Genomic DNA, 71,190 nt, shown 5'->3' with positions numbered 1-71,190 from the left:
GAGTGCCCATTAAGTCCATGCCCTTTACGTAGCAACTGACAAACATAATCACACCTTAGGACCCAGGCTGCAACCATGCTGTCTATACCCCACAGCCCCCTACCCCGGGTCCAAAACAGCCTGGATCACCATGGAGCGATCACCTGGATCATGGCTTCTGCAGCTGTAGTAGGGGCAGTCTCTGTGGGGTGGGCAGGTGGCGGAGATGTGGGTCCCATTGGGGGCCCCAATGCACTGGAGGAAACCCAGGGCACAGAACCCCGCCACCACCACCACCAAGGAGTTGTGCACACAGAGCATGGTGCCACCTGCCTCCAGGACGGCCTCCCTTGCAGTAGCTTTGCCCATGCCAGACAGGTGGCTAACATATTGCAGGCTGGCGGGCATGGCCAGCTTGAGCAGGATAAGGACCAGCCGGGTGTCTGTGGGGAAAGGCAGCCACATGTCGGTGTGCTGCCCCTCTAGTTGGGGCTGGAGCTGCTCCAGGGGGTCCCAGAAGGTGGCCCAGGTCATACGGAAGGCCTCCAACCTCTGTTCATCTCAGGTGTGCTGGACAACGTGCTGCCACCAGTCCTGGCTGGCCCAGCAAGCTCAGATGTGGTGGAGCTGGAGGCCCAGGAGGGTGACAGCAGCCCCAGCGGTGGCATGCTGGAGCCCATCATCAGCCTTCCTACCCGGGTCTGGCCAGGCGGATGGGGTGGAGGCAGCAGGCCCACAGCGAGCAGGCAGGCAGTCACTACACATGGGGGAGCCAGGAGAGCTGAGACGTCCGTGGACCAGGTGGCGGTTGGCACGGTAGGCCAGCAGGGTCCACACAGCGTTCAGCAGGAGCACGGGGCACTGGTCATCACTGTCAGGCATAGGGACTTGAGAGCACTGCCACATGCTGTCCTTGCACTAGGCACACTGCTCCTGGCCATGGCTTTTTTTTAGAATTATTTCTTTGAGGCACCTTAGTAATTACCAATGATTTTGGTGCAAAAATCTGCCTTTCCATCTGTAAGAACATAGCACACTAGAGGTCTTATATAAATTAACAGAAAGTATATTTTTAATGCTTTCTTTCCCTGTCAGGCTTAGATTTTGGTTCCTAGCCAAGTGGTAGGAAGCCTTTTCAGCCTACAGGCTATAGACTTAAAAAAAAATTAATTAATCTTCAACCTTCAGGATATGCATGCTATTCCCTATTGTTTTCTATCTCCTATATCTGAGTAATTCTGTCCATTACCTTTTCTTATCACACTCAGGTTTTTATTTTTTTAATAAGGGCCCCATCTGAAATGATGTATTGCTGTAAGGTTTCCAAGACGTTGACTTTCATTTCAGCAACAAACCTGTGGTCTGCTGTCTCCCTCAAGGTTTGCATAACAGGAAAGACCTTGAGGAGTCTGGGTGTTTCTATTGGATCATTTTCTTCAGTGAACTATAGCACAACTGTAATATTTTGAATGTTTGTGCTAATAAATTTTCATATTTATTTAAAACTTTAACAGTAATATTTTAAATGCTAAAACAAAAGTATATTTATTTTGGATCACTAATTACTGACAAAGTGTAATCCACAGCTTCTTAGTGTTCCTCCTAGTGAATCTGCTATTTTGCACTGAATTTCAAATTCTGTCATTTTATTCACCTAGTTTTCCTCTTCTAGTTCTGCAGACAGCAGTTGGCTTCGAAGAGATTCCTGCTGTGTTTATGTATGAAACATGTAACTTTACACCTAGGCATACATACCACAGGGCTATGCAACATTTTTGTTTAAGATGATCAGCTCTAAATCTCTGCTCATTATCTTCTCATAAATGCAATCCATAGAAGAAGCCCACCAGTAAAGAATTTAAACAAAAGCCAGCCCACACAATCCTTAATAATTCACTATGCTTTAAAATCTAATGTCCTCCCCAGTTGTAGAACTTGCTTGGTTTTATCTTTATATAAACACTGGATATTCTCTGAGAAAGTCTGATAAGAGCAGCCACAGCTATGATATTTCACATTGATTGTAGCACTCTGGCTCACACCAGCAAATAATAGCATCAAGGAGGGTTGGAATTATTTGTACTTCTATGTTTAAGGATCTATTTTAAGCAGGCTTCAGGGAGTGGGCTCAGGTTTCAAGGAGACATTTAGCCATCATGAAAATTCTTTCAACAGGGAGAAAAGATGCAGCCCATGAGTGGTGTAGTAAAGGAAGGCAAGTTTCATTAAACTTCTAGAAATCATAATAGATCCTCTCAAACATGTTGTGCAGGTGCAGATGCAGTTTTTTGTATGTAACCCAACCTAACTAACCTAACCTAACCTAACCAATTACAGCAAGGTCAGTGAGAACTGGAAGGTGTTCAGCACTTTTGAAAAGCTAAACTTATTCTATCATTTTTGAACATCTAATGGTTTCTAGGCCTCTTGATTTTGATGTAAATTTGAACCAAACGCAAATGAATGCTGTGGTGCCTAAAACAGTGGCCCCTAGCAACATGTTATTTCCCTTTAAAAAGTCATTCGGCAGTTACTGCTTTTTGAAGAGCCATTCATGCAATGGATTCCCATCTGTTTCTGCCAATATAGACATTTTGGACACAACACATCTGGGAGAAGAGCAAAGCAAAGGCATACTGGCCCTATGGAAAAGCCAGTGGTTTGGGAAACTAGTCACCAAGGTTCCCTGTTCCCAAGTGTCAGGAGCTGTGACAGGTCGTCAGATCTGAGTTAAATGCCTAGTGGGCCACGCCTTCCTGAGGCTTTGACTGCAGCCCTAAGTAAATTACTCCAGCTGGCCACTGTCTGGGCCTTTTGTTTGGCTGCTGGGAGAGCAGGTTCCCCATTTATCCTACCTGTGGTAATGAACAGCAGTCAACTAGCAGTTCTGACTAAGGTCTGCTTTGTGCTTATGCTCTCTGGCTTCCTGGTTCTTTACCTTTTTGGCTCTGCTTTTGGATTCTGGCTTGTAGGTTTTCCTTTAGATCTGGCAACTTAGCATCTGAGACCCTGACCCTGCTTGGATTTGGGCCTCTGCCTCTGGATTTCCCTCTGGATCTGGAACCTTGACCTAGCCTGTGTCTTGGAGTCTGTCCAAGGCTCTGTTAACTTGGATCCCAAGCCCTGATGCAGACTGTTCTAGACCATACCCCAGACTCCTGTCTTCCCTCAGTGGCCTAACCACTAGACAAGACTACCTATGACCTGATGCATTACATCAAGGAAAAATGAATAGGAAATGTTCAGTTACTGCTCTCTTGCAGTTACCTTGTGTTGGGCTTAACATGGCACATTCTGTCAAAGGCAAGTCTGGAGGCTTTTGTTCAACTGTTTTGGAGTTCTTAGAAAGTTAAAAATGCTTAAACTGAAAGTGTGTGTGTACAAGGTGGATTGAGGATTGCCCAAAGGGGGGTGCACAAGTAACAACCTGTACTGCAGGGTTGGTTGTACCCCCATTATCTCCCAGTCTCCTCCACTTCCACTGATATAGGCAGACCATCCTTGAGAGCCTCCAGAGACTATAAGTCCCTAAAGCAGGTGGAAATTTCCCTCCTCTCCTCTCACCAGCTTTCTCTGCTGTTCTGGGAGCAGAAGTACCAGAGCTGTTCTTATCTACCCCAGCTGGGCTATGCTGTAGGGCTGGGCCTATTTAGGGATGAGGGTGGGGACAGCTTCAACAGCAGAGCAGGAGAGTAGCAGATTCAGGCATGCAGTCCAGCTGGGGCAGGAATAGCTGTGTTGCTTCCCCCACCCTCTGGACAGTAGGGAAAGCAACAGTGGCAAGTGGGAGAGGGTGGGGAAGAGAAGGGGAGAGGGGATTGTCACATCCTTTAGGGGATTAAATTCCCTGGAGTGTCTCATGGTGCAGTTCCTCCAAAAAAAGAGGGGGGTTCCTCTGTACCCCCTTTGGATCCACGTGTGTGTGTGTGTGTGTGTGTGTACTCTTTTATTCACTCAACTAGAAAACAGGAAAATGTTTGAATCTGAATTTGGGTTCCTATTTGCTATTACTGAAATAGGAGACAAGTTTCTCACCAGTTCTTAAAATAGTCTCTGCTTGCTGCTACTAGTGCTATTGCACTAGTAAAGCAGGAGTACATCATGTTGACTGACCTTGGTCAAAAGGGGAAAACAGTACAAGCTGCCCAATATTTATTAACACATGCAAAGAAAACCAAAAGTATCACACATGGCAGTTCACAAACTGAGAGGAAAGGATAGTCAGTGTGGGTCGCATTGACTTGAGCAGAAAATGCCCAACTACAGCAATGGCTTTGATATAAGTGCCTAAATAGAGCAGAACAGTAGATCACTTAAATTAGGGAACAGAAAACACCGTTTCAACAGTATTATTACTGATTAGAAAACTGCTACAAGTCTGACATTTTGCTAGACAGGCCCATTGAACTGGGAGGAGATGATATCTGCACTAGCATAGGGACAGCTGTAAAAAATGCTCCTCCATCTCATGTTCTTGTCAATAAACTAGATGTTTTTTTCCAGAATCATGCAAGTGATGGCTATTTCCACTGCTGCAGTGAGGTTCTCCTTCATACAGGTATCACTCAGCAAACAAGCAGATACTCTGCAGTCTGCACTTCACCACACTTGCATATATTCGTGCCATGAGAGTAGCCCAGGGGTGGGCAAAATATGGTCCACAGGCCACATCCAGCCCTCTAGGCTATTCTATCTGGCCTGCAGGAGCCCTAAAAAAATTTAGAAAATTAATACGTATCTATCTGTCCTTGATTCCTGTCAAAGATGATAGGAGCCAAGGGCAGTAGGACCCAAGGGAAGCCCTGGCAGGCTCCTGCAACAGTGGGGCCCACCCAGCCCCCTGCCCCCCACCCCCAGCTGGAAGCCCCAGCAGGGGCTTCTGGCCTGGGAGCATGTGGCTCCTTGTGGTTCCACGGACACGGGAAACTCAGGTAAGAGTCGGGGAGAGAAGGTCAGGGAGGACCGTGGACAGGGAACGAGCTAGTACTCAGCGCAGGGGAAAAGCGGCCCCTCCACCACCCCGTGGCCCATGCTCTCTGCTGCAGCCACTCGTAGCCTGCGCGGGGCTGTCCCGAGTAGGCATTGGCAGCCCCATGCGGGCTGCGAGGTGCTGCAGCATGGGGCACCAGCCATGGGGCAGGGGAGGGGCTGCTTTTCCCCGCACTGAGCACTATCTTGTAACCCGCTGCCAGCCTGGGCCCCACGTCGGCTCTGGGCTCACCTGTCAGGGCTGTGCTACAGCAGGAGCAGCTGTGGGCCCCCCCCCCCCCCCCGACACTTGCCGTGCCGGGCAGTGTTTGCTGCTGCTACCCATCCAGAGCTCACACACTGGCAGCACAGAGGCAGCAATGACAGCCGCACTGCAGCCTACCATGGTGCAAGCTCCAGGCGAGTAGCAAACGCTGCCTGGCGCGGCAAGCAGGGGGGCCGCTTTCCTCTGGGCCAAGCAGCTGCTAAGTGTGGGAAAAAGTGGCCCCTCCCTCGCCCTGTGGCCAGCACCCAGCACTGCAGCTGTTCACAGCCTGTGTGGAGCTGCCTGTGCCTGCTCAGGACAGCTCCGTGCTGGCTGCAAGCACCTGCAGCAAGGAGTGCCAGCCACGGGGCAGGGGAGGGGGCCACTTTTCCCCTGCACTCAGCACCAGCTTGTTCCCTGCTGGTGAGCACAGGGTTGGGGCTGCACACTGCCCCCCACCTATACCCCAGGGCTGAGGGGGGCACTGGGAGTAAGCAGGCGCAGGAGCCAGCAGGAGCATGCAGCCCACACCAATGGCCCGGGGCCAGCGCTGGCAGGGCCCATAGCAGGGAGGCAGGAGTACTGGGTCCCAGCCGGTAGAGGCTCTGTGGAGCTGGGCCAGCTCCCCCTTCTCCCTGCTGGTGTAGCCCAACCCAGCTACACAGACCCTGCCAGCCTGCACCCCACTCTGGGCCTCACTGGGGCTGGGCCTGAGACATTGGTCCCAAAACATTGGTTCCAAGATGGTGACCAGGGGGCGGGTCACCTCTCAAGGGGTGGAGCTACCTATGCAGCTGACAGCTTGCCAAAACTGGGTAAGTGGCCCTCCACCCAAAATAATTGCCCACCCCTGGATTAGCCCCATTGCTCATGTTTGTTATTGATGTTCCAACATGCATGTGCCGGTAGTTCAGGCATCACCATGTTGGCCAGTCTAGATCAGCCCTTCTAGGAAGGTCCTCCTGGGGTTCCAGGTCCATTTCAGAGCACCTGATTGCACATAATCTTTCTTTTCATAACCTCAGTTGCCCCCTGTCAGCCATCATGTCCAACAGTGTAACACTGGTCACAAAACTCACACTTTAAGCCATTTAGTTATTTCTGTATGACTGTAGAGTGGATGCCTGGGGTCTTCCATATGCCATCATCTTTCTTTTTGGCTCACCACCTTTCTTCTGATATCAGGTGGTGCAATGGCAGCCAGTAAAGCTAAGCTGTCTTTTAGTGTTAGTGTTAGACATCCTGTTATTTCACAACAGCTCTCATTTAGAACTGGGCCTAGTTTCTTGGCATGTTCCCATACTGGACATGCATACTCTGCAGTGGAGTAACACAAGTAACACAATAGCAGTGGTTCATAATATAGCTGCCCGGGTTCACTCCCTACTTTGAGGTGACCAACTTTTGAAGTACATTATCACAGGCACTGACTTTCCCTTTCATCTTTTCTACTTGTGCTTTGAAGGTAAGTGTTCTGTCCAGTGTATCCCCAAAGTACACAGGGTTCAGGTGATTAGTCAGTGGGATTCTTTCCCGAGTTATGTTTCATTTCTGCTTGGCTTCTCTATGGTGCAGGTGAAAAGCTGTGACATGCATCTTGGTTGGGTTTCCCATGCTGCTACACTGCAGCACAGGGGAGGTTGGGGTTGACCCTGGGAGATCCAGAGGTCAAAAAAACCCATGCAGAAAAAAAGTGGGGTGACGCACGTGGAGGCAGCATGCACTGCTCAAAACCAGTGCCTGGCCAGCCAGAGTCATGCTCCAGCTGCTGGCCAAGTTCCCAGTTACAGGAGCAACGTGGCTGCAGCTTCCCTGGCTCTCAGACCTCAGGTGAGACTACTGGGGCCAGCACAGTCACTGGCCCCAGCCTCCCCTACCCCACCCGAGATAACCTGCCATGCTCCAGAGCACACATGGCATGGGCGTTCTCTGGGCACAACTAGCAGCAGCACAAGATGAGCTATGAGTTGGTCATTGGTATATATGTTAAAAAGGATCCATGCTGGTATACTACCCTGTGAGAGGCTGTTTTGTTGTCATCTTCAGTGGCTCTGTTCTTGCACAGTTCTACATAAAAATGTCTATTCTCCAAAACAATCAGATAAGCTGCATTAGGTGGTACTCATGAGTCATATTGGAGACTTTGGCAAGCAGGTTTTGGTGCCTGACTATGTTATATGCCACTGATAGGGATGATAACAGATGCTGTGTTTGTAGACCTTTCTCAAATCCTTAATAGGCTGTAATACAAGTTCCATAAAGAGAACAGACTACCTACAGTAGACAGTGGTGAATTATTTATAAATTTTATAGAAAGACTGAAGGATGTTGTCAAGGGAACAGACAGAAAAAAACATTCTGAATATGTCACTCTGAAAACTTAAGTGCCATTACATTGCCTGAAGCCTTTCCAGTTAAACACACTTCCTAATTAAGATGTGCAGACTGAAATCCTGTTCAGCATGCCAGAACCTATAAAATAGGAACTAAAGAAAGGTGTAGCATCATAACATCAACTGCATTTTTTTATACCAGATTTATCTGGGATCTTGTTGCAAACAGAACCCTTAGACAAAGGGCTAGACCAAGGCAATTTATTTGTTGATAGAATAAAATATTATAGCGCGTGCATCTGTAAAAAACATAAAATAAAATGCCTATCTTTTTCTGACTCTACAAGAGAAGTATTTGGATCACGTGAAACTGCAAGGTTTTGTTGCTGTGGGTGCTGGTACAGAGACCTTATATACAAATAAAGACTAGGAGACAATGTTTGGGACCTTATTTTAGACAAAAAATATGTTTTGATGTCTCCTTGTTTAACTTTCTCAGTTATGAGATCAGTTATCAATTCAGTTCCATGCAGTCAACAGGTGGCATAATTCAATATGTTCCATATAAATGAATAGCGTAATTGACAAAGAGTCATAGAGTCTTGGAAATAGCTTTATATTTTTAACAGAGAATAAGAACAAAATTCAACCCATGTTTTTTATCAGTAGGGTAAGGACTTGATCCTGAGAGGTAACTCCTCCTAGGCACCAGGAAGCTGAAACTTTTGATTTTTCAGAGGCATTCAGAACCTTGTCAAGTTTAGTTCCTATATTCACACAGACCAGATGCCCCCAATCCATGCAGTATAGACTACTTTGTTTTCAGAGAAAAAGATGTCCGAGAAAGTCATAGAAAAACAATCCATTAGCTTTAGTTGCCTATGAACACACCAGACTGTGCTCACATCCATCTAAAAGAATATGACCCAAAGCCAAAATACTTAATCTATGGCAACCCTCTTTTTTTCCTGTAAAATTTGTTTGCTAGAAAACAAGGAATGTGGAAATTTTACATCATGTTCTAAATGCAAAGCTTGAATGACAGGGTTGTACTCAATGGTCTTAACTTAAAATGTTAACATAAAAGACAGCATTACCTTTGCCTCACTATTAAGAAAGCAATTGCTATTTAAAATTGCTTTGAACTTCTATCACTTTTCCTCTCCCCCATGTCCCCAGTCAACTTAAAATTGGTAATGTTTTATCTTTGCCTCTAAGTCATAATCATAACCTTCTTGCTGTGTGAAAGAGGTCAGTGGGAGCGCTGCCATTCGTTCTTCCCCGACTCCTACAACTACCAGAGATGGATGAGGTGGCAGTGTATGCACTCCTTGGCACCTGCAATGATTCTGTCCTCTCAGCACTGAATCAATTTTCCCTGCCCCCACTTTGCTTCCCAAAGAGCACATCAGTCTGGAGCACATCAGCCACAAATGTCCTGAATTCACTCTGTGCCCTACTTGTTTCCCAGGGCGTTGCACCCACCCCCCATCGCATCCATGTTGCCTGATGGCTTCATTTATATATGAAGTTGCCACACAAGCATCAGCAGCTCTGCAGCCACTTTCTTTCTGTAATAGCTATGGCATTACAGCAAAAGGGAGAGTTTACTATATAATTTTCAAAAATATTTTATTAAGCTAAGTTATTTTGTTTCTCCTGTCCTGTTTTCTTGTTCATATGTTTTATGAATATTATTGCAGCCATGCTCCCAGAGCGGGGCATCTACTTCTGGCCTCGCCACCCTTCAGCTCCTCCATGGGAGCTCTGCCTTCCTGCCTCAAGGGGCGGAGGAGCCCGTGTGCCGCCGCAGCGGCAGCCCCGCAGCCCCCGTGGCACAGTCCAGAGGCAGGTTGCACGGGCGGCGGAGGGGAAGGCTATTCCGTACTCCCCCTCCACACCACTGGTGGTACAGTCTGCTGGCTGGGCTGTTTTCCCGCCTTTTGGGAGAAGCATCATGGTGACTCCTCCTGAGGAGAGAAGGGGGAAGTCTGAGGGGAGGGGAGGGGAGGGAGTGAGGTGAACAAGGGCATTATTTCTTCCTGGGCACAGGCTCCCCATGCCCCACAGTCGCAGACAGGCGATGCAGAGCCAAGCAGTGTCCCCAGTGCCTACCCACCCTGCCAAGGAAAGACCAAACCTTGAGCCTCTGGCCCTGCCAGAGCAGGAGATGCAGCCTGGGGATGAAGGCACCATGTCTCACTGGGGCACAATTTTGACTCTATTAATGGCAATGGGTGTTTTTGATAGCACGGGGCAGTCCCACACGAGCATCCCTAAGTTTCAGCACAAGGGAGGATCTAACCCACTTTCTGAGGCCAGGTCACGTTGCTGTGTCTGCACCATGGCAGCAGTCTGCCCGGCCCTCGTTATGCCCTGCCCACAGCTCATGTACTCCTGTGCTGATGCTTACAGCAGACCCCAAGGCAACCAATAGCACTGAGCAGGCGGAAGCAATGTGCCTCAGTGTGGAGCTGGGGCCTGTATGCTCCATTGTGGGCAACTCCGGATAGAGTGAGTGGGCACCATAGCGCCTGCAAGGCACTGCAGTCAAAACTTCCATGAGCAGACTGCATCTAAATCTTCAGATTTGGATGGCCCGCCACGTTGACACACTGCAGAGCGTGCTGCATGTCATCATGTGGCTTGCAGGAGATAAAGAGGGTTATGTGTCTCATTGCAATATTCTTCAGTTGTTGTTGATAGCTGCCGCACCTCAGTGATCCCTGCCCTGTTAACCATATGCTGATTTCACAAATTAGGAGTAGGGAGGAGAAACACTGGAACTAATATTTGCTTCTTTTAAAATATTCTCAAGATTATTGCTACACATTATTTTTAACTTAGCACAAATGTGACATTTTATAGTTTAAAATATAGTAGAATTTAATTTTGTAAATTGACTTTTTTCTTTGTGTCTTTATGCAATGTTGAATAAGATACTAACCTTTTATATCCACACACAATATCCTTCCTTTCTTTTGTACTCTCACAATTACCTATGAATAAATAATTAAAGCAAGATAAGAGCAAATGCCAGTGCCCGCCTAATCAAAAGGAGAAACAGAAAAAAAAAACAGTAAAGCTGTTACAATACAATATAAGAAATACTATTCCTCTGATATACCCTATTCTCTGGTTTTAGGTTGGTAGGCAGGACCAAAATGAAAAGAGTTATGTGGGGAAAAAAAGACTGATGGTTTTCTTTTTAATCTCATAATGTACTTTTACTGCCTTAATGGGATGAGACTGAATTGTTTGCCAGAACAGAGTAAAAGAAACTATTTAATTTAATTGTGATTATAGTCAGAATATCTACATTCAAATGGCACAGTTTCTTCTTGTAGTGAAAAAGATAAGAATATCCAGGGTTCAAAATATGAATAGAAGGTTTACTGCAAATGTCATTAGAAAAAGGAGTATATATAACAAAAAGAGACTCATATGCCAATATGCAAGCTTTCTTTTTTGATTTATTTGGAAAAAAGCAATATAATCATAATAATAAAACATCTTCGGAAAAATATTTCTTTCTTTTAACTCTCAGTATTTCAGTTCAACAGAAGTCTATGGCACTCTTGACCTGGTATGGCAAAGAACTGAGCACCTCTTCTCTTTCAACAAAATATAAAGGCATTCAGTACTTACCTAAAGGCATTCAGCATCTTGCAAAGTTGGACAAATAGTAGCATAAAGTAGGCATATATAACAAGAATATGGGTCGTCAGTTCCCTGCCTTCCTACCCACTCAGAATTTGGAGTGTAAAACATAAATGGAAAATAAAAGAAGTAGCAAGAGAAAAGAAAGAGATGCATGACCATAGTGAAGAGGAATTAAGATAAACAAATAAAAATGCATATTAGAGTACAGAGTACTCTACATGTATATAGAGTACAGAGTTTGGCATTCATAAGTGCCTCATCAACAAGTATACTTTGGCGGGACATAGATATTTATAAAACTACCTAGGCAGGAAGGTCTAATCCTGTACAGATAAATTAAGAATCAGATTATGGAATAGGTCAGATGTTTTGCTAATTTTTCAAATCACAATGTAATGTTCATAATTATGAGAAACCACAGATTATTGAAATTCTTAATTAATGAATTTATTAAGAAGTAATGTTTGTTCAGTAAAGCTAAGCTATATTTCCTGTATACATTCTTAGACTGCCAGAGACTGAGCCTGGGCATCTTCCAGAAGTGTTGTAAGTTCTTCCTATTTGGGCAGGTGCTTAGCAGACAAAGCTAAGATGGGATATTGTTTAAGGGAGAGATTACTATATAATTTTTTAAAATATTTTATTAAGCTATTTTGTTTCTCCTGTCCTGTTCTCTTGTTCATATGTTTTATGAATTATTTTACTCTCTTCTCTAAGCCACCCTGAGCCCTTGTCTGGAAGGGCAGCATATAAATCTGATAAATAAATACATGCATTAGCCATTTAATTATTTTGCATGAACAATGAATGAATCCAAAAAACAGTTATGTATTAATCGCAGAAAGTTAATTTCCTGATATTGTATTTGTACTAATAGTAGCTAAATATATACAGATTTAGTTTAGATCGCTAAGAGTATCTGTTGATTTAGGTAACAGGCATCACCTTTGTGCCACCTAAATATTTTTATGATGGCCCAAAGGCCAAGCAAACAGATGTCAATACCCCTTATTGCACCACAAATGCCCAAAATTTGTGGCCACAAAGTAGGTGGTATCAATTTCTGTTACTTTATTGCATCAGATGTCTTTTACCTTTATGATGGGAGAGCATGGTCAGCCCAAAATTGTCCACTTTCTCCAGCTGGCCTGGGGCAGGTGTTCCTAGGGCTTGAGGGGCCTGATCCTGCATGCCCAGGGAATTCCTATGCAGGATCACGACCCTCAAACTGCAGGAGCACCTACTCAGCTTTCCCCGGTTCCAGAGAGACACCCCACTCAATCTCCTAGACATATCTCTATTAGTAGGGAGCTCCAACTTCCCCTGCTTACAGAGATGTGCCCAGGAGATTCCCCAGGGCACATTTCTATAAGTGGGGAAACACATTACCTATCGTTCCTCAGCATTGGGCCCCTGCCTAATGCCAGACAAGAGGCAGCATGTGTTGCACACAATGAAGCAGATTAGCTGTGCCAGGGCACTTCCTACTGCAGTTCTTCCGCCTCACTTGGCAACATTTGTTTATACCTCTGACATAATTAATGTGTTAATCAAAAATAGTCATTTGCATCTACATTCCAGTTTAATTTTATCTTCAGTATTTTTATCTATTCAGGCTTTTTTTATAGTATGCATTTCAAACTATGATCTTGCTATTTTGCCTCTTAGCATATCTAAAAAGTGAATATATAAACCAGCAGACAGCTAAAAGCTGAAGTTGCAGCTCTGTCCAGAATTAATTTGACATTTCCTGGTGCTCTGATTAAAGTAATAATACTGTTGTCTTGGATGGGAGCAAAGTTAGGCCAGCGCTTTTAAAAATTGTACTTGTCTTTTGTTGTAAAGCTATTATCTATGCATTAATACAGGGCTTCCTGGCCTCAGTTCAAATAATTGTTCAAAAACTTTACATATAAAAATCAGTTTAAGCCTGAGTAGTAGGTATGGCAGTAGAATGTGAACTTATAAAATATTTGGCTATATTTGGCATTAACTTACACACTGAAAAATCTCTCTGACTTCAATACCATCATATAGCTCTACAGAAATGTCAAATTATTGAGATACTTGCCATTCATCTTGAGAGTATTTTCCCAACCTTTCGGACATGTGAACATCATTAACACTACTAGTAATAATTATTTTTTTATTTTTAAAAAAGTGGTTCTCAGATCCATGGGACAAATAAGATGTCTAGAAAAATAACTACAGTCCTTGTTGGCTTATTAATAATCATTTTACTTAGAATGTGTTTATTTCTAGGATTGATGGCAATTTACTTTAACGTTCAAGATTATTTGATTTGTATTCACATGCATGAAATCTCTGTGACAGTGTGAACAAGGAAATAATTTAGCTCACCAAGTAGAAATTCTTAAATCAGTATTCCTTTTTATATAGTAAATACTGACTGTTATGTTCTAGAAAAAATTAATCAGACCAGTGAAGCACACGTGAAGACAATGGTGAATCCTGACAAACTTTTAGATGATTTCTCACAGATAGAAAAGGTATGTGAGGAAAATAAATACAGTTGAAATCACATTTTTTTTAAATCTAGGGACTAGTTTTCAAATGATTATTTTTCTGCTATAATGGTATCTGCATATTCTTACTGCTCGTGTGATGTTTCTCTAATGCTAGAGAATGTTGGGAACCTACTGGAAAGTTGTGTATTGTTAACCAAAGAAGTAATCTTACTCACCACTGAATATTTGAAGCCAAACTATAAAATGGATGCATTGCCCTTTGGGTAGACAATGATGCAATACTTCCTTAGTACTGGTATTCATTGTTAAATTGTGTTGTAATTAGTTAGGAACTGTTACATTTGTTTGAGCCATTGTGCACTTTTGTCTAGCCTAGGGTCTTTGGAATTTTGTATCATGAGTCCTTAGGTCCCAAAGATTCAGATAAGGATTGTTTTAAGTGCTGAGTTCATCTTGTGTATATTTCTGCAGGCAGATATCATTTCTGTTGTTCAGCTTCATGAATCCTTGTTCTGCAGATTATTACTCAGTGGGCAGTGCTTACTGAACATTTATTTAGTACTTGATTATACAAGTACTAAATTAAATATGCAGTAATGTCACTAAGAAGTGTGCTCTGGTGCTACTTTGCAGTACATCTGGTTACTGCACATTTATTTAGTACTTGATTATACAAGTATTAGATTAAATGCTCAGTAACCAGAAGTACTGCAAAGTAGCACCAGAGCACACTGTTTTAGTGACATTACTGTGCAGTAGCATATTAACATTGTGCTGTGATGCACTCCTGCATAGTTAGTGTTTCATGTAGACATGCCCTGACATGTAGTCAGAACTTTGTGCCTCAGACCCACAGGGAGGCAGCAGCAGAAGCAATGTGCCCTTATAAGTCTGCCCCTGGTAGCTTCCTCTGCTTCAACTTCAAAGCCAGACAAGTCAGGAAGTGTTTTCTCTAAGCTGTATGGTATGCACAGCCATGCAGGCACTCTCATGCCGAACTGCCAGGCCCACCTGCGTGGTCACACATGCTACACAGCTTAGAGGGAACAGTGAAATCAGGAACAACTCTTAGTCCAATGCGAGTGTTCATGGAAGTAAGTTCAGATTCCCAAGAATTTTGTATTTAGATACCTATAAATACACAGAGGCACCTAAAAATCTGACCCATAGAGCCTAATTCACCCATATCAAGCCATCATTGGTACTGTGACTATCTGCTCAACAAAGTGAGGCTTCTGGTGCTGTGACCAATTTTGGTTTGTATGTTAGTTTCTCACCAGCATCAGGATCTTCTCCAGTATCAGAAGAAACCTGATATTCACTGGTATGTCTGTCCAAAGCTCTCTTCAGTACCAAAAGAGCATGTTCCATTGGAACAAGACATGGGGACACCTCCTCCCTGCAAGCATAGTCCATGGCTTTGAGGAAATATGCCTACTCGGGAAGTTCCCACAAGTGGTTAATATGCAGAGGAGAACCTAAGTGAGGAGGGAGTTGGGGGATATAATGACTTCCCATGAAAACTGTTTAAAAGTGTTTCCTCTGCATATTTATGCTACTCACATACCTTCCCCCTTATCAAATTCCAGCAGTAGTTAATGGAAAGGGCTAGATCTGGCCCATAGACTTTTGGAATTCTGACACCAGCAGGTCAGCATACCCCTTTATAAAGTTGACTGAGAATATTCATTCTGCAACAAAGGGCATTTATATATGTACCTTTTTATCCTGCAATACGTTGGAGATCCGCTGCTTCAGAGCAGACTCAATTAATCGAGTCTTCTCCCCATGTGAGCTTATGTACACTGCCACTGTGCCACGTACAGTTGTATAAGTGGTGAAATGTGCGTCAGCATGCAGAAAATGGCAGCAGTGCGCTTTTGAACGAAAGCACCTCCAAGGTGTTTTAGTTCAAAAGCAGACTGCTGCCATTTTCTTTGCACTGATGCACATTTCACCACTTATACAAGTGCAAGCGCCGCAGCACCAGGCACTTTTCAAAGCACCCAGTGCTGCAGCACTTGCACATATAAAAAAGCCCAAAAAATCCAAATGGGTCCAATGTCCCAACATTTCTGAAGGACATTGGACCTGTTTGGATTTGATTGATTGATCACTTGATTCCTGAAGTTCTGCATCAATGGAGAGAGACAACCACAAGGTGATGCTCAGTAGTGGGTGTGTCTACACATGCACTTTAATGCGCAGTCTCCTGTTTTTACTGTGCATTAGAGTGTCATGACAAAAACTGTGCTGGTATGCTAATGCACAGTAAAATTAGGCTACTGCATATTATGCATCATTAAAAAAGCATGCACTTTCACTACAGTGCATTAGGGAAGCCTAATGCACATTTAGTTAGTACCTCACATTAGAGGTACTAAATTTAATATGCACTAGCAAAAGCATATTCATGAACATATAGACACACCCAGTGTGATTTTAAGTAATGCTTATGAAGCCTGGAGACCAAACTATTCATTATCTATGGTGGAAACTGGAAACCCAATCTATACAACTAATGCGTTATGTCAATAGAATAGACATGGGAGATGCGTACTGCACTATTCTATAAATCGTAACTGGATAGTTTTCTTTTAATATTTAACTTAACATCCTAGGATGTAGATGAAAAAAAATGAGCAAAAGATTTTAACTGAGCATTAACTTGAAGCTTTATCAATAATTTTCTATAGAAAATGTCAGAAATTAATGAGAAGAATAACCTTCTGGTTCTTGAACTAGAAAAATCTAACAGGCTATTAATATTAAGTCAATCAAAGGAAGATTCAATAAAAGAAGGTAAGTGTCTCTCTGTTTACTGTTGAAAAAATAGTAGATTCCTTTCTTATATTTGGCAAGTTCGTAAGTATAATTCCATTATCTCCTGTCATTCAAGAGTAACGCAACAAGGATCAGAGATGTCCTATAAATGAAACACTTTCTATACATTTTTTCTTCTTTAGTTAGATATCTTACTGTAATCCTAAGAAGTTCATCAGCCCACCACAACATGAATTTTTTGTTTGAATAGGCCCTACATGATAAGGAAAAAATGAAAACCCAAATATTAAATGTATTTGCTTCCTGTTATAAAAATTGCATCAAATCTTATTCATTCTTGTGACAGCTTTTAAATTGTTCTTTTTCTGTAGGACCCCAAATAATTGCATCCACTCTCATAAAATAATGAAATTATCAGAAGCATATTCATTTGTATAAAGATATTAAGTAAAGATTAATTAAATTTACATTTAATTTTTTCATAATTTAATTATTGGTAATAATTTGAGTGATTCAAAATATCACTGTCTTTTTCTGGAATGAGTTTCACTCATATATAATACAGCTAAGATTCAGCCAAAAATATAATGCCTAACGCTTGTAAACAATAAGATTTATTTTCCTTTCAACAGAAACATTTATTAATACGAATATATTTAGATTATAGGAATGATTCTATATTCCCTATGGGAGCAAACTCATCTTTTATTTATTTTTCTTTGTTTTCTTCCTATTTTGGTTGCAGTTTTTAACCTCTGTTCCCTTCTTCCTTCATTCTTTCTTTCTCTTTTAGGGTTCATCTATAACAGAGTGGCAGCAAGGTTCTAATCCTGGAAGAATATCAGTGAGGCTACTCTGGGCTTGTTCCTCACTACCCACTCTTGAATCCTCAGTTGCCAGCCTATCTGTGAGTGTGGAGTGGCTTCACTGGTATACTTCTAGACTTCCATCTTTTTTATGACTTTCTTTTTTTGTGCTTTTCATGGATATTGTTTTCCAGATCCTTTGCATTTTTCCCAGAAATTTTCTTTTCGTTTTTTCTCTAGTTTTCCTCCTTCAATGGCCTATGGCATTCCTGAAAGGTATACAGGCCCCTTTGCTGAACTATCACGTAAGATAAGTCACACAAAAAATAAAATACAGGACAAAGGACAATATTTTATTTATGAGAACAAGAGAAGGGTTTTTGTACAAAATGGATTTTTAAAAAGGCAAAGGGAGAGTGAACATGAAGCAAGAAATGGTTACAAACATAGAGGTAGAATGCTAGAAGATGCAAAGCCGAAAATATGAGAGAAAAAGGAAGCATGACACCAGAAAGTTTGGGAGAAATGGATGATGAAGAACAGAGTGAAAATCAGAAAGAGGCATAGAAAAATCATGTAAGGATAGGGTGTCAAACTCAGTTGGTTCTGTGGGCCAAATAGGAGCACAGGGCCAGTCTGCAAACCAGACTGGGCCACTATACCAGTACTGTGTGCTGGATCCAGCATGCAAGGCCTGTCTGGCGTGGGCACCATGTGCAGCATGCACTTCAGACCAGTGCTGGGTACTGCATGCAGCACACGCACTGGTTCCAGCCCTGCACCCTGACTGTGTAGTGTTCTTTTTTCCCCAAGGAAACACTTCCTCTTTCAGTACACAGGATAGTGAAATGGTTCTCAAGCTTTTTATACTCATGGCACCTCTTAGACAATGCCAGCTCTTTGTTTTCTTTCTCTTTTTCTTTTTTTTACAACACAAAAATAATAGACCACTTTTTCTGTTGCAAAGAACTCAGATAGACCACAACAATAGATTTCAATTTGAAATCTCTGGGTTTATATTGTGAATCATGTTTGTAAAATGAATAGTGTTAATATTGTGTGATATCCCACAGCACCCTTAAAGGGATATTAATACACCCCATGCCAAGATGCCCTGGTTGAGAGTCACTGGGATAGAGTGTGCTCTGGGGATGAATCTGTTGTGCAACAAAGGAGGCTGTTGTCTGTTGGCCCCTTGCCTTATTAGTGGCAAAAGTTCAAGGGAAATAGTGAGAGATGGGACTGCAAGGAAAATTATGCTCTTGCAAGCACGCAACCTTAACTCCAGTATTTCTTAATTCTTATGAGTACTGGACTGAATCTTTAATGTTCTTGTAAAATATTTTCCATGAAAAGTCTCTAGAGTTCTCCTCCACCAAAGAAGGCAAAGCAACTACCAAATAAGAATTTTCTATTGTATTACAGGAGTTCCATCTTGTGTTCACATGTTAATATTACAAGTGTTTTGAAATAACAGAATAATCTGTTGTTTATAAATGTTTCCTTTTAAATTATTTAGTAATAAGAAATGTCCAATTTCTCAAACACATATAAAGATATAGTTCATAAGTTCATAGTTTTAAAATGGAACATTTGGAGGAAATTACAGAGCAGTCTACTACACATACCTTATGTGTTATAAAAGGAAGAATGACGTGGTTAGACAAATAAGCCCACTCCAAGCCCAGCCCCTGCTGAGAAGAGCCATGCAGCGCCAGCTCCAGCTCCACCCCGCAGCTGCAGCCCTCTCTGTGCCACACAGATCCAGGGGCACATGCCCCCCTCCACCCTCCCTGGGTGCAAGCAGTGGCCAAAGCTGCCCCATCCCACAAGACACGCCTCTGTCCTGCACCCCCTCCACCTTCCCTGAGCAGTGCCTGCCCCTACCCATGCCCCCTCCCTCACTGCAGGTGTGCTGATCTGCCCCTACATGGTCCTTCCCTCCCCTTCCACCACACTGGACTTACCATCTGGAGGTAGCTGTATCAGATATCAGATCAGCTGATATGCCTTCTTAAATATCGGCTATTGGTATCAGCACCCAAAATCTCTATTGGTGCACCCCTAGTCATTACTCCTTGTCTCCCACTCTTCATTACAATAAGTCCTATCTGCCTGTTCATTCCCATTGCCAGGAAGCCAACAGAAGGAGCTCTGAGACCAGGGCAAACAGTCCCAGTGCCATCAGTTCCTGTTCCCAATGTTATAACAGACTTTTAGCTCCATGGAGGGGCATCTTCAAGGAAAATTCAGCCCTTATAGCTCATTGGCATAGATTATGCCAATGTAGAAGGAATCTTCCAAAATCTTTTCCCCAGGCATGTGCAAATGGAAGTTTTCAGAGGCTGATAATTTGACTAGAATTGGGCACATTTTCACAGTGATGGCAAAAGTTAGTTCCCTGACACAAAGGCAACCCCCATTTTCCTGTTAAATTTCAAATTTCCTCTAAGGGTACAATTTTTCAATTAAAAGAGTTGCAAGATTTTTTTAATGTGGACAAAGCAATGTATATTCTCTAATGTTATTCTGAAAAACACCTGGACATTCTTGCTGAAAGTTTAAAAAAGGAAAAGGAAAAAAGAAATCAGCCTATAGCATATACCTGTCAACCCAGTAAGGTTGAGGCCCATACCACCTTCACAGCTGAACTGGCTCAGCCATTTGGAGAGTGACCCAGGGATGTGCCTTTCCATAATTTCTAATGGACTGCATGCTCTCTTTCTCACCTGCCATGGCTTGATAGAATGTTTAGTTATTCAGGAGTTGGAATGTACAAACAGACTCAGTCCTTGTGCTCTGCTGTGGGATCTTCTTGGGGCTCTTCCTTTCCCTACACCCTCACCCATACCATACCACAACAATGTTCTTGGCCACCTGTGGGTGCAATGGTCCTGGTCAACAGGCTGTTCACTGAGCAAAGCGGTCTCTGCTCAACAGTTTAAGATTGTCCAATTTGGTTCTGTTCTCAGGGACCTGGCCACTCTACTAGGGTCTGTAGACCCAAAAAAACCTGTCTGACTCAGTCTCTTCCTAGCCAGCTATCAACAGCTGGCAGTAGGTGGCTGTAGAACCTCACTGCTGCTTAACGTAGGCTATATGCAATAATGTCCAGACTCACTAGCTGCTGCAGCAGCCTTGGGGCTTCTAGGGGCTCATGGTAGAAACCCCCATGCAGCGCGGGGCAGTGGGGATCGCCTCCCATCTAGCAGAAGCCAACAAGTCAAGGCTTTTTCTTTTTAAAGACCTGGGAGCTGGGGCAGGTGGAGCAGCCATGACGGGGGGAGCGTTGAGAGAGTGGGCAAGTGTCAGGGGCTCATGGCAGAGCCCCCCATGTTGCATGGGGCAGTGGGGGGCAGCAGGGATCATCCCCCACCTGGTAGCATCTGGTGAGTGTGGGGTGCTTTTTTGGGGGGTTTTTTAAGAGCCAGTAGCTGGGAGAGTGGGCCGGGGCAGCTATTGAGAGTGGGCGGGGGATGGAGCCAATTCAGAGATTCAGCTGATTCTGTGGTGGCCAAATCTACTAATCAGATTTGGCCAAATTGATTCGGGACAGTGATTCGAATCATCGAATGGAATCACTGTCCCTCAAATTGGCCGAATCCGAATATGAAGTGAATACTACCCACATCGCATAGGCCTGGCTTGTATGTTTGAGAATCATATGGCTGAATATTGAAATGCCTATAAATAATTAGAACAGCAATATTTAAATTATAGATTTCATAGATTTCATAGACATTAGGGCTAGAAGGGACCTTGGAAGATCATCAAGTCCAGCCCCCTGCCCCAGGGGCAGGAAGTAATCTATGGTCACAGGATACTAGCAACATAAACATTCAATTACTACTTAAAGAAATCCAGAGTAGGTGCTTGTACCATCTCTGGCAGCAGTCTGTTCCAGGTTTAGGGGGCTCGGACTGTAAAGAAGTTCTTCCTTATGTCCAGCCTGAAATGGTCTTGGAGAAGTTTGTAACCATTTGACCTTGTCATTCCATGGGGCACTCTGGTGAACAGGTGTTCCCCCAGATCCTGATGTACGCCTCTTATATACTTATAGGCAGCCACCAGGTCCCCCTTGAGCCTGCACTTTTCCAAGCTCAAGAGTCCTGTGGCTCTCAGCCTCTCATCATAAGGCCTGGTTTCCTGCCCTCTGATCATGAGCATGGCTCTCCTCTGGACTCTCTCAAGCTTCTCCACATCTTTTTTAAATTGTGGAGCCCAGAATTGGATACAGTACTCCAGCTGTAGCCTCACCAAGGCAGAGTACAGCGGGAGGATGACATCCTGGGATTTGCTAGAGAAGCATCTAATGATGCAAGCCAGAGTTTGCTTGCTTTGCTGGCTGCAACATCACATTGATGGCTCATATTCATCTTGTGGTCAATCATGACCCCCCAAGTCCCTTTCGGCCATGGTACTAGCAAGCATAGCACTGCCAAGCCTATAAGCATGCTGCAGGTTTTTCTTCCCAAGGTGGAGTACCTTGCATCTGTCAGAGTTGAAGGCCATCAGGTTTTCATCTGCCCATTTTTCAAGCCTGTCAAGGTCGGCCTGGATCGCCATCCTGTCCTTGGGTGTGGACACTTTACCCCAAAGTTTGGTGTCATCAGCAAACTTAGCCAGTCCACTTCTGACACCAATGTCCACATCATTAATGAAGATGTTGAAAAGGATAGGCCCAAGGATGGAGTCTTGGGGGACCCCACTGGTCACGGTGCACCACAATGATTGACTTCCATCAACTACCACTCTCTGGGCCTGACCTTAAAACTAATTCCCCAGCTAGCAGACTATGATGTAGCCAAGAACACAGTTGGCTAGTTTTTCTATAAGACGATCATGGGATACCAGATCAATGGCTTTTTTAAAGTCGAGATATATGACATCAATCTCTTCTCCCTTGTCCAAGTGATATGTCACCTGGTCATAGAAGGAGATGAGATTGGTCAGGCAAGACCTACCCACAATAAAACCCATGCTGGCTATCCCTCAAGAGGTTGCCTTCAGCTAGTTTGTCAAGAATGGTCTCTTTGATGATTTTCTCCAAGATCTTCCTGGGGATGGAGGTCAGGCTGATGGGCCTGCATTCCCCAGATATACTTTCCTCCCTTTCTTCAAGATAGGCACCACATTGGCCTTCTTCCAATCCTTGGGCACTTTGCCTGAGCGCCATGAGTTCTCAAAGAGCCGTGCCAGTGGCCAAGCTATGATGCTTGCCAGATCCTTAAGTTCCCTGGGGTGTAAGCTGTCTGGGCCAGCTGACTTGAAGGTGTCCAGCCTCTCAAGGTGTTCCTTCACATGGTCAACATTGATGAAGAGTAGTAGTTCTGCCTCGCCCTGGCCATCCCACCCTGTACTCAGCAGGGCCATCCCTTGAGGCTGGTGAAAAACCAATGCAAAATACCTGTTGAGCAGGTTGACTTTTTCCTGGGCATTGGTTGTCAGTTGACCCATATGGTTTATCAGGGGTCCAATGTTACCCTTGCTTTTCCTCAGGCTCCCCACATATCTAAAAAAAGACTTTTTATTGTCCTTGATACGTGTAGCCTGTTGGAGTTCAATTGCAGCCTTGGCTTTCCTGGTTTGCTCCCTACAGGTCTGGACCAGTGCAGAGTACTGGATCCAGCCGTCCATCCTTTACAAGCCTTTCTTTTTAGATGCACGAAGTCCACTAGTTTCCTGCAGAGCCAAGAGGGCTGCTGCACCCTTTTGCTGCCTTTCCTCTGAGACAAAATAGACATTGCTTGTGCTTTCAGGATCGCTCCCTTGAAGAGCAACCACTTGTCCTGAATTCCCCTCTCCTTTGGGTCATAGTCCCTTAGGACTTCGCCAACAAGCCACCTGAGCTTGTCAAAGTCAGCTTTCCTGAAGTCAAGAACTTCTGCTTTGCTGACTGACTTGCCTGCTTTACGGTGGATGGTGAAGGTGATCAGCTCATGGTTGTTGTCTCCCAGCTTCCCTTTGATTGTTAGGTCACTGATTAAGTCATCCCCCATTGCCAGTACCAGGTCGAGAAGTGCTTTGCCTGTCATCAGTCCATAGACTTCTTGAGTCAGATAGAGCTCATCCACACACATGAGGAAGCTTTGTAAATGTTTGGATGTGGCTGAGTGCTCTTCCCACGAGATGTCAGGGTAGTTGAAATCTCCCATGACAACCATGCACCAGGAGTATGCAGTCTCAGCTTGTTCCCTGGCAAATTCCTGGTCAAGCTCTTGATCCTGGCTAGGAAGTCTGTAGTAGACCCCCACCATTGTATCCCCTTTGCCTTGTTCACCATGGATTTTGATCCATAGAGTCTCCAATCGTCCCACCTGGGTGCCAATGTCAGCTTGCAGGGACGCATAGCTTTCTTTGACAGAGAGCTACCCCCCTACCCCTTTTGTCCACATGATCTCTCCTGTACAACGTAAAGCCATCTATACCTGTAGCCCAGTGATAGGTGGAGTCCCACCAGGTCTCTGTTATCCCTATGAGATCATAATCCTTTCAGCTTAGCAGGAGGACCAGTTCCTCCTGTTTGTTCCCCAGTCTCCTGGCATTGGTGTATAGGCACTTAAGTGTCCCATTCGGGGCCCTTGCCTTTTTTACAGATCGCTCTGGGGCTGGGGTAGGGTTGGGTTCCCTTGTGTGCCTCAGCTTGCTGGGTTTACAAAAACTGCCCAGTGGACTTGCAGTGGTGGTACTCCCCCCGTCCCCCAGTGGGCTTAGTTTAATGCCTGCTTGGGCAGGTCAACAAGTCTATCTGAAAAAAACCTCTTCCCCGGTGGAGTGAGGTGAAGGCCGTCTCTTCCCAGCAGCCCACTGCCTCCCTCACTAAAGAGCAGACTGTATTGTAGAAGCCGAAGCCTTCATGAAGACACTAGCACTGCAGTCTCTGGTTGACTACCTCAACCTGTCTCTCCCTCCTGAGCCCATGACCCACAACTGGGAGGAGCAAGGAAAAGACCACCTTTACCTCCAACCCCTTAATCCACACTCCCAGAACCCTGTAGTCTCTCATGACCCAGCTGGGGTTGCTCCGAGCCATGTCATTCATGCCCACATGGATGAGGAGCATAGGGTAGTGGTCGGAGGGGTGGAGAATCTTTGGAATCCTCTCGGCTATGTCCTGGATGTGGACCCCCAGGAAGTAGCAGACCTCCTGGGCTATGGGTTCAAGGAGACAGATTGTCCCCTCAGTCCCCATCAGGAGAGAGTCTCCCATGATGAGCACTCTGCATTTTGTCTTAGAGAGAGTAGGGGTGGCTGTTCCTCCCTTGCCTGCAGGAGCTGGCATCTCCGCAGGCTCTACTGGGGCTGCAAGAGGTTGATACCTGTTGCAAAGCCCCAGAGGGGAGGGGACCTTGCTGCTGTGGACCTTGGGGCCCTTGACCACCTTGGTCCAACCCCCTGGCTGGACAGTATGGGAGATCCCTGAGTTCTCCCTTGCCCTGGAGGGTGACCTTGGTCTACCCTCCACCTCCAGGGGGTGAAGGGCCTGGCAGTAGGAGTCGATCTCCTGCTCACCATCCCTGATGGCTTGCAGTCTCTGGACTGCAGCCTGGAGCTCCTCAATCTGATGCCCCAGAGACTCCAAAGTGGAGCAAACCCTGCAAGGGGAGGTGGCCATGCTCCCAGTCCCATGAGCCTGGAAACGTGCCAGGCAGCCCCCACAGCTGAGAGCCAAAGGCTCCATCTGTGTGGAGCCCAGAACCATGGGTTCCGTCTAGGTGGAGGCCACTGAGGTGCCAGAGGGGTAGGCCGCACACTCCGAGGGGACCCTCAGGGTGCAGCGTGTGCCCATCCACATCGTGCCACTGGGAAGCCAGCTGCTGATGGGACTGCCTTCCCTAGGGCTCACTGGCAGGGCCTTGGCTGCTCCCACTCACCCTTCTATACAAGCTCCCACACTAATTCACACACCTGGCAGACAAGCATGCTTGTTTGCAAGGCTTGTTCACATGGCTCCAGTTGCTTGGCTCCCTGGGGGGCTGGGCAAAGTAGGAGCCGGGGCGGGGCAAGACCCTCCTTAGCTCCTCTCAGCTGCCTCCCCACAGCTGAGCTGGGCTAGTCCTCTCCCACCACAGGCTCCATTTACTTCTGGCTGTGTTGGGAGTCGGCGGGGGTGCTCCACAGCTGTTGGGGGTCAGTGGTTGGGGGTCGGTGGGGGTAATGTGTGTGTCTTTTTTCTTAGGTTCCAATTCATGGTAACAAAAGATCAGTCCTTCTTTAAAAAAAAATACTGTTGCCTGTAACTGTAATCAATGAATTCTAAAATGAAAATAGTGAAAAAATATTCTTGACAAATAATGAGGTTTTATCTTTTTCTTTTTTTTTTTAGAATGTGCCTCTCTCCAAAATGTAATTAAGGGTTTCAGACAAACTGTTGAAAACCAGTGCAACTTGAGAGGTAAACAAAATATTTTTGTAAAGTATACGGCATTGTGGTTTGGCACAAATTTCTATCTATTCCATTAACATAAAAGATCTTTATTTTATATTTAATGGTTCTGTTAGGAGAGAGCGTTTGTTATTTACTCACCAGTCAAAAAGCACAATCAAATGAAGTTTAAAACATATGAAAAGAATCAAACCTCTGCTCACTTGCATTGCATACATGTACGATGAAGGTCTATTTCCTGTAACCCTATTTATGCACCAGCACAGAAGTATAACTGGTAAGATGTTCATGCCAGGCACAAACCCTAGTACCACAGTCCCGTCATCAGCCTCATGCCTCCCCTCAATGAAACATACTAATGCTATGGGAGGGAGGAGATGCTGGCAGTGTCAGCAGCCAGGGTGTCAATACAGGAATCCTCTCACCTCCCTCTATAGCTGCCACTGCAAAATCCTGTCACCACTGGGATATCACAACACTGATTTTGGCAGAACCTTCCCCACAGCAGTGATGTCTCCCACAGGTGGGACCTTTGGCTCCCTGACTCCCTGCAAACAAATCCTTGAGTTACCTCATTCCCTCCCCAGGTGCCGCCATTACTCCTGCCCCTTCCCCAAGTTCCATCACTACTTCTGTGCCCTCCCAGTGCCACCCTAACTCCTGTCATTGGCATGCCATTTAACTCAGTGCCTGGGGCTTGTACCCTGATTGCCTCCCTGTTTGTTATGCTCCTGCACTAACAACACTTTGGCTAGGTACAGCCATTTGGGGAGGTTAAATCAGATTCAAAATGGCCACCCAATTTAAACTTAACTTGTCCCAGTGCTGACCTTACACTTACAGACCCAGTCTCAGTGACAGCAACCAGTCTAAACCTGTAACTGTACAGAAGTTCCATTCACACAAACTGGTCTAAAAATTGCAGAACCCATTTTAAGATAAATTTGGATCTATGTAGTATCACACTTATTCTATTTAGGTCAAACTGGTGCATGGAACTTCTGTACACTTCCCCTGGGAAAACCCAGCCACTGGCCCCAGTCCCAGGGCTGCTGTTTTCACACACACCCGACCCCACTCAGCTATCTTTTGCCCCCCCTAGCTCCTTGTTCCCCACCAACCAGCCAGCCCTCTCAATCCCCATCCTACAAGCCACTTGGGGTGCAGCCGCTTTTATTAGCATTCATTGCTGCCAGACCCAAGCAGGTAAATCCCAGTGGTGGGTGGCGCATGAGGGATGGGAGTGCAAGTTCACTGTGGGGGACCCCACCCTACCCATGTGTCATGACTGCCTCCACCCACCCCAGCTGCAGGTCATGCCTGCTCCCTCCCGTGGGTTGCACTGGCCCCACCCACTCCCATCTATAGGTCACCAGCCCCACCCATGGGTTGCATCTGCCCCCCACCCCTTATACTTCCCTCCCATCCCCCAGTAGACCCCCAACTCCCCCACTAGGTCCCGCATCCTGACTTACGTGATATCGGTCAGTCATTTTGAATCGATTTAACATCCCTGCATATCTGTACTTAGCCTTTAAATTTGTTTTGTATTTTGGTTTTTAGCTGCATGAGAAATCTAACCAAAAAAATCAAGGTAGTGTTAGTTATTCTGCTGCCAGACCCAAAAAAAATCAAGGTAGTGTTAGTTAGGCTACTTGAGGTCAATCTTTTTTCCAGAAATGCCAAATTACTCTCTGTGCCCTCTGTCAGTGCCACTCCAATCCCCTTCCCCTGCCTGATCTGCTGCTCTATTTTCTGTTCCTGTCCAGTCTGCTGCAGGTGTTCTGTTCCTGCAGTCTGCTTGCTTGCTTGCCCCTTCTGCCACATGCCACATGCACAAGCTGCCCGTGGCACTTGTGGCACTCCACTCAACATGACTTGTTGATTGCCACCTGCATATTTATAATCTTTACTAATTAGTTTGAAGTGCAGACTTGTTGCCTTCAAGATGTTTTGCATAACCAATCAATTAAGAAAATTGCAGAAGCTGAAGTACTTGGCACACATCCCAAAACAAGATCTAGTGGAATAATTGATTTGTTTACAACACAGGACAAAAAAAGAGGGTATGAAAGACTGCAAAATGTGAAATACATTGACATGATCAAGTTAAATAAGCTTGCATCTGATGAGAGGCAGCTTCATAAAAAGGAGCATTTATTGAAACCTGTTAGGTAGTTGAACAGAAAATAGAGAATAACAGTGATAGCAATTGCAGCTCATGTAGAACTTAACATACAATAAGTTCGGGGGCTGCTGGAAGAGTAGCTGTGCTAGCATGGAAGTCCTAATGACTAATCAGGCAGGCTTTTAGCAGGAGGTGTTAAAACAGTGCCCTGAAAATTAGGGTTTTGCTGTTTATTACATACTACTCATTTTAAAAAAATCATCTGTTTTTATAATTTATGTTTTTTATTGTAAGCCACCCTGAACGTGTTCAGGGGAGGGTGACATATAAATCTAATAAATAAATAAATAAATGTTGGCTGCAAAACGTGTCTGAGAAGCTGCATAAACACACAGGAGGTTACCCTGAACTGAACTTCTCAGGCCACAGATAGACTTTTTGAACACAGACTCATTGGTTACTTTTCTGTTTAGGAGGCGGCTTGCCCTTTTAACTGACCCAGAGTTTGTCTGCACCACCCAGTACTGCATCAGGAAGTGGTACAATGAGATAAATTGAGTCTACTCCCTATAAACTCCATCCACAAACAGAAGTCCAAAGGGGAGCTTAGTGATGTGCACTCGATGCCACACTAAGGAAGCTTTACTACTTTCATTTTTGAGTTAGTACATAACTGAGCGAGTACAGCACACCTCATTGTAGTGCTTTCTGTCATGGTACTGAGGCTATGTAAATATTAGGGGTGTGTGAAATGTGCTGTATTTGATTCAGATTCGGATTTGGATTCAGATGCGGCCCAAATCAGGGACAGTGATTTGATTCATTGATTCCGATTACTGTCCCGATTAAATTCGGCCAAATCTGAATCTGAAGATTCAATGCTGATTCAGAGAATCAGCTATTCGGCCATAGACACAGCTTTAAATGTTTTTTCTACATACCTCAAGGTACCAGGCACAGCTTGTGAATGCTGCGATGGTGGGGCAGATGTAGGGTGCCATAGGAGTGCAGGTGGGGCCCCCCGCATGCTCAGCTGCAAACCCGGAAGTAGACCGGAAATATTTCTGGTTGACTTCTGGGTCTGCCACTGAGCATGCTGTGGGGCCCCCCCCCGGCTCAGCGATTGGCCACGGGCAGACCCCGGGTGCCCCCCCCCAGACCCAGGAGGTACCAGTTGCCAAGCTGGGGGGGTGCTAGGGGGCCCCCCCAGCATGTTCCCTGGTGGACCCAGAAGTGGACCAGAACTGCTTCTGGTCCACTTCCCAGTCTGCTGCCAAACACGCTGGGGGACAAACCCCGCCCCACAGTCCTGTGGGACGCTCCATCAATCCCACCAATGCAGCATTCACAAGCCGCCTGGTACCTTGAGGTATGTAGGAAAAACATTTAAAACTGTGTCCGAATTGTCGAATCTTTCCGAATCTCTCCAAATTGATTTGGAGGGTTCCGATTCAATTAAGAGAAATTAAAGGGTCTCTGAATTGGACCAAATCTCCGCCAAATCGAATCAGTGACTGAAGCTTTGCACAGCCCTAAGTAAATATGCCCATAGGGGCCTGTCTCATGTACACTAAATCCACTTTATCCTACTCGAGCAATGTAAAGAGCCTAAAAGGGGAGATGATGCATCTTTCCACCACAGTGTAATTTTATATATAATATATAATTTTACTCCCACTGTGTTATAATGTTTCCTTAGTATAAATGAGAATTAACTTCCAAAAATAATGTATTTGTTTTGTTTTCTGTGTTTAGGTTATAATCTTAAGGCTGTGGAGCTTTTACTAAATTATTTCTTGCAAACTACCTGATCTTTCTACCTTACTATCAAATTACAAGCAGACTGGGTCCAAGAGTCCTAAATGGCTAAATTTTATCCAAAAGTATAAAATCTAATTGTTCCTTACTAATTAATAAATATTTTGCTATTAAACAGGCTTATACTCCACTATTACACAATTCTTAGTGAACAATCTTTCTGCATAAAAGAAATTTTAAAATATCTAGAGAAAATGAATCATTGTTAAAGGACATATTATTTTAAGAGCGTTTAATTTGCCAAATAAAAAATAGAAGCCACTCCATTTGGCAAACATTCTGTACTTCCATCCAAAGGGCTTAATTCAACAACATTTTCTCATACTGCTGAAACAAATAGGATAAAATAACAATGTGAACTTTAAGTCATGATATCAGTCATAAGGCTGGAATATATGACATTGACTGACTAATTAATCATAAGCCTAGAATTTCAATGAATGGATTAATAATGAATCAAATCAGAAGTATCCAACTCATTTGTCCCAGTGGGCTAGATCCAAACCATAGGGTTTCTTCTGGACCAGATGACGCATCTTCAGCAGTGAAGTGGTAGCTTGTAGGTGCAGCTGCTGCAGCTGCTGTGTTGGCACACCTCCAGAGCCCAGGGGGTGAACTTGGCTGCCACTCACCCCCAGACCCCTTATTCCCTGCTGCCTATTTTAGTTGCTAACAGCAACCAAAAATCACAATGTTGTGTGCAAGCAAGGGGTTGGGGGGTGAGAGTGGCATCGTTCACCCACTGTCAGCTGCACTAACAAACCCTGCAAGCCACAATTTAACCACTCACAGGCCACCTGTTATAGATCCCTGAATCAGATATTTAAATTATTTAGCATTTCAGTGAGTAACTAGCATATAAAGAGTCTTTTTTATGTTCTTTCTTTCCTGGTCATTTGCCATGAACATTTCTTGCCCATGTTATGGGTTTTGCTAATGGTTTGCTAATAGAACCTAAAACTCACGTCATAAATAATCAGAAAAGTTGTGATTTTTGCCATCCCCCAAAATTCTACAAAAAAGCAGCAAAAAATGCATGAAAGTTTGCTGAGATGAAATACAAACTGCATGCTATATAAGTTACTTCATAAACAACTTTATACCTCACTTATAAAAAGCAATCGGGGCTCATGGTAGAGGTGATATCTTTTATTAGACCAACAAGATTTTTGCAAAAAAAAAGTTTTAATTGAAGGTTTCAGGCACAAACACCCTTCATCAGGCATCGGAGAAAAGATTACAGAAGATTTTCTCTGATGCCTAGTGAAGAGTGTTTGTGTCCAGAAGCTTGCAATTAAAGATATGTTTTTGCAAACATAGATTCATAGATTCATAGATGTAGGGTCGGAAGGGACCTTGTAGATCTTCTAGTCTGCCCCCCTGCCATGGGCAGGAGAGAAAACTGGGTTCAAATGACCCCAGCCAGGTAAACATCGAACCTCCTCTTAAAGACCCCCAGGGTAGGAGCCATCACCACTTCCCTTGGAAGTTGGTTCCAGATCCTAGCCACCCTGACTGTGAAGTAGTGCCTTCTAATGTCTAGTCTAAACTTACTCTCTAGCAGCATATGGCCGTTATTCCTTGTTACTCTGGGAGACGCTCAGGGGAGCAAGGTCTCTCCCAAACCCCACTGGTCCCCCCTAGTAAGTTTATAGACATATTGTTGGTCTAATAAAAGATATCACCTCTACCATGAGTCCTGATTGCTTTTTCCTCTAGACCAATATGACTACAACCTGGACACCTGATACATGGAAGATATTCAAATTTTAGCCAATTTTTGAAATGATGCTCATTAATGCTTATGCAGCTTTCAGATACAACAGTGATAAGTGCTAGGGAATTCTGTGAAGAAATTAGTCATTTTTCTTCAAGTGGTTGTGCACACACATTTCACTGGCAGCATTCATTCAACACTCAATCCAGGCAGTTTTCATCAACAGTAACTGTTGCAGTAGCTCATGTGCCCTGAGTGCCTATCCCTGAGGGCACAGCAAAGTGGAAATGATGAACCTGTGACTCAAGTCCTTCTCATTTCTCGAGGCTACAGGAAGCACTCTCAATGGTAACTCCTTACTCAGACCTTGCTTTGACCTGCTACAATACCAATCATGAGACAAGGAAAACAGAGTTTCTTTGATTGTCACTGACAGCCACCAGCTTGAACACTTCATTAATAAACTCCAGTTCCTCCTGGAAAATGATGATTTTCTCAAGGCAGCTATGGGAAACAAACCTATTCTGGCATATAGGCAGTCCCCTCACCGCAAACAACAGGCTACCTAACTCCATGTCTCACTGCAGCACCAGATCTTGCAACAGACCCAAATGCAAGCTGTGCCCCTTCATCAATACAGACCACATCATCACTGGGCCAAATAAACGTGGATTATAACGTCTGAGATCCATTCACCTGCACCTCTACCAATATCATATATACCATCACCTGCTTATAGTGCCCCTCTGCTGTCTACATGTAAGACTAAATGAAAACCAATTAGACATCAATTGCAGAAAGACATACAAACCTGTGGCAGAACAATTTAACCTCCCTGGAAATTCCATTGTGGACCTCAGGGGCAGTTCTAAGACAACAAAACCTTTATTTCATAGATTTCATTGACATTAGGGCTGGAAGGGACCTCAGAAGATCATCGAGTCCAGCCCCCTGCCCAAAGGGCAGGAAGTCAGCTGGGGCTGTAGGATTCCAGCAAGATAAGCATCCAATTTACTCTTGAAGGTGTTCAATGTAGGTGCTTGAACCACCTCCAAGGGCAGGCTGTTCCAGACCTTCCAAATTCTTCCTTATGTCCAGCCTGAATTGGCCTTGCAGTAGTTTGTAACTGTTCGACCTCGTCATCCCTTGGGGCACTCTAGTGAACAAACGTTCCCCCAGATACTGGTGGTCACCCTGGATAAACTTATAGGTGGCCATCAGATCACCCCTGAGCCTGCCCTTTTCCAGGCTAAAGAGCCCCATAGCTCTCAGCTTGTCGTCGTAAGGTCTGTTTTCCTGACCTCTGATCATGCACAAGCCTGTTCTCTGGACTCTCTCGAGCTTCTCCACATCCTTTTTGAATTGTGGAGCCCAAAACTGGATGCAGTACTCCAGCTGCGGCCTCACCAAGGCCAAGTACAAGGGGAGAATGACGTCCCGGGATTTGCTTGAGAAGCATCTATGGATGCAAGCCAGCATTTTGGTCTCTTTACTAGCCACAGCATCGCATTGCAGGCTCATGTTTATCTTGAGGTCAGTGATGACTCCCAAGTATCTTTCTTCTATAGTGCTAGCCAGTGTAGCACTGCCAAGCCTATAAGGATGCTGCAGATTTTTCCTCTCAAGGTGGAGAACCTTGCATTTTTCAGTGTTAAACACCATCAGGTTCTTGTCCACCCATTTGCTGAGCCTGTCCAGGTCAGTCTGGATCACCCTCCTGTCTTCTGGTGTGGATGCTTTGCCCCAAAGTTTGGTGTAATCAGCGAACTTGGCCAGTCCACTTCTGACTCCAATGTCCACATCATTAATGAAGATGTTGGGCCCAAGGACAGAGCCTTGGGGGAACCCCAGTGGTTACAGGGCACCATGACAATTGGTTTCCATCAATTACTACCCTCTGGGTCCGACCACGGAGTCAATTTCCCAGCCAGCGGATCATGGTGGACCCAAGGCCACAATTGGCCAGTTTTGCCAAGAGGTGATCATGGGATACCAGATCGAAGGCTTTTTTGAAGTCAAGGTATATGACATCAATTTCTTCTCCCTTGTCCAGGTGATAGGTCACCTGGTCATAAAAGGAAATGAGATTGGTCAAGTAAGACCTACCTGCAACAAACCCATGCTGGCTATCCCTCAGGATGTTGGCATCAGCCAGTCCATTAAGGATGGCCTCTTTAATAAACTTTTCTAAGATCTTCCCCGGGATAGAAGTCAGGCTGATGGGCCTATAGTTTGACGGATCCACTTTCCTCCCTTTCTTGAAGATAGGCACCACATTGGCCTTCTTCCAGTTTTCGGGCATTACACCAGAGCGCCAGGAGATTTCAAAGATCAGTGCCAGTGGCTGGGCTATGATGCTCGCCAGCTCCTTGAGTACCCTGGGGTGTAGATTGTTAGGGCTGGCTGACTTGAAAGTATCCAGCCTGTCAAGGTGTTCCTTCACGAGGTTAGCATTGATGGAAGATTTAAAATGAGGATAGCATTTAAAAAGAATTTGAATGCAAAATTGCAGAACAAGAAATTATCCACAGATTGGATTGTGTTAAGCATGTAAACAGGCACTATGGATTCTTATCCCATTACCTAGATTAGCTTTTGTGACACTCTTATCCTTATGGGTTTATTACTTATTCATTTCTCCCAGCACTGTTTCTCCTTCCCTCTCCCCTCTCTCCACCCTCTTCCTCCCTTCCTTCCTGGCCTTCTGTAATCAAATCACAATTTCTATTTGATACACTGCTCTGTGCATCCTTTCACAGCATCTCTTAAAGTGAGCTTTGGGTCATGAAAGCTGATGCTATACTTCTCTGATTTATAATTTTAATAATCTATACGATGCAAATCTACTCTGTCTTCTGCCTGACTTCAGACTAACATGGATAACTACTTCGATCTCCTTGCTCACCCATTCATCACTGGCAATCCCACACAGTTGAGGGTGATTAATCCCATGGGTCAAATAAAGCAGAGGTTCCCAACCACTGGGCTGAGGCCTAGTACCAGGCCACAGCGAGTTGGCTGCCAGATCGTGGCATGAGCCCTCTGCTCAGACCTCCATCTGTCTGCACAGGCAAGCAACTTCTGGGGTTAAAGCTGCATGGTGGGGCAACCCCAGGAGGGAGGCAGCTGGTTCTGTGCACCCCATCCCGGTGGGTCACGGTATAAAAAAGATTGGGAACCACTGAAATAAAGGTTTGTAGATGAGTCCATTGATGGCTAAGAAGACACATCCTAGATCGGCAGACTCTCTGGCAAATGCCACAGGTGTTGGCTAAAGGGAGATCAAACTGTGGGTTTCTTGGCCTTGTTTCCTTTCCTTCCATTTCTGTTGTTTTTCTGTCTCCAGGGTGAGACTGTTTTCCACAAAGTAAGGTGTACCTTCTCTCATAAGGCATCTCCATGGATCCTGTGCCAAGCTAGTTTTTCCCAATTTGTGATGTCAATGCCACACTTCTTAATGTTCACCTTGAGGATATCCTTGAAGTGTTTTCTCTGCCCCCACATGTCCTTTGTCCTTGGCTGAGTTGGGACTGTAGGAGTTATTCTGGTAAACATCCATCAGGCATGCACACACAACACCCTGTCCATTGCAGCTGATGCTGAATAATCAATGATTCTATGCTGGTGGTGTTAACATCAGTTAGGATACTGGCATTTGTGCGATGATCCTTCCACTTCTTTGACCTTCTTTGACAGGGACCTTGAGACTTCTGTCAGTATCTCCAGAAATCAGCCTTCCTGCTGATTCTGTACGCTGATTCTGTATGCTGTGACTTGGACCCTTCTCCATCCTGGGAAAAATCCAAAGATCTCAGACACTTTACAAACAGTCCTTAAAATATATCAAAGCCAATTCCCTCCCCACCACAAAACACACATACCATCCTCAATGTCCCAATTCATCCTGAGTCTCAGAATCCTCCAGAAGTTGCTCTCCCTGGGACATCTGGCATTCCTCCAACTGATGCTCCATTTCTCTCAGATGCTTCTGGTATAGAGGAGTCAATTTCCCCTTTACAGGCAGACAATGCCTTGGGTACCTAACCCAATAATGTCTCCTTCTGCCTGGGAGTGGTAATTCTTTTTGCCTAGGGTCACTATGGCAATAAAAATATATTAGCTAAAGAGATATTTAGCAGTTTTGTACATGCCCTTTTCCTTAAATGTGTATCCCTTAGTTCCTTGGCTATACCATGTCCAAATCATAAAGACACACAGACAGCATATCAAAATCTATACAGTGATAGCATCAACATAAATGGATACAGCATAGCTTGGGCTTTTCAACAAGACTGCGTATGCCATATTAGTACAACAAACGCAATATCTAGTATAACAAATGCAAATCTGCACAACCCGCCACAAACCCCCAGATCATAGTGAGGTTCATGACAATTATTTTCAACCCTCCTTGTTAAAACTGTCATTGATCAGCAAGAATGCATGGAGTGTTTCTAGGGGTGTGTTGATCTAAGGACATAGGCAGACAAGGTTCCTTGGGTGAATTTGATATCTTTTATTAGACCAACCCAAATAGTTGGAGAATATTTATTAAGCAAGCTTTCGGGTTCAAAAACCCTTTGTCAGGCTAAGGAAGCTGCAGCAGTTGGTGTGTGCTCTTCCTGGATGGAATGAAAAGTAAACAAGCCAGGGGCTGGGCTGAGGAGTCAGTTGCCAGGCAGATTATAATGTATCAAAAATCCAGTGTCTATGTTTAGTCCATGATCTCTAGTATCCAGGAGGTTGATGAAATGGAGCTCATAGGCTCGTCTCTGGGAAGTGTTGTGTAAGTTTCCCTTGAGGATCAGGACTGAGAGATTGGAGAGAGAGTGGTAATTGGGTATTTCTGTCTTTGATCGATTTCCAGTGTGCGTTCATTCTGGTGCACAGTTGTTGTTTGGTCTCTCCTACATATTTTCCATCGGGGCATTTGGTGCATTGGATAAGATCCTGGGATGTGTTTCTATATTTTATACAATGACTTTTGAGTGTAAAATATCAGAACAGCAAATATCTATTGCCAAGACTATAATACAGGAGTCCCAAATGAATGTCCCTTGAGCTATTAGGGTACAGAATCAGGTACCCTCTTTTGCTCTTTCTAGCTACATGAATCATGCATTCTGTTCTGTACAGGATCCCATCCTGAAGTGCCCTAACTCTAGATTCTGGGCAGGAGCCAGACACCTAAAACTTAAGCATAGTAGTAAATAACTTATAACTACACAAAATACATTTGTGGCTGCTTTCTTTTAAGATAAAGGCAGCAACAGAAATGTGGTATGCAGAATGCAAGTGAAGTCTAACTTGTAGGTGCCTGAACCCTTTACTGGATCTAACTCTTAGAGTGTCTATATACATGTTCCTGGAGAGCTGCTGTAATTAAAACACTGCAGCATCCCATGTACTCAGTGTCCTGTGTTTCAAAATGGCCGTGGGGGCATTTTAACTGAAGTTTGTTTGACAAGTAAATTAAAGCAGCCCGCCGCCATTTTGATAAATGTAATGTTACAGCACACTGGAATCGAGTCTACTCCAACACATTGTAATTAGAAGCATGTGTATAGGCACCCTTAGTTTCTCATCCAAAGAGCATGACATGTAAAAAGATTGATTAAATCAATAGTATAAAACTAAGACAACTATTACACAACAATTGTGTTTTTAAAAAAATTATAAAAAAATGTACTTGAGATGCTGAAGATGTACCCCCGTATGTAAGTGATATCATAAGGGCATTTACAAAATGTAAGGAAGCTTTATAATTTAAACTTCAGATGGATACATATAGAACTATCCCTTATTTTACCTTTGAATTAATAGAGAAAGTTTAATCTCATCTGCCTAATACAATATTTTATTTACACAGATGAAAATGAAAGGCTGAAGAACAACATCCATATCTTGGAAGAGAAATTAAAGGCTCATGAACAGGTATATATATTTCTTTCAATTGGAGCCTCTCAAGGAATGATGTTTAGCTCTTTGAGTAATGGGGTCTGGAATTGATCATTCCTTCTGTGTCTGTTTCCAATTCTAATTTTCCAATATTAATTTTGTGTAGTTGCAGCATCCCTAAACTTGTTGACAGGCACAAAAGAAAACCACAAAAGCTTTTTTTGTTATTCTTTGTTATCCCAGGGGGCGCTAGGGGAAACAAGGTCTCCCCCAAACCCTTCTGGTCCCCCCTAGTAAGTTTATAGATGGTCACAAGGTCCCCCCTCAGCCTTCTCTTGTGAAGGCTGAACAGGTTCAGGTCCCGTAGCCTCTCATTGTAGGGTCTGCCCTGCTGTCCTCGGATCATGCGGGTGGCCCTCCTCTGGACCCTCTCAATATTGTCCACATCCCTCTTGAAGTGGGGTGCCCAGAACTGGACACAGTACTCTAGCTGCGGCCTGACCAGTGTCACGTAGAGGGGGAGGATCACCTTCTTGGACCTACTTGAGATGCACCTGTGGATGCACGATAAGGTCCGGTTAGCCCTGCTGACCATGACCTCACATTGTTGGCCCATGTTCACCTTGGAGTCAATGATGACTCCAAGATCCCTTTCTGCTTCCGTGCTCTCGAGAAGGGAGTTTCCCATCTTATAAGTGTGCTGCTGGTTACTACTGCCCAAGTGCAGCACCCTGCACTTGTCAGTATTGAAACACATCCTGTTTTTGTTAGCCCACCCCTGCAACCTATCCAGGTCTTTCTGCAGTCTTTCCCTCCCTGCTAGTGTGCCCACCTCACCCCAAATTTTGGTATCATCAGCAAATTTGAACAGGTTGCTTTTCACCCCATCGTCCAAATTGCTGATAAAGAAATTGAACAGCACAGGCCCAAGGACTGAGCCCTGGGGGACTCTGCTGCCCACTTCCCCGCAGGTCGAATATGACCCGTCCACCACAACCCTCTGAGTACAACCCTTCAGCCAATTCGCAATCCATCTGACTGTGTAGGCATCAATGTCACAGTCGCCTAGTTTTTTAATGAGGATGGGGTGGTCGACAGTGTTAAAGGCCTTGCTGAAGTCCAGAAAGACTACATCCACGGCGACACCTGCATCCAGTGACCACATGTCCTGTTCTTTAGTTAGTGTTTGTTTGGCTTCATCTTTTGCTCCCGTAGTCTAATCATGCCTGTGGATTTCAATGGCACCTGGAAACACACCAGCAATCACAACTTTGACAACTACATGAAGGCATTGGGTATTGACTTTGCTATACGCAAGATAGCAAGCATCATGAAGCCACAGAAGGTAATTGAACAAAACTGTGACTCATTTACCATCCGCACCACTAATGCTCTCCAAGAGGACTTTGTCCAGTTCAGAATTGGAGAATGTTTTGAAGAAGATAATAAAAGCCTGGATAACAGAAAATGCAAGAGTTTGGTTACTTGGGACAATCACAAGCTTGTCTGCATACAGACTGGAGAGAAGAGCAACCGGGGCTGGACTCACTGGATAGAAGGAGATAATCTCTATCTGGAGCTCCGCTGCGAGGACCAAGTTTGTAAACAGGTTTACAAGAGAGCGTGATTTCTGACCTGTACTGATAGCCAAGTTCAACTGTGAATATAAAACTCAATGAACCATGATATTTAACTGTACATGAGGTCTAGAACACACCAGAGTTCAAAACTGTCTGACAGGGATGTTGGTTTTCTTTCACTGCTAACATCTGTTGTACTTGATCAATTTGTAGCATACATGTATCCAAAGAAGTTGACTTGCTGTTACCAGCCTTGAAGCTCTGCTCTTCTCTTACTAGGGAACTCCTTGATATGAAGTCTAACTTGTACCCCTGTGGGTGGGTTTTTGTGCAAATTAAAAAAAAAAAAAAATTAAAAAAAAAAAAAAGAAGGGTGTGGGCAGTGGGGTCCCGCAGGGCTCGGTCCTTGGACCGATACTCTTTAATGTCTTCATCAGTGACTTGGACGAGGGAGTGAAATGTACTCTGTCCAAGTTTGCAGATGACACAAAGCTATGGGGAGATGTGGACACGCCAGAGGGCAAGGAACAGCTGCAGGCAGACCTGGATAGGCTGGACAAGTGGGCAGAAAACAACAGGATGCAGTTCAACAAGGAGAAATGCAAAGTGCTGCACCTAGGGAGGAAAAATGTCCAGCACACCTACAGCCTAGGGAATGACCTGCTGGGTGGCACAGAGGTGGAAAGGGATCTTGGAGTCCTAGTGGACTCCAAGATGAACATGAGTCGGCAGTGAGACGAAGCCACCAAAAAAGCCAATGGCACTTTATCATGCATCAGCAGATGCATGACGAATAGGTCCAAGGAGGTGATACTTCCCCTCTATCGGGCGCTGGTCAGACCGCAGTTGGAGTACTGCATGCAATTCTGGGCGCCACACTTCAAGAAGGATGCAGATAACCTGGAGAGGGTCCAGAGAAGGGCCACTTGTATGGTTAAGGGCCTGCAGACCAAGCCCTACGAGGAGAGACTAGAGAAACTGGACCTTTTCAGCCTCTGCAAGAGAAGGTTGAGAGGCGACCTTGTGGCTGCCTATTAGCTCATCACGGGGGCACAGAAGGGAATTGGTGAGTATTTATTCACCAAGGTGCCCCCGGGGTTTACAAGAAACAATGGCCACAAGCTAGCAGAGAGCAGATTTAGATTGGACATTAGGAAGAACTTCTTCACAGTTCGAGTGGCCAAGGTCTGGAACGGGCTCCCAAGGGAGGTGGTGCTCTCCCCTACCCTGGGGGTTTTCAAGAGGAGGTTAGATGAGTATCTAGCTGGGGTCATCTAGACCCAGCACTCTTTCCTGCTTATGCAGGGGGTTGGACTCGATGATCTATTGAGGTCCCTTCCGACCCTATGAATCTATGAATCTATGAATCTATGCTTTTGTGACCTGATCATAAAAGGCAATCAGGTTGGTCTGACATGACCTGCCCCTAATGAAACCGTGCTGGTTGCCCTTGAGCATCATCCCCAACACCGGCCCATCACAGATGTGCTCCTTGATGATCTTTTCAAAGAGTTTCCCCAGGATTGAGGTAAGACTGACAGGCCTATAGTTGCCTGGGTCCTCCCTCCTCCCTTTTTTAAAGATGGGGACCACATTGGCTATCTTCCAATCATCTGGCATCTGGCCCGAGCACCACAAGCGCTTGCAAAGCCATGCCAAGGGCCCTGCAATAACCCCTGCTAGCTCCCTCAACACCCTGGGGTGGAGAGCATCTGGACCTGCTGATTTGAACACGTCCAGCCCCTCCAGAAACACTCTAACCCGGTCCTCCTCAACCTTAGGTCTGAAGGCGTTCCCCTCGAGTCCATCTTGAATCCTGGTGGGGGAGTGCTGGTCCCTGCACAAGAAAACGGAGGTGAAACATTTGTTAAAGAGGCCTGCCTTCTCCTCTGGCGTGACCACCAGATTGCCCAGCATATCTTGCAGGGGCCCCACATTTCCCAGCACCTTCTTCATCCTCTCTATATATTTGAAAAAGGACTTTTTATTATCTTTGATCTTGGATGCTAGTCCTAGCTCTATGTCCGCCTTAGCCTTCCTAACAGCCCCCCTACAGGCCTGAGCAGTGGAGGTATACTCCACTTTGGAGATCGCCCCCCCTCCCTTCCACCGGGTGTACACTGCCTTTTTGGCAACCAGGCATTCCCGGACGTCCTTGATGAGCCAGGGAGGCTCTTGGGCACTCTTGCCCCCCTTAAATGTTCTGTTTCACAGGAATTTTTCTAACTAATCACTATAACATTTTCCTATGAAATAACTGAGATATTTATGGCCTAAGTGACAGCTAAGTATGAATGCAAGGATCTGGCAGACAGTACCTTCTTCTCAATTCCTGTTTAAGTATTCAGTGAATAGTGGTAACCAGGGTGGTCCAAGTGGCTAAAGATTTGTTACAATATATTGTTTACATTCTCAGGAGTATGAGAGTCAAATCAACAAACTGATGACAGAAATTAGAAACAGAGAGGAAGTCCACAAGATGGAATTAACAAAGGTTCATTGTGACATGAACAGAAAATGTAAGTTTTCTAAAGTCTACAGGTCTGTGGAGTTGGGTTAAACTTTGCTGAAATGAATGGGTGTAGCAGGTCTTCACATGAGCTAAATGTACAAAAGAAGTAAGCATCTTTATGGAACTAGAGGCTTGAAACTGTAGCAGTCTCCACCCAAAACACAGTCATGTCATTGGCCCAAAAAAGGCACATGCTAAGAATGTGCAGACAGAGGGGTGCAGACGGCTCTGTTTTAGCAGAAGTGTATTCATGAGAGAGAGAAGCAGCGAGTAAACACTGCAAAAAGAGAGAAGGGACAGAAAATCAGGAACAACTGAATAGAATGAGCACTGGGAATATGGTCCTGCTGGGTATGTGCTGACTGCAAAAGTGGAACTGGGAACAAAGATACAATCTCATTGTTGATTAATTCCTGCTGTGCTCAGGAAAACAGAACGTTTTACATTGCACAGTGTAATTGGGGGGGGGGGTGTCCCCGGGCACCCAAAGATATAGATGCTCCCCACCAGTTTTAGGGCAGTCTGTCCTTCACTTTCCTATCATGCCTTTGATGTAAAATGAATAGATGTAATGCAGCAGACTGCCCCATTTGTGGCCCTGGTGCCGCGGGCCAAACACATGGCTCTGAACTGCCCATACACCGTGTCCCATGCCTCACAGATGGCATCCAAATCCACTACTCCCCTGGCCCCTTACTGGGCCATACTTGGTCTCTGGCCCATTTAGACATCAGGCCCCACTCAGTGGGTCTTGACCCCTTGGCCCTTCACTGCACAACTCCCCCAACCTCTCACTGGGCCACACTCACTCTGGCCCCTCACTGTGCCACCATTATCCGACCCCTCACTGAGCCACACTTCATGTTCTGTATGCCTCAGGTCCTTCCCAGTGGAGTTTGGCCCCTCTCTGGGCCTTTCATACCTCAGGCCTCGGGTCCCTCCAGGCAGACCTTGGCCCCAAGCCTTTCCCCTCCATGGGATGATTCAGAAGGCAGTGGCGGCTGAGGCCTTCTGGCACCCAGAGATGACTGTAGCAGATTGCGGGGCCCAGATGTGGCAGTAGTGGCAGGAGCAGGGGGCGTTGCGGGGGTGGTGAGTGGCCGCAATTCACACCCCCTAGGGACAGCCCTGCCAGCACCCCATCCTCACGTTTCACTGGGGTGGCACAGGTGTGGCATTTTCTGGAGGCTACCCCACCACAGGCAGTCTCACCACACTATCCAATCCCAGCAGGGTGTAGTTTCAAGTCCTACCCTGGACCAAAAGAAACCTCCATCCCCATAGTTCCTACCCTAACCTCCAGGTGTTACAGGAGCTGCAGTCTTCAGGCATGCAATGTTATTCCTCCAGCTCCCAAGGGTCTGGTTTTATACCCTGTCTGCCCAGCCCTCCTCCAATCAGGCAGGCCCTTGCAGTCAGGCTACACCTAACTGGGCCTAAACCCACCCGCTGGCTGCTCCATAGCCTGCCCAACAGTCTGAAAGTGGCAGGCACAATTAGGGTAGTGGCACAATAATTTGCAGATTAACAAGATAGTATCAAAAAGGCCCAATTCTATCACCAGCATTTTTGTATAACTAAAATACACTGAATGTTTTGCCAAAAACTTAAATGAAGAAGCGTAACTCTGCAACATGAATAGGAAGTGTAAGTTTTCTGAAGGCTGCACTGAGTTTTTAGCATGTCCGGAGCATGTCATCAAATGCTTAAAGGTCAGTTTCTCATTCTCACTATTTACCAACATACCCATTGTACAATGGGTAGCAAAATGTATACCTAGTTCGGAGCTCATTTGGCAATCTTTACACTGGTGTAATCAGCCATTAAACTGGTGTAAACAGAATGGTGATATAATATGCAAGCATATACCAGAGAAACTTGCTTTAACCTTTTGTAGACTTACTTTCCCAGTCACTCCACCCAAGAAAAATCAGGGATAAAATTGCAGTCATGTAAATTACAATGATGCCATGTCGTATATCTATTGATACCTGGGACTAGCTGTTGCTATAGAGAGGCCTGCTCTTTCACCACCTAGTGGCAAGGCTCCATAATAGCACCTATTATAAGTGGTTACCTCCAGATACATGCTCATCTGTGTGAATACACAAACCAATGTAAATTACAATAGAGTCCTAGGCCCTTAGATCACCCTTGTACATTATTTAAAAGAAAATTCTCTCCTAAGTTCTAAGACCCTGTAAAAGAGAGAATCCACTTTGTGGTAAGGAGTGGGAATGGACTCCAGATAGCTTTAATAGTGTGGGTTTTTTGGTCAACTGAAATGCATTATTGTAAAATCCTGAACACTATCAGTTAATGAAAACCTTAATAAATGGGAGATGTTTCCATTCAAATCTTTGTTCTGCAAGCTGGTACCATAAATAAGGGTACCAAAAATATCCCATATACCAAAATAAAAAGAAAAACCCTATACGACTTTAAGTTCCTTCAGTTTATGCTTTTAGTTCACTTATTAATTTATTCCACTTTATAGCTTCTGCTGTCTTTTAAGTCTACTTTGTTAATACAATGAACTCTCTTGTAATTATACTATGTATATACGTTTATATATTAAAATTATAATGTTCTGTTATTTGTGTTACTTTTTTCAGTTGAACTAAAAGAAGAAGAACATAAAGAACAGATAGGGAAAAAAGAGCTGGAGGTTTTAGAGTTAACCAGGCAGCTGAGAACTCAAGATAAGGAGAAACAGAATGAGATAATCAAACTACAGATAGAGGTATGTACTAGCAAGTCAAATCAAAGATGCATCTCGTGTATATGTATATTTATATAAAAGATTCTAGATTTTTAAAAATGTTGAGATTACCATTAGTAGGTTTGGAGTGATATATAGTCCTTATGGTCCAGCAAATATGTGAGAGCAAGGATTTTTGTAGGTGACATCTTATGTTGGATCAACTGCATAGTTAGGAGAGATTTCATCCACAGAAATTCTTGCCAGTTAGTAATGTGGTTTGGCTGTTCTGTTCTCTATTATCACAAAGGGCAGATCCTGCAGTGTACATTGTTTGAGATGTATGGGTTTTAACTGAACTGAGGAAAAAGTCCACGACCCCTTGAAGATGGCCTGCACGAAAGAAATTGGGGTTTGTTCCCCTTCGTGTGTGTGTGTGTGTGATATAAGTTACTGCCATTAATAAATGGTGGCATAACTAAAATTTAAGGAGAATAAAAAGTATTACAATATAACCTGTTCTTATTTTTGTGATAGAATTGGTTTAAATACAGCTGTTATCCTTGTGAAAACACAGCCACATGTAACTGGAAGGATGGATAAATGATTTGATTTTGTTCTTTTTACTTTTTGGGTTTTACACAGTGCTCAGAAGAGATCTTCATGTAAACCTTGAGAGCCTGATGCTCTTATGCTGTAATTTACAATGTGCTACCAAACGCTTCAGTGGAGGTCTGCACATATATTGTAAGCCTCAGGGCCAGAGATGTATTTCACAGTTGAGGTTGCAAAGCCACTCCATTGCTGCCAAATAAACAACTCAGAGTTCAAATCCTCAACGTGTTAAAAAAAAGAAAAAGCACATCTCTCAGGACTCTCCTCAGCACTAGTGCACGTGGAAAATGTGGTTCATGTAGCTCTCAAGTCCTAAGCTAGCTAACAGCACCCAATGTCTACACCAAGGGAATTTTCCACTAGCTGGTGAGCTGGCATTATCGTCCCTTTGAACCATCAGGACCCAGGACGTGGGACAGTATTTTTCTAGCTAACTTTTAAAAATGAAGTTGTTTCATTATCTCCAGATTAAGTAGTTGCAATGCCCATAGGTCACGCTGCCAGTTATATTTAAAGGTACAAATACATGAAGAACAGTGAGAATTATACCTATGTAGTAAAGACAATAAGTTTCATCTGTTGGGCTTTTAACTTTTTTTTCCTGTTTATTTTAGTTCAACGCTAAATTAGCAAAAGTTCAGAATAAAGCAACAAAATCGTTTCCAGATACAACTGCCTTACCTCAAAATATCTACAGAAGGGTATGTGTTTAAGCAGCACTGCTACTTGTATAGAATATCTAGTGGGTATTTGTGGATGATATTCAGTGCTTTAAAGTGCAGCTGTGCTTTGAAAAGGACTTTGTAAAATTATCCTTGTAAAATACAACTGATATTGTAAAAAAATCTTAACATTGTAGTTAAAAATGTCCCAACGCCAACAGAATACTGTGTTATATGCTGATTCTGTATTTCAATTCCAATTTGTGTGAAACAAAGAAATATTTGTTTGCACTTTTATAGAAGCTGCAGCATCTCCAGGAAGAAAAAAACAAAGAAATCCAAATTCTCCGTAACACCATTCGAGACTTGGAGCAACGGCTCAGCAGGAGCCAGGATTTCCACCTCAAACGGAGCCGGTTTTGAGAGCTTTGAACATGTATTGCAGAAATCCTTTCCTGACTTAACGCAACTGAAAAATATAAGTACAATATCTTGAGCCATGCACTTAGAAAGTAAAATCAGAATATATGACACAACTGGAATGTCATCTACTCTTTATTGAAAACTCCCTTTTCAAATATTCCATACATTTACATTCTGTTTATATTCAATACTACTTTCTTGCGATCAGCATTCACCATAAAAGGATTCAGGTTCTGTAGGAGTTATGATTTCCCTATTAAACCGTCATTAATATGGTATGTGCTCTCAGAGCAGTTCACTTGTATTGAATATTCTTTTTGCTTTCTTCCATTAATCCCTCAACCTATACTACATTATATTCAGTTCAGATAAGTAAAATATAAGAATGCTAATTACAAAAAGAGATGTTATACAAGTTTTATTAGTAAACTATATTAATAATCAATATTGATGGCTAAATTCCACCCTAATATTAACAGGCACAGTTCACTGTGACTTGTGCCTACTTCTGTTAGGACCAAATTCAGCCAAAATCTTGTTTTAGTTTCTCATCCTGCATCAAGATCTACTAGTCCTACTTTGTGTGTCCATTAATTTCAATGGGAATGATGCAGAAGTCTGCTTTTCTACATCCTGATAAAGGTTCCAGTCCCTAAACTATATTAAAGAATATCAAAACTATTACTTTTGAACAATGTAGTATTTGGCTATAACATACATTACAGTTGAACTAAAACATTGGTTTGGCAAGTTGCTTATGTGTAAGCTAATTTGTATTTAACAACGATATGATTTGATCATTTTGTCACTTCTTTCATTTAGAAAAAAAATAAACTTTTGAATATTTTCCATGTTCTTTCAACATGGAAGAAAACATGATTAAAATGTCTTTTCTGGTCTTCTTCCATTCTTGATTGCTAAACTTCAAACAGAAGCCCCTAGGTTATAGTTTATGCTTCTGCCTTCACTCATGCATGCAGAATATTAGGAGAGAGACAAGAAAGACAAATTAACCAGACTGCAGCCAGCTTCCAAATAGCACTGAAAAAACAAACTAAGGGTCAAGTAACATTACTTTGTTTAAAAAGCCCTCTCCTGATGGTAGCTGACAGGAGCATGATTGTAGCATTCATCAAATTGCTTACAATGTTGTATTTTAATTTTACGCATTTCTTTATCCTGTCTTGGGCAGAATTTTGCAATTGTGGGAAATTAAATATCTTGTATTCCTCTGATAAATTTGAAGCTATTTATTCCAAGTTGTAATGTAAAGAAGTGCCTTCAAATGGAAGGGGCCTTTCCTGATTTTAAGATGTTTAGTTTGTTTTTCAGGCTCAGTTTCCAGGCTTTCCTTGTCACTGTCAGTTGTCACTGGTTTCATGCTCTCTTTCTGCTAGTGACTGTCAAGCAGCTGGGAGCAAACGTCACTGTCAAGATTCAGTGATGTTCTCTAACAGCAGCTGGCCCTGTCACCTGCAGGTATCTGGAAGTGTTCCTCGACAGTGTCAGGTGGCTGCCTTCCCTACTTCTTCAAACAACAGGTGTCGTCAGTGTCAGCATCAGCTACTAGAAGTTGATTCTGACGCTTTCAAAAAGTTTCAGGTTAACTGATTTTTGCAACTGGCATTTCCTTTCTTTCAGAGCCTTTTACTCTGTAAAGGAATCTCAAGCACTTCTCTTTGTGGGACAGCTTCTACCCTTTCCTGGCTACCTGCCTGACCCTGTCTATTACGTCCCAGAACCCTGTTATGACGTCGATTGTTCCCAGGGGAATGATGTCGTTGAGCACGAGCCTGTTGGTTCTGATCTTCTGAAAGATGATCCTCTTCCCGGTGATGGTGCCCGTGTCCATGGTGTCTGTGTTGGTTTGGGTGATGGGAGTGATGGCTGTGTTGTTCAGGTGTGATCTCCACTGGCTTTTCATCAACTGGCTTACTTATGTTATTGCAAACCTCTTCAACATCTGGCATCTGAAAAATAAACATTTATGTGACATAATGTAAGTGCTGAGCTTTTGGTAAAAGAACTTTTTTTTTAAATGTTGAAAGCCTGATTCTATATGACAAAAAAAAGTAGAGTCTAGATTTCACTTTGGAGGAAGGGGAGGCAGCTATGTTATGGTACATTACAGGGCAGCTCCCAGCTTTCAAGAGATCACAGGACATTTGTACACATGATGGTAGGGCCATGTACATGTGACAAAAAGTAACAAGAAATTGTCATTTGTCTAACATAACGGTGTAACCATGTACACGTGTACAATTTTTTTTCCTGTAAAAATTTCTTTGTGTGTGGCAACTTCGACCACCTCCAATGTATTATAGTTTGATTGTGGCAAATTGTTCTACTGTAGATAAAACAAAATCATGTGGGTGTACATGTCACATGGGTGAGCTAGCAGTGGGAGAAAGTGGCATGGACAGTGCACAGGGTGCTCGAAGCCCAGACATGCTAGAGGTAGCTCAGTCTTGGCGGGCTTCCAGCACCCCATGCACCATCCCCACTGCCTTCTCTGACCATCCGCACACCCAGCCACCCTCCTGCTGCTGTTCCGTAACAGTGACAGAAACACTTAAATTGAAAAGGTGGATCATAATTAAAAACCGACAAATTAAAAACCCACCATTTCAATTTAGGGGAACTAAATCCCCCCTCACATGTACAAGTGCTCACAGCTGCTTGGCAAAGTCTGCTCCTCTCAGGATTAACTGGGCAGGGAAAAAATGAATCAAGCTGGCCCAGAGGAAGAAGTTTTCAGCACCTCATTTAAGTCTACTGTAAACACAGGAAGAAATGATCCCTCTGAGGCACCATGTCTCCTGATGTCTCTCTGGTGCATGGTGCATATAAGCCACCACTGATGTCAGTCTGTCCCTTTTTGACACAATTTAGTCGTAAATAGGTTGGGTAGCAACTAGGTAAAGAAGGCCACATTGCTAAAGCTGTATTTAGGATTTTAGTAAAGCTAAATAGAACTACAACCCCTTCCCTCAGCTTATTTTACCTATAAAATATCATTGCAAACATTGAAAAGAGAATCAAATTTGAGAAAGAAATTAAATTCTACACTCAAGGTACTGCAAGCATGTGAAACAAGCTAGTTATCTGTTTCCTAGATAGCGGGCTTCCTCGGTACAAAAAAATCTCCATCACAGCTGACACTAATCATTGCCCTAGTTAGTTCTAAACAGGGAAACCAAATGTTCCACTACCTCAGCTAGTTCCACGTTTTCACAGCAGCAACACTGAAATAATATGTTAGTTCTGATATTTAGTAATACAGCATTTAAGGTGCCAGGATTTAAACATTCTCAACACTAATGTTTAATTGAATCAGAGTTTTGTCATATGGTCATTTAACATTATAAGCTTCAAGGGTGACAAAGTCCTTTTTTCATCATTAGCAAATATTTATAACAGCAGACAATTCTGTTATTTGTGATAACACAACTTTTACTAAAGACTTTAGCAGTATTTAACTTTTAAATCACTGAAGATCTAAGTGAAGACAAACATTCAAGATACATAAAAACAAATCTGTATTCGTAATGTATAGAATGGTCTTTCTTTGCAAGACGTGCTAATTAACGAAACATACTGAGCATGTCTACATGAGATGCTATGTCGCTGTAGCGACAAGCTATGGTGATGTAGCTTGTCACTATGCCAGTGTAACATCAGTGGGCACTAACTGTGATGCCACCACCATCACACAGTAGCAATGAGCTACTGCGCAGTAGGGTCAGAAATGATCCATGTACTGCCAGAACTGTACAGTACTGATGGGTACTGTACAGTGGGATGCATGTGTGGACACACCTACTGTTGAGCAAATTTTTGGCTGGGTTAGAGTCTCTACAACATTCTCCAATTCCCAAGAATCATCTGTTGCATTCAAGTTAGGTGAAAACATAAACTCTGAGCAGCTGTGTACTATGGGCCACATTTTAAAAGTATTTAAGTACCTGAAGATGCAGATGAGCATCTGGTAGGATTTTTAAAGTACCTCAGCAAATAACACCCATTGAAAGCAATGTGTTAGATGCTTAGACATGGTGGAAATCCCAGCAGGTACCATTTGGCATTTAAATACATTTCAAGTCAAACCTTACATGCTGCCTCAGAAAGGAATGGGTCTTCCTCAGATACACTAGAGCATCTCCATCTATACATCTACTGCATATGATGTAGTACTTTGCCAAAGAGACATTTAAGTTAATCAATAAGAGTATTTCTCCTGGTTTCAGTGAAAGCTGAACTGAATCCTCATTGCAGAGCTGTGGGAATTTGACCTTTAGATTTCAGTCTATTTCATACTGATTTGATCAATTTTGAAAATCGTTTCACAAATTGCCTACTAATGAAAGACCATGAAATGCCTAGATCAGTGAAATTTAGTATCTGAGATAAATCAGGTTAAAATACATCCTCTAAATTTCAGTCAATCTCCCCCCCCCCCCTCCCCCCTTATAAATAAAGAATGAATTAAGGAAAATACCATATAAGAGCAATTTCCACAGTTCTGTTCACAGTAGGCGATCTTAATTGATTCTTCCACATATGGGAAACTCAGGTAAGTATAAGGCAGCTCAAGGTGATACACTAGACGGCCACACCTAATGAGAGAAATAGTTTAATCATTAAACACAAAGTGTATGAGTTTTTGTTACTGTTATTGTGGTTGTATATGGGAACCCTAGTCATGAACAGGACCCCCTTGTGCTATATGCCATACAAATACACAATCAAAAATGGATTCCTGCACCAAAATGTTTGGAATTGAAAGTAGTGTCTGCATTAGTTATAGACTCCTGCTTGCCGTAACTATGTCTCATAGAGTCAATACAATGTTAGATGTCTCTGAAGAGCAATTCAGAGTTAGGGGGTTCTAGGATCTCTATGCAGGGCATCTCCAGGTGATACAGATAGACCAGAAATATCTGATAGTACAGGGCTATGTCCAAATTCATGTCCCTTGAATCTGAGCCACTAGCAGTCAACAATACAAAGTTAATGTGGTCAGAAGGAGAGCAAGCAAGAGGGATCCTGGCTCTAATTAAGGGATGAGGGTCTTCTCAAGGGAGAAAGGAATCCTGGTTCTGGTTCTGACTGCTAGGACTTTTTATGGAATTTAGAGAATCATTGGAGAAAATACAAAAATAACCAGAAATCTAAACCCTTCCCTGATTTCCCCTTTATTATACAGACCTGTCATATATAAGAAAATCATCTTTGTTTCCATTTAAGGTAGTCCAGACATCGGGTTGATTCTCATCCTGTTGGTAAACAACAATATGCTCGGAGACCTCCTTTCTCAGCAAGTGGATTTTCTCTTGGGAAGTGATTTCTTGGTGATTGACCACCATATATGAAATGTTGACAAGCCCATCGTTCTCTAACTTCACACGCAAGTCTTCCAGGCTAATGAAGGGTTATAGGGGAAAGATTGTTAACCAGGTAAGAATCATCTTGATCTTTTTCTTGGGAAAAAAATGTTATGTTTTTAAATGTACATTTGCATCCTGGGATGAGTGATTTTCCTTTCCCATGCTTCTGGCTTACGTAATCATAGCTACCATAAAAGCCATTGTAATAGCTAGAAATGGGATACTCCTGCTATTGGCTCAACAGAATAGCTGCACTGCTTGTGCAGGTTTGTGCTGTCCATTATTAATGGACAACTCAAGCACTAGCATGTGAGAAAACTCTTGCCTCTAAAATTGGCAAGACAAGGGTTGGTTCTTTGACATGTGGTGATGGATCATTTTTTCAATTTAAACAGATTCCTTTAACACCTTTGCTCTATAAACTGAATAGATGAAGTTCTTTATTACTATAAAACCTTGAACTCCTCCAGTCTATTATAAAACATGGTTCACCTATTCCTTGTAAGTCCTTGACAAAACTCACTTGGACTTCAGTGGAGCCAAAATTTTAGCTTTAGTTGTTCAAATTTTATTTTTGAGAAAAAATACTAACCTGTTTTTAATCTAAGGTGACAGCCGGGAAACAAGTCAAGTTGTGAAACCTGCACTGTTACTTTTTGAGCCAAAGTGATTTCACAACTGTAATATGAATCCATGTTATGGTACTTGCTGCTTCATCTTGCTCAAAACCAGTTTGTTTATTACTGCTACTATTATTCTTTCGCTTACTTGAATTGTAATAATGCTTAGAATGCTACATTGTGCTAGGCAGTGAATAAATATATAACAAGGAGATGACTCCCTATAAGCCTTGGCTTAGCTCTAGGAAATGGACCCTTACTCAGATGGGGAAAATGACATTAAACTACCAGCTTTGATTTGTCTTTTTCCACTCAGATCTTGAATAAGCAAAATTAGTATTCAAGATCTATTCAGGAATAGTTTGAACCAGAGTAAACTATTCCTGAGTGCACAACAGCAATTTGAGCCAGTACAGAGCAGGCCTGGGCTGGCAGGGGAGTCAGCCCCAGGCTCCAGATGGCAGCATTGCGTTGGTGGAGGAACTGGCAGGGACACATGTGTTGAAAGTGCAGAGCTGTGTGGCTAGGTAGCAGACAGGAGTCTGGCCCCCACCTGGCTGGGCTAACCGTGCACAATTTATACCTGCAGTCAGCATCTACACATGCATTTAATTGCAGTAAATTACCCCAATGTATGATAGCACTGTCCCAACAGCAGTATTTTATGCCAGAGTAAATTAGTCTACTGCAGACTACTACCATCACATGTGTAGACGATGATGCTTTACTCTGCAGCTAATTAATCTGCTCCACAGTAAAGAACATGTATAGATGTGGCCAGTTAGGGTCAGATTCTACTCCACTTGCTGGGCACCCAGGTAGAATCAGACACCCACGTGAGATTCTATTTCAATGAGTTCGGATTCCAGGAAAACTGTAATGCAGTGGTAGCAGCACTCTCCAGCCAGGCGGAAGCAACGGGTCCAGTCCTCTGCTGTGTTCTGCAGGCCCCTCCCCACTTGGCTTTCCAGCATGCTCAGCTGAGACTGGAGTTATTTGGGGTTTGGTTTTATTAATGAAATCTTGATTTTTGAAGCTGGCAAAACTTGTACTTGATCACTTTGTCTGTCATGAAATACTGGGGCATGATCAAGGAATGTGAACCCCTAGCACAGCTTTGTCTACTGAGAAACTTGACCCCAATCGCTGGAGTTATGTTGTCACAGCCTCACAGGACCCGTTTAGTTCCCGAGCAGTTGAAGAAGCTCTGAGTAGGTGACCATGTCTATGTATGAAATTCCTCAGGTCCTTTAAAAACTGCTCTGTCCCATTTTAAGAAAGATTTAGAAAGAAGACATGTTCTTACCTGGAAGCTTGCAGCAAGCACAAGTGTCAGCTTGCTTGGAGGAGAGCTACCACAGTCACTGAACCTCTAGAATTCAGCATGGGATCTTGGCCCGCAATATACCATTCTGGGGGTTCTTTACAATGGGCACTTGAACCCTGGCTCTCTGTCCCTCCTTCTGGGAGGAGACAGAGAACCAGGGCCAGTCCCAGCCCTGCCCACATGGCTGGGCCTCCCCTGCAAAAGATAACGAAGTAAAATATGCGCATACAGACAACCCAGCTGCTGAAATTCTCATAACAAAACGCAGCAGGCCATTGACTCCACTGGGCTTGCACAGGAAATATGCACAGATTTGGCCCAGTCTGTTTATTTGGCAATATTTCTTTGAGTTTCTGGAGAAAACAAATGCACATTTATTGGCAAGATCCCTTTGACTCTGGAAAGCACTTACATAATGGAAAACACTTGATTTTGCTGTTTTATGATGGATAAATGGTAAAAGCAATTAAGTGATTCCTTGATATTAAAAGAATTACTCCTCAATCCTGACATTTTTTGTGACAAAATGCAAGTTGAATACCTGTAGAACTGACTCTGGCATTTCTGCTTCTGGCTTCGTTGTGCTTTGAAGTTAATGGCACTCAGCCAGTATGCACTGAGTGAAAATTTGGCCCATTGGTCCGAACAAATCCCAGGTGCAATTCTACTGACTTCAGAGTAGTTGCACTACCCGAGTATGTTGGTCATAGCAACTGCTAAAAAAACTGCAAGCAGACCAAAAGACTCTAGAACTTTTAACATGAGGGTTGGAGCATTGTCGTAGCTTTGGGACACTAATGCCCTTCCTCAGCGACCTGCTTTCCATGAGGTAACATTATAAAAAATATGGACAAATATTATGCTTTCCTCATTTAACAGGGACACGAGGAAGGGCACCTGCTGCCAAAATACCTCTCTCAACTATACAGTTGGTCCAATAAAAAAAAAAAATCACAAAAATCCTTGCCTCTCATCCAGAACTTTTAGAAGTTTGTTTCCATTTGGCTTGCAGCCAGGAAGAGCCCTAACCTAATGCAGACACCAGAAACAATTTCTCAACAGAAAAAAGGAAATGAAAAAATCCAAAGTTGTTCAGGCTTCCTTAAATCTCTTAAAATCTGCTTTGCACACACAGCTCATTTTCTATTTGTGACAATCATAAAACATGACAATTATTGTAAACTTCTCTTCTGAATGACACGTGAGTAGAGCACCTCTTGGCTTAGCAGCTTTAGAAACCTCTAATTATACAGGAGATAAACTGAAAAATTACACTAGTTATCCTGTACTGTAGTATTGTATGAGGTACTCCAGACTCCCTTTCCCAATCCTGTTTGATCTCACATACAGTTGAGTTCCATGAGTTAACATTATAGAATAAACAAAAAATACTGATAAATATGGTGTTTTCCTCATGTACCCTTAAAAAGTTTTTCCTTAAAATGAAAATTTCCAAGTTACACAGCTATAACTCTGGCCCCTCTAGCCTCAAAGGGGCCAGAATTTTTCTCTCTCTCTGCACACATTTGCATAATTGCAGCCCTTTCCTGCAGATATATATAAAATTTCAGTATGTGTTGTGAATCTTCAATGATTTTAGTCTTCTGGAATATTGGCATACAATCACCAACAGCAGCTGTCAAGCATACGCAATGAAAGTGAGTTGCATTCTGAATTATATTTTCTTCTATGTTTGAGTCAAAAAATAAATTTTTCAGTTGATTTCAGATGCCACTTTCCAACCCTCCTCACCACAGAACCAAGTTGATGCATTACCAAGCCAGAAATCTTGAAGCTATTCATAGCAAAACAAAACACTTACCCTTTCCCTCCTCCTTTTGGCAGCTCCGCTTTACTCTGTTCTGCAGAATAAATAGCCTCGGCAGTAGTGCACTCTGGTATTTATACTGCTCTTGTTTATCTCACTTCTCAAATGTGGTTCAAAGTTCAGGGAACTCACTGATCACGACCTTGCAAGCAAAGCAAAGTCCCTTAACTAAAGCAGGCCGAATATTTCTTGATTAACTCTCTGAAAGAAGCAACTACTAGTCACACAATACAAAGAGGTATTTTAACATAATAAATGTGAATATGAGGCTTTGTAGCTTGCCAGTTACCCCAGTAACTTGGAGGCAGTGGTACAGTCAGAGGAAGGGGGTTGGCCAGGGAGTCACATTCTTTTCCTACCTGCAGCCCACAAAGAGGAAAAAATATAGATACTTCTGCTGAGTTAGCAAGTTTGTTCTCCTATCCTTTATCCTTTATTTGCCTTCCACTACAGTGTGCCCTGTTTGGTGTATGTGCAAAGGTAACACTCTTCCTCAAAAGCTGTTCTTAATTACATAATCTTGCTAGTAAACTGTACTGGTACATACAAACAACACTCCTTATATTGACACCTGTAAGTGTTAAAGGTGTAAATCAGTGTGGCTCTGTTGAAATCAGTGAGGCTATATTGATTGACAATAGCTTTTCTGTTCTATTGCCTTCTGTCCTGTACAGGTTCTTATGCTGCACTTGTTGCTACAGTATCTGAGCACTGTTGCAGTAATGTGTTAACCAATGTGACTAACTTCTAACCTCTCCAATTCTCACTCATCCTCTCCTCACTGTGTGTGCTGTCAAATATTTCCTTCTGGTAGTGGCTGGGTTTGGATTGTAAGTATATGGAGTGCCCTGTGCCCATGTTAGAGAAAGCAAACAGAAGAAATGCACCCTGACAAAAAGGTACCTTCTTGAAGAAATAAACCCTGCCCTTGGAGTGGCAAAATTCATGAGCCCAGTTTCAGTGCCTGATGCTGGCACCTGGGAGCAGTATCAATATGATGGCAGCAGCTTGTTACAACTGAGCTATTCCTAAGAATGTGAGGGGCACCCATGCTTGCTCTTATGCTCCAAACCCAGAAACTGCTAGTGAAGCTGCTCCAAGGACATGTGCCTGCGGTCAGTCTTGAGACTTTAGTCCTGCCATACTTAAAGGCAGTCGCTGAGGGCAACCCTGGAGCAGCCTCATCAACGTATTTCCAGGTTTGGAGAATATATAGACAGCCTGCTCAGTGCCTTCCTAGACAGGGCAGGATGCTGCCTCCATGTAAACATGCCCTAAGAAAGCTCTGGTCAGTGCATGAACTTTATTCTTATGGGCCAGGTACAGACTTTACACTTTTACTGCTATAAGCGATCAGAAACCGGTCTATACCCAAAACAGAACTGAAGTTCAGCACATATACACTGGTTTAAAAATTTTTACTTTAGAACAGCTGTCTAAGATTTGCCCCCACACCAAAGGTGAATGTGTGTTCTGTTTGCTACCAATCTGGACTATGCTGCTTACAGAAAACTGTGTAACTTAGATCAATTCCACCTTGGGCTTTTAAAATATCTGTACCTAGCCATGGTGGTAAGTTCCACTGTGTCGGAAGAGTGTAGGTGTCAACCACATGCTTCATCCAAGAAGCTTTAGGAGGTCTTCTTGGTATCCTAAGCCCAGGCCACTGAGTGCTTTGAAGGGAAGGACTGACACCTTGATCTTTGCTTGATATTGTCTGAGGAGCTGTGCAGAGAGCAGAAGACAGGTCTAGCACGCTCATAGCAACTGGTGTTGCTAAGGAAATGTTATTAGCAGTGTCATCTGCTTTCAAAGAGTAGGTCCCACGTAGCTGCAGTGATAGCACTAATTTTATATTGCTGGTGGTAGTTTATTCATTAAGCTTCCTGAAGGCCAGAGATGGTGTTTAGGTTGTTTAGAGTTTCTAAAGTCCAAGGATCTCTCAAGTTCAATAGTAATATTAATATATGCATTCAGTAGTGCTGTCACCCAGGAAACAAGGACAGAATCTGCCCAAAGCATTTCATGCAAATATTGTTTCACTAGTAGGAAAGGGAATCAATGATGCTTTGCCCAGGCCATTCCTACAGATCCAAAGTCCCAGACCTGTGCAATATTAACACTAGGTCCCAATATCACCCCCCAGCTACAGGGCCTTTGCAAACAGAAATGGCAGAGAAGATCCAGCCAGAGACTAACATGCCATTTGTCACCATCAGATTGCCCAATCTGTGTGCCATAGCCTTCTTTTCCCTTTTATTGGCTTGTCTATTTAGCTCCTTGGGACAAGAGCTTTCTACTCTTCTGTGTTTGCACCATACCCAGCATCCTGGGGCCCCATTTTGGCTGTCCCCTAAGCACCACAGTAACACCAATACTACAGAGAATAAGCCACTATGCTGCTTCCTCACCAGAGTCCTTTTGGTCATTTATCACATGTGGTCCAGGAGTCCTACCTATATGCACAGTAGCAGTTCCAAAATGCAGCAAAGTGGGGGTGTTGTGGCAGCAGCAAGTTTGTTGTACATGCATCTGCTGGCTGAGACCAGAGCTCTCAGTCAGGAAGTGGGGTATGCTCGCACACCCCTGGATCCACCCCACACATGTGCAGAGCTGAAGTAGAGCTAAGACTGGTCATGCTGCTCTAAGTACTCTGCCCAAGCACCCTGAACATTTCCATTAGCACCCAGCATTTCCAGAGAGCTGCTGTTAGACATATTTCTCATGCTGAGACAATGATCCTGAGCACAAGGTGAAAGATTTCCATCCTTTAGACAATGACACCTGTCTAGGAGATTGTGATGGAAAATAATAACAACAACAATAATGAGCAGCAGCAAATGAGCAAATAAATACATTCTATGGGATTTTGTATTTATGACACAGTGGGTGCATGTACATGTGCATTTACTGCATAGTAACTGAAATTACTTCACAATACGGGTGCATGCCTGTACGGCACAGTAAATATGGTGTCTTATGCCTGCTTGAGCGTAAATTTGATACCTGAATCATATCAAATTTACCCAGATTAGTTACTGAGCAGTAACACACATGTAGACACATTACTGCACAGGTCCCCAGAGGGCCTCCTTGCTGGCTCTACCCAGCCCCTAGGGGGCCAGCTAGAGCCCAACCCCAGGGCTCCTGGCTGCCCCCCTCTCCGGGTGCTGGCCTGGGCTGCTCTCTGGCAGCCCCTAGCTGCAGGGTATAAATCCCAGGAGCTATTTTGTGCCTTGTGGCACATGCCACAGGGAGCCAGCAGGAACTGCTTTTTGTTCAGGAGCCCAGCAGGCCCCATGTGCCCCCTGGACAGCCCAGCGGCTGGCTGTGCCTTGGCCATTCCCCTCCCAAGCTGTCCTCTGGCTACTGGCAAGTACAGTAAAGGGCTGCATCTGGATGTGTCCCTTGTCCAGCCCTGTGATCCCCCTAGGAATGCTGGCCCTGCTGGCTGTGCCCCCAGGACCAGTACCTGCTGCCTCCTGCTGCTCAACCCACACCTCTCTCTTTTTGCAGGACCATGGTGAAGTGCCTCGGTCACCCACATTTATAAGGCCCGAGTGGCCAGAGTGCATGGGTGGGGCCACTCCCAGCTGGTGCAGCAGTGCCACATGAAGACCAAGTGGGCCCAGTGGGTGGCCATGACTGGCCACAATTGCCAGTCCAGTGGGGACCCCAGAACCATACTCTCCATGCAGGAGCTGACCCACATTTTGGTGCCCTGGAAACCCATATGTGCCCCACCCAGTCACCTCCAGTGCCTCATCACTGGGAGGGGGGAATCTTGGGCCTTCAGCACCCTGCCCTGCACTCCTCCATGGCTGCTGTATCCAGGGACGTGACTGTCATTTGCCACTTGGGACTTAGATGGCAGTGGATGAGGAGAACAGCCGCAGCAGAATGGAGAAGCAGTGGAGCCTGTCCCTGAGTGCCAGGGCCAGGACCAGGGTCAGTCATAGCTTGGAGATGCAGATGAGGCTGGAGAAGAGCTGGCACATGCAGGCTGTGCCTCTTCCATGCTGCTCCTGTGACACAGGAAGTGTCTGCTCAGAGGTCACAGTGCAGAGGGTAAGCTTTTAAGATGGCTGCCAAGTGTTGGCAGTCATGTGGCCAGAGGCTGGAGCTCCTCCCAGTGTCCACAGGGGCACATGGCAAGCTGCTCTGACCTGGGACCAAATTTAGTCCCAAGTCACTGCATATGTAGACACCAGCCTATTCACACTTAGTGTGCAGTAACTTACTGCACGGTAAATTTAAGCCAGTGTAAATGCACATGTAGACACAGCCTGATATATCTCCAGGCAACCTAACTGGTTTGTTGCCAGTTATTACCCCATGGGATGAAAGACCAGAAGTATAAAGATCAATTTCCATTACCATCACTGTTTCAGAAGCTGAGGAAGATGTGTAAGGGTGTTTTCTGGGAGGTGCTCAGTGCAAAACTTCATAAGACCTGTATGCATTTCCACTAAATGTCAAAGGCAGTGATTCTCAAGCAGAGTATTCAACACCCTGGGATCCCTTGAGATCCTTTCAAGGATGCCATGGGGTGCCACACAATGTTAGCACTGGTAGGTGTGCAAATGTGATGCACAAGATAAACCTAGAGCTTTCCAAGAGGAATCCATAGCGTTAAAAACAGTCTGACCTGTTGAGATCTTTCTGAGTTCTTTACAAGAGAAGAATTGTTCTATTATTTTTTGTAGTCAATAAACAAGAGAAAACTAACAGCTGGCATTTTCTGAGGGGTACCTTGAGTCTAAAAAGGTTGCAAACTACTAGTCTAGTGTCATCCAATCTAGTATATAGGTAAATAAAGAGTCAAACTGAACCATCTTAGAGCTGCAAGCTTACCATTCTGTTTTGACTACATAGTCACGCTCAGGTTAGAAACATGCAGTAGTCACCATTAAAAAGTCATCATTTGTCCAGTTATTAGCAATGGTTCCTGAGCCATCACAAACTGCCCTACACTAGGAAAGAAAACAGTGCAACTATTGGACAGTATCTGTTGGCAAAAAATGTTAATGACTAGCAATGTATGTGAGTTTGTAATTTTAAAAAAAATTCTTTGGCAATGTTTAGTGCAGGAGCAGGCAATTATTTTGGGTGGAGGATTGCTTACTGAGTTCAGGCAAGCCATCGAGGGCTGCATGACAAGCAGCCAGGGGAAGATAAATATTAACTTTCTAAAATTTAGGGGCTCCGTGGGCCGGATAGAATGGCCTGGTGGACCGCACCCAGCCCGCGGACCATATTTTGCCCACCCCTGGTTTAGTATGACTATCACAGAGATCTTGCTCTGGGCTAGGGACAGAAGTTACACATAAACCAGTTTAAGTCTTCAGAAACTGTTTTAAACCTGTAACAGAACAGAAGCTCAGTGCACATAAACCAGTTCAAAATGGCTAAAACTGGTTTAAGATAAACCTGGTTGAAAGTAGTGTCAGACTTAACTGATTTAGGTAAAAAACAGTTTATGAAACTTCTGTCCCAGATGCCTTCCTGGATCGAGTTAAATCAGAATCCCCCAGCATGGGCTGTGTGTTCACTTCCTCTTCCTCCTGCCCCTGCGGTCTCTGGGATTTGCAGTCGTGACCCACAGCAGCAGGACTCTGCAGATTTGCTCATCACTTGTGTCACAACTTGTGATTTTGTTTGTGTGCGCTTCGGCACTATTAAATTATTTCCCGCCACTAGGAGCTTTCTTTGCAGGGTGCATTTCTCACTTGCAAAGAGAAATGCAAGGTACAAAGGAGTTCCCGCCACCCGCATGCAAATTTGTGTCCCACTATTGACCAGTTCTAAATTATTCCCACGTGGCAGCTAGTGATTGGCTTGCTAGCTGTATAAGAGGCTTGAGCGGTTTCCACCCAAGTTGGAGAACTCCGAGGAGAACCCCGCAAGGGAGGACTCCACAACCATCTGGAGGAGGGGAGCTTCACGTCTTGTGAAGAACTCTAAGCGCTGCAGAGCCTATCGAACCCAGCGCGTGCCTTAAGAAGGCTATAGGGGTCTGATCAACCTCTGGCCTCTCCCCATTGCCAAACGATCCCTCGATGAACCCCTTCCCTGCGCGCAAGTTCCACGGAGCCTAGCAAACTTCGTGTGAGTGTATCCAGAGCTCTTCTCCGAGTTGTTTTCTTCAGTTGACACAATGGGCTCGTGTTTTTAGAGCCTTCAACTGGATTGGGCTAGAGTTCGTGTGGAAGGAACTCTTGTCCACTTTTCTTCTTTCCTGTCTGTAACTGCAACTCAAGCAAGTTTTCCTGCCTGCACCGCAACCATCTATGGTGTAAGTAAAATAATCTTTAATCAACTGCTACGCGTCCGTGCCTAATTCTAGTCTGCCAGCCTGCATTCCCCAACCCGCATGCCAGGGCTGCTGGCCACAGCCCACCGCGCACCCCTGAGGGCCTCGGACCGCTCCCGGCCCGCACAACTTGCACTCATGCCTGCTTCCAGGTGCCTCAAGGATTTGTAATCCATGATCACAGCTAGCAGGACTCTGCAGGGTTGTTCCCTTCTGTTCAATACATGCTTACTTCAGAGAAAGGACTATTCTTGTTCAAGCTTTTATGAATTCAATGCCACTACCTTTTTACCCACCTCTCCTCAGCCTAGCAGGTGCTGCTCTCCCACACCCACGCAGGCACACCCTCCAGCTAGCTTTGGGCTGGGACTTGGCCACACCCCTCTGCTCAAGCAGGGAGGGAGGAAAAACCTTGGAGCTGGCAGGCTGGGCACTCTAGCATCCCCAGCTTCTGGCTTGAGCCCCCAAAGGTATGTGCCTTCATTTCCTAAATCAAAAGTGAATGTCTATTCACTTGAAAATCAGTTCAATTTCTGCAGCTTAGACTGCAAAGACTGAATTGATTCAGCCTTGGGCTTTTTGACTGTCTGTACTTAGCCTTAAAGTGTTCATTTTACCTGTTTCAATTACCTAATATTATTATATTACTTAGAGATTTAGACAAGGGGAAAAAAACACCCAGCTTTGAAAGCAAGGAACTATTAACATAATGATTGTGGGAAAGGATGACCCAGCCAATTCAGATAAGTATTAACCCAAACTTTGTCCAAACTCTAGTCTGAAGATATACCTTTTGTAAGTAAGAAAACATTTGGATAAGTAGTCTTCACATCTAAACCAATTAACACAACCTCTATGTAAGATAAAAACACTCTAGAATATAAAAGAACCACAAAAAATGCAACTTTTATCCTTTTCTATTTTGCAAATGGTGCCATCATGGAATTAAAAATTGTTCAATTACAGAAGAATGTTCAGACCAATGTGTTCTCCACCTTTACTGCCCTCAAGCTTGCAGGAATGTCACAATCTCCCAGCTCTTTGACCTTAGCTTCCTAGGAAGTACTTGTCTTAAACCCCAATTGTGAATGCTAAAGTAAATATTTTATCAACTCTTGGCCATGTTCCTGTCTCTCTTTAGGCGGCAACTGTCAATTCTAATTTTGAAAAGCTTGTAATTTCAGAATTTTATTTTTAATTATTGTCCTATTTCTACTCACTCTGTTTAGGGAGAGGCAAAGTGATAGCTTCCTGGCACTCTACTTGTTGAATTTAAGATACTCAGTGTTCTGAGCTGTTTTGATCAAACTTCCAGATGCGTCGTGGCACTGAAACTATCCTTTTCCTCAGTGATAATGAATTAGCATTTAGAATCTAAACAATGATTTAAGCAACTAAGACAAGCTTCTGAATCATCCCCTTTTGTTGATTGTCTTATTGTTAACATCAGTGTCATATGCATGTCACAAGAAATGATTTTTCCACTCTATTCAACAGCACTGATAAGGCCTGACTTGATTACTTTGTTCAGATTTGGGCTCCTTACTTGAAGAGATGGATAAATTGGAGAGCAGAGCAATAAAAACCAGAAATGTGGAAAACATGTAATGAGCAAAGACTGGAAGAACTGGAATAATTTAGTCTGGAGAAGAGAAAGACAGAGAGAATTTGGTAATAGTCTTTACTTACAAAGAGTGATGTTATAAAGTGGATGGCAAGTAGTTGTTTTCTGTGTTCACAGGACAAGAAGTAATGGGCTTAAATTGCAACAAGAGAAATTTAAGTAGTATATTATGAAGAATTTCTAACCACCCAGATGGTTAGCATTGGAACAGACTTCCTAGAGAGGCATGGAATCTCCATCATTCGAAGTTGTTAAGTACAAGTTAGATAATCATTTGGACTTGATCCTATATTCCTTCAGCCCTATTTCAATATATTTCTATGATCTAGGAATCCTAAATTATCCTTTAAATTTATGAGTTTTCTAATGACATATACTTTACAGCAGTGGGGCCAACATTTTTGGCAGGCATGCCACAAATTAGCCCCTCACCCTCTATAAGTGTCACTCCAATCCCCTTTCCAGGCTTGAGCTCCTGCTCTGCTTTCTGCTCCCAGGCTTGTGCTCCCTCTCCAAGCTGATGCTTTGGTTTCTATTTCCTACCCTATGCCCCTTGCCTGATCTGATGTTCTGTTTTCTGCTTCCTGCCAGTGTGCTGCCTGTTCCCTCCCCAGTCAGCCACATGCCACACACAGACACTGCCTGTGCCAGTTTGGCACTTGTATCACAAAACAGTGTCCTAAATCAGGTATATCAGGGGTTGTCAACCAGGGGTACTTGGGAAGGCCCTAAGGGGTACGTGCAGGTTGGGGAGGATGGAGTGCCACCACCCACCACACTGTGCCACCACCTCCCAGGAGCAGGGCTGAGGGTGGGGGGGTGAGGGCAGCAGCACCCCTCTGCAGGCCACCCAGGCGCCGCCTGGCCAGCTGGATGTGGGGGGAAGGGGAAGTTTGCATGCCACCCACAACCCTGTTCTGCCACCGCTCCACAGCCAGCCAAACGCCACATCCCCTCCCACTCCATGTCCCCCCGCCCCCGCTCCGCGTCCGGCCGCATGCCACCTCTCCCTCCCACCCTGCTCAGCGTCCAGCTGTCAGGGGTACACTTATTAAAAAAGGTTGAAACCCCCTGAGCTATATCAATTAAAAAAAAGGACCTGAGTATGATATCTCAACAAGTGGATCCATATGCAGCTGGAGTCAAAAAGCAAAGATGTCAAATTACACAGGGAATGTGGCAGTGAACTATAAAAAAAAATTATAATGCTATTATATAAATATTTGATTTCACTGGATTACTGGGTGCAGTAATAGTCACCCTGGCTCAGCAAAATATTGCAGAACAAGAGGAATTCAAAGGAAAACAATCCTTTGGGATTATCAAGGGTCTGAAAAAGGTCTCCTTTGAAGAGAAACTGTAAAGACTGGGATTGTCCACCTTAGAAGGGAGGTGAATAGGAAAAGACATGGCTCAAGTACATACAATGATGAATGATCTAGACAAGGTAGATAAATAGGGACTTTTCATAATATAACGTTAAAGTAGAGCCATTCTATGAAATGTAAGGGAGGAACATTCAAAGGAAATAAAAATAAATACCCTTTCTCACAATGTATGATTAGACTGTGGGGTTTGTTGCCATTAGAAAATGGTGAGATGAAGAACTCAACAACATTCAAAAAGGGATTGGACATTTGCTTGGAGTTGTCCTAATAACCAGTTTTGTTATCACTGATAACCAGTGCACATGGAGCCACTCACCAAGATATCATACATCCCTTTCTTCAATTCATACATCTAATTTAGGAAACCATAAAGCAGGAGTGGCCAACCCATGGCACAGATGACACAAGTGGACCAGGCTGCCTCTGTGTGCGACCAGAAGCCTTGTGCTAATGAGCTTATGCCAGTCTCTAAATAAGGGAGCTCAGAATGTGACCTAATTTCATAGACATTAGGGCCTGGAAGGGACCTTGCGAAATCATCAAGTCCAGCCCCCCCTGCCAGAGGCAGGAAGTCTGCAGGGATCAGATGATCCCAGCAAGATAAACTTCTAAATGCCTTTTGAATGAGTCCAGTGTAGATGTTTGAACCACCTCTGAGGGGAGTCTGTTCCAGAACTTGTACACTCAGACTATAAAGAAGTTCTTCCTTATATCAAGTTTGAATCAGCCTTCTAGAAGTCTGTAGCCATTGGACCTAGTTATTCCTTGGGGAACCCTGGTGAACAACTGTTCTCCCAGATCCTGATGCACCCCTCTTGTATACCTATAGGCAGCCGCCAAGTCCCCCCAAGCCTCCTCTTCGCCAAGATGAAGAGTCCCATGTCCCTTGGCCTCTCCTCGTAAGGCTTGCTCTCTTGGCCTTTGGTCATATGGGTGGCTCTCCTCTGGACTCTCTCAAGCTTATCCACATCCCTTCTATAGTGCAGGGCCCAAAACTGGATGTAGTACTCCAGCTGTGGCCTCACTAAAGCTGAGTAAAGCGGACGGATGATGTCCCTGGTTTTGCTTGAGATGCATCGGTAGATGCATGCCAGAGTTTGGTTTGCTCTGCTGGCCATGGCATCGCACTGGGGGCTCATGTTCATCTTGTGGTCAATTAAGACCCCCAAGTCCCTTTCAGTCACAGTGCTAGCGAGCATAGAACCACCGAGCCTATAAGTATGATGCTGGTTTTATCTCCCAAGGTGGAGTACCCTGCACTTCTCTACGTTGAATGCCATTAGATTTTGGTCTGCTCACTTTGCAAGCATGTCCAGGTTGGCGTGTATCCCCAGCCTGTCCTCCAGCATGACTGCCTTCCCCCATAGTTTAGTGTCATCTGCAAACTTCGCCAATCCATATCTGATGCCTGAATCCAGGTCATTGATGAAGATATTGAAGAGTACCATCCCAAGCACTGAGCCCTGGGGGACTCCACTGGTAACCTTGCACTTCATTGATTTGTTCCCATCAACTAGTACTCTTTGGGTCTGACCCTGGAGCCAGTTCCCTAACCATCAGACCATGAGATGGTCAAGGCCACAGTTCCCCAGCTTGGTCATGAGGACATCATGGGAGACCAAGTCAAAGGCCTTCTTGAAGTACAGATAAATGACATCAATCTCATCTCCCTTGTCCAGGCCATACATCACTTTGCCATTGTGACACGAGTGCCTCTTGTGGAGTCCATCTATTGGTGACTCCACCCTCCGGTTATGGGCCAACCGCTGCCTTCTTTCCTGCCACACCTTGATCTTAATTAATTAATGGATGGTAATTAGCAGGAAGCTGCCAATTTATTGCCCCGGAGCCAGGGGCACTATCTGCGGCTCCTTTTCCTCCCCTACACCGCAGACCAAGCCTCGCAGATGATACTGACGTGGTTTGATCTGGGCCTGATTGTAATTTGGCCCTCCCCTTGTCCTCCCTGGGCTTTCCACAGCCTTATCTCACTCTGTATTGCTCTGCGCCTTCCTGGCACTTGGCCTCTCTGCAGCCCTGTCTGGCACTGCGCCTTCACTGGCGCTCGGGCTCTCCGTGACCCAGTCTCGCACTGTGCCTCACTGGCGCTCGCTGCCCCCTCTCTGAGGCTTCTCGCTGCCCCTGTCTCTGGGGCTGGGGTTCCCACGCTGCTGTGGGTCCCCTATGAGGCCTCTTCCATCCCCTAATAGCCTTACCCAAACCACCAGTTAAAACAGCAAACAAAAAACACAAGCCTGTGGGCTATAACAAAAAATCCAAGCCGCCCAGATAAAACATCATTTGATCCCTACCAGGGAATACTCCATCCCATAACAGCAACAGCAGCTGGTCGTACAGTCAGGCCTCTCCCCTTCGCTTGTTCTGGCAGAGCTCCCTTCCCCCTTGGCTGCCAGCAGGGAACTGCCCTCCTGGCCTCAGGCCTGCGATTTGTATGGGAGCCAGGCCCTGCCCCTTCTGGTCAGCTGACCAGGTGCAGGTGCAGCCAATTCCCTACTTAACCGGTTGTCCCGGCAACCAGCACCTGGTTTCCTGCCATTCTCTGACAGTAGCAGGCACCTTAGTGTCCTGCTACACACCTCCCCCACTTAAGGCCCTCACTCACCCGGGTGGGTTCTCACGTTTGCGGGTGCCGCCTTGGTCCTGGACTTCTCTCGGCCTTTCTTCAGTCACCTAGTAACTCAGGAGACAGAGGTTTTCAAGTGCCTCCTACTCGCCTTTTCCCCAAGGTAGCACCATGTGGGATTTGCTGGGAGTTACCCTGCCACAGGTAATCCCCCCACATTAGCCAGCCTTGGTAGGGTGCCACTTAGGCTTGTCTTTTCTCTACGCTTTTAAATGATCATGAGGATGGCCCTGGGCATGGAGTACTCTTCTGACTGAGACAGCAGGCGCATTACCACAGTTGTTGGGAGTCTGTCTCTCTGCCATCCCTTCTCCATTCGCCATTTGTAAGATCTTGAACTTCCTTCTCTTGTTGCCTGACTGGCTGGCCCTGACTGGAAGGTTCCAGACTTAGAGGGGTCACCTTGCCTCTTAGTAACAGGGTTAGGGTTCCTTGTTACACATCCGCCTCTCTTCTCTCTTGTCTGGGATCCCTCTGTTTCTCCTAGCCCCTCTTCTTCCTCGTATTGTATCAAGAAGAAATTGGCGTTTATATTCTGGGTTCCAGGGCGGTGCTTTACCTCAAAGCCATATGGTTGCAGACTAAGGGCCCATCTCGTCAGTCTTGCGTTGTCCATTTTCATGCTCTGCAACCAGCATAGGGGCGCGTGATCGGTGATCAGTGTGAACCGCCGCCCTAACAAATAATATTGGAGTGTTTCAATAGCCCACTTAACTGCCAAACACTCCTTCTCTATCGTGGTGTAACTCTGTTCCAGTGGGTGTAATTTCCTACTCATATAGGCTATAGGGCACTCTTCTTCTCCTCTCTGAACCAATACTACTCTGATAGCCACATTTGATGCATTGGTCTGCACCAGGAAAGGTTTATTAAAATCCGGTGTATATAGGAGTGGTTGTAAGCATAGTGCATCCTTCACCGCTCGGAATGCCTTTTCTGCCTCCGGCGTCCATCTCACTTTGGTTGGAGCCCCTGCTTTTATCATCTCCATCAAAGGTACTACTAAATCTGCAAAGTGAGGTACAAACCTTCTATAATAACTGGCTAGCCCCAAAAAAGCCCTCACTTGTTTTTTAGTATGAGGTGCTTGATATCTTCACAATGCCTCCACCTTGCTCAACAACGGTCTCACCTTCCCGCTTCCTACTAGGAACCCCAGGTATTGCGTTTCTTTTTTTCCTATTGTACATTTCTTCGGATTGGCTGTCAGCCCGGCCCTTCTCAAGTCTTGCACTACTGATCTCAGTGCGGTGAAGTGTTCAGCTCAGTTCTCAGTGTATATAATAATATTGTCAAAGTACGCCACAGTGTAACCCCCAAGAGGAGCCAAAACTCTGTCCATTAACCGCTGAAATGTAGCTGCGGCTCCATGTAACCCGAACGGCATCCGTCAGAACTGGAAGAGACCCCACGGGGTGGCAAATTCTGTCTTTTCTTGATCTTCGGGCACTACTGGGACCTGCCAGTAACCTTTTGTCAGGTCTAAAGTGGAAATGTAGTGAGTTTGCCCAATGTTTTCCACCAGTTCATCCACTCTCGGCATTGGATAGGCATCAAACTTACCTACTGCGTTCACCTTCCAGAAATCGATACAGAGATGGATTTTTCCATCGGGCTTAGGTACTGCTACAATAGGGCTCCACCAGTCACTGTGGGATTTGCATATGATACCTTTCTCTAGCATCATTGCAATCTCTGCTTTTATCTGGCTTTGAAGTCGCTGGGGAATCCATGTCCAGTTCTCATGGACCACCTGGCCCAGAGGAGTCTTTATCCAGTGTACCACACCCCGAGCTTCCCCAGGAGTTCCCTGGAACACATCTCTATACTCCCTGACTAGCTCGGCAGCCTGTCTTCTCTGTTCTTCTGACAGTTGCAGAGCCAGTTCTATGTCACCCGGTCTACCTCCCTCTGTCAACGTGGGTCCCAATTCTAATTCCTTGGGATGAGGAGCTAAGTACATATACTCCCAGCCTTCCCACTTCTTCAACATATTAACATGGTATACCTGCTTCTTTTTCTGCTTATCTGTCTGATACATCTCATAGACCACAGGCCCCGCTTGGCATGTGACTTCATAGGGTCCTTGCCACCGGGCAAGTAACTTACTCTCACTGTCCAGCAATAGAACCAACACACAGTCCCCCACGTCAAACTTCCTTTCCTGGGCGCCTCGGTTGTAATGCCTCACTTGTTGTTGCTGGGCTTCCCTGAGATTTCCTAAAACCTCATTCCGAGCTGCTTCCAGGCGTTCCTGCAGTTGGATCATGTATTGGATCACGTTCTGGTCTTTACTCTGCTGTTCTTCCCAACTCTCTTTAATCAAATCCAGGACTCCCCTTGGTTGCCGGTCATATAATAATTCAAAGGGTGAAAACCCAGTTGAGGCCTGGGGTGCCTCTCTTATAGCAAACAACAAAGGTGATATCATTTTATCCCAATTCTGAGGACTCTTGACCAAAAACTTCTTTAGCATCTGTTTCAGTGCTAAAACGTTCCACGAACCCATCCATTTGGGGATGATACACGGCTGTCTTCAGGTGTTTAATCCCCAAAGCTTTACTCACTCCCTCGAACACATGTGATGTAAAATTCATTCCCTGATTGGTCAGTAGTTCTCTCGGGTGTCCTACTTAGGAGAATAACTTCAAAAGTTCATTCGCCACCTTTGGCACGGACACTGTCCACATCGGCACGGCTTCCGGGTACCTGGTTGCATAATCCAGTAAAACTAGTATGTACTGGTTTCCAGTGCTACTTTGGGGATGTGGCCCCACGATGTCCACCACCACCCTCTCAAAGGGAACTTCTACCAGAGGCATCAGAATTAAAGGAGCCTTTGGGGGGTGCCTTGGATTCACTTTTTGGCACATGGGACATGAAGCACAATACCTCACCACTTCCCGCAACAGTCCTGGCCAAAAAAATCTTGCCCGAATGCGGGCTTCAGTTTTGTCCCGGCCCAAATGTCCACCTATAGGGAGCTCATGAGCCACCTTCAATAAGGCCCGTTGATATCGCCAAGGTACCAACAACTGTACGACCTCCCCTCCTTCTGGCTTCCCTTGCTCAATTCAGCATAGGAGATTGTTTCTTACCTCAAACCTTCGGATTGTCTTCATCAGCTCTGGTCTCATAGATTCACAGATTCATAGATTGTAGAGTCGAAGGGACCACAATGGATCATCGTGTCTGACCCCCTGCCCCTGGCAGGAAAGAGGACCGAGGTCAGATGACCCCAGCCAGGTGACTATCTAGCCTCTTCCTGAAGACATCCAAGCTAGGTGAAAGCACCACCTCTCTTGGAAGCCCATTCCAGATCCCGGCCACCCTTACTGTGAAAAATTTCTTTCTAATATCTAACTTAAATCCACTCTCAACTAGTTTACACCCATTATTCCTAGTCACTTCCTGGGGCACCCTAGTAAACAGTGCATCAACTATTCCCTGTTGACCTCGCCTAATAAATTTATAGGCGGCCACAAGATCTCCCCTCAGCCATCTCTTGTGAAGGCTGAAGAGATTCAGCTCTCTCAACTTCCCCCCATAAGGTCTTTCCCGAAGGCCACTAATCATGTGAGTGGCCCTCCTCTGGACCCTCTCCAGATTCTCCGCGTCCCTCTTGAAGTGTGGCGCCCAAAACTGGACACAGTACTCCAACTGCGGTCTGACCAGTGCCGCATAGAGGGGGAGCATCACCTCCTTTGATCTATTAGTCATGCACCTGCTAGTGCACAACAAGGTGCAATTGGCCTTGCTGATGGCCTCGTTACACTTTTGGCTCATGTTCATCTTGGAGTCAATTATGATGCCAAGATCCCTCTCTGCCTCTGAACTGCTGAGAAGGACACTCCCCAACCTATAAGTGTTCTAGGGATTCCTCCTTCCCAGGTGGAGTACCTTACATTTATCTTTATTAAATTGCATCCTATTTCTCTCTGCCAATTGATCCAACCTGTCCAGGTCAGCCTGAATCTGCTCCCTGCCCTCCGGTGTACTAACTTTGTCCCATAACTTGGTATCATCAGTGAACTTGGAGAGGGTGCTCTCCACATCCTTGTCCAAATCGCTGATGAAGATATTAAATAATACCGGTCCAAGGACTGAACACTGCAGGACCCCACTGCCCACCTCCCTCCAGGCCAAGAAGAAACCATCCACCACCACTCTCTAGGTGCAGTCCCTAAGCCAGTTGGCCACCCACCTGACCGTGTAGGCATCCACTCCACAGTCTGTTAGCTTCCCAGTGAGGATAAGAACATTTCTCAATACCTCACCATTTCATTGGGCTACGTGTTCCTGCAGTGCGTACCAAAAATCTGCCTCCCGACT

General features: G+C 44.5%; 3 protein-coding genes across 3 annotated transcripts; 2 read left to right on the top strand and 1 right to left on the bottom strand.

Annotated features, from left to right (window-relative positions):
- The first annotated feature begins 10,463 nt into the window (after positions 1 to 10,463).
- Positions 10,464 to 44,977, top strand: CCDC152 (coiled-coil domain containing 152). The gene is made up of 7 exons (XM_059725200.1): positions 10,464 to 11,754; positions 13,633 to 13,718; positions 16,394 to 16,499; positions 25,614 to 25,682; positions 37,206 to 37,270; positions 41,231 to 41,333; positions 43,942 to 44,977. The coding sequence occupies exons 2-7, from the start codon at positions 13,671 to 13,673 to the stop codon at positions 44,124 to 44,126; spliced, it is 576 nt and encodes a 191-aa protein (XP_059581183.1). The 5' UTR covers positions 10,464 to 11,754; positions 13,633 to 13,670; the 3' UTR covers positions 44,127 to 44,977.
- On the top strand, positions 38,400 to 39,095 carry LOC132249163 (retinoid-binding protein 7-like). The gene has a single exon (XM_059723504.1). It carries the CDS (start codon positions 38,457 to 38,459, stop codon positions 38,859 to 38,861), a length of 405 nt encoding a protein of 134 aa, XP_059579487.1. The 5' UTR covers positions 38,400 to 38,456; the 3' UTR covers positions 38,862 to 39,095.
- Positions 44,978 to 45,846: 869 nt separating the features above from the next.
- Positions 45,847 to 54,987, bottom strand: SELENOP (selenoprotein P). The gene is given in 5 exon segments (XM_006268909.4): positions 45,847 to 47,697; positions 50,226 to 50,343; positions 50,936 to 51,148; positions 53,041 to 53,256; positions 54,884 to 54,987. Coding segments are annotated over 4 exon segments (951 nt in total). The 5' UTR covers positions 53,244 to 53,256; positions 54,884 to 54,987; the 3' UTR covers positions 45,847 to 47,280.
- Between the last annotated feature and the right edge of the window lie 16,203 nt (positions 54,988 to 71,190).

The sequence above is a fragment of the Alligator mississippiensis genome, chromosome 3 (assembly GCF_030867095.1).
Source record: "Alligator mississippiensis isolate rAllMis1 chromosome 3, rAllMis1, whole genome shotgun sequence".
In the NCBI taxonomy this organism is placed as follows: domain Eukaryota; kingdom Metazoa; phylum Chordata; order Crocodylia; family Alligatoridae; genus Alligator; species Alligator mississippiensis.
The sequence above is the reverse complement of the archived record's forward strand: the minus strand, read 5'-3'. Positions and strand labels throughout refer to the sequence as shown.

What these genes read in the sequence shown, in the direction of transcription:
- CCDC152 (XM_059725200.1), top strand. Translation starts at nt 13,671, where the DNA reads ATGGTGAATCCTGACAAACTTTTAGATGATTTCTCACAGATAGAAAAG. An exon ending in AAACCAGTGCAACTTGAGAG is followed by an intron (nt 25,683 to 37,205) that starts GTAAACAAAATA and finishes TTATTTACACAG; the next exon opens with ATGAAAATGAAAGGCTGAAG. An exon ending in AATTAAAGGCTCATGAACAG is followed by an intron (nt 37,271 to 41,230) that starts GTATATATATTT and finishes TTACATTCTCAG; the next exon opens with GAGTATGAGAGTCAAATCAA.
- LOC132249163 (XM_059723504.1), top strand. Translation starts at nt 38,457, where the DNA reads ATGCCTGTGGATTTCAATGGCACCTGGAAACACACCAGCAATCACAAC.